Genomic DNA, 55255 nt, shown 5'->3' on the forward strand with positions numbered 1-55255 from the left:
GCCGCGCCGCGCCGGGGATGCTCGGTGGTGACAGCTGCCGCGGTCGGGAAACACTTGGGTAGTTGTTCGCCTTCGGGGAGAGGCTGTAACCGATCTGTGCTGCACAGAGGAAAACCCCGACAGCAATGGGAAACGGAGGAGTCGAGAGAAGTTTGGAAGGGGGGACGAAAGGGTGAGGGGTTTTTGTTTTCTTCTGTCTGTATTGTTTGGGCTTTCTCAGTCTCCTTCCTCCACCCCCTTAGTGGGATGAATTATTTAGCACCCTCGCTTTCAGTTCAGCCCTAAAGCTTGCGAGGGGAGGCTTTCATGTCTAGGAGGAGAAGAGAAGAGACGGTAGGTCTGTAAAAACGATGTCTGGCACAGAGCAGCCCAGCTGCGGTCTCTGGTGCGCACACCGCTGCTCTGCCTACGCCAGCCGGGCTCCCGCTGGAGGTTCCCCTTCTTCCCGGTGACCCGACGGAAAAGCCTGTTGTGCAGCATCCGTTTTGCGTGAGCTACTATGCTGTAGCATCGCCGCTTCATTCAGCTAGAGAGAGAGAAGGAGGATAAGAGGATTCTGCTTTAATTAGCAATTTGTTAAAACCACTCAGCTTTGGTCACATGTTTATCATTTTATGTCTGAATTGCAGTGGATGCTGGTGGCGGGCATAAAGCGGGTGCCACATGCTGCTTGCGGCATCGGCTGGGGCAGGTTCGTGGCTCTTGGGTGGTTTTTTTTTTTTTTTTTTTTAATTTACTGCAGCGTGTGTTTATTTGTGCGACGGCAGATTTTTGTGTGTGCGCTGTGGGTATTTTGTGTGAAGCGGATCTGGGAGATCTAGGAATTACAGCATATGCTGTGGAGGGTTTTATTACCCAGGAAGCTGCAGGATGTGTCTTTTTTATTGGAGCATATTCAGGTTGACATCTTGAATGCCCAGATATTGTTCTGGTTGTTTTGCTTGTTTTTAGCATCTTTACTGGAGTCTGAGCTACTCTAAATGTTGGGGCCTTCCTCACCCCTCCTCCCCCTCCATAATTACTCTGGTTGTTCTGAAATCATTCCTATCTCGCAATCTCCCTGAAATGGAACGCCAGCAGACTCTACCCTGTCTTCTGCCTGAGTCACTGCTGTGCCTGGTGCTGGATTAGGCTGCTGTAGTATTGCTGCTGGTTGAACAGGGGAGATCCCCTGCGTGTACTGTCATCTGTGTTACTGTAAATAGGGTTGTAGCTTCTCTGCAATGCCTTGTTCTCTAGTGTTATCAAAGATTAATCGACTTGAGTTGGGGTCCTAGGCAGGCAGCTGCCTAAACGTTTGCTTGAATTAGGCATTTCCACTAACTCTTATAATCTGACGAAGAACTACTTTGTTTGGTTTTTTTTAATCCTGGTATTTTCTGAGGAAGCCCTCGGAGTGTCGGAAAACAAGACACACATTTCCTCCCCACCCCCAACCCTCCCCCGAAAAAGGTAAAATACTTGAATAACCACGTTCACCAAATTCTTTTTTGTTGCCTGAGTTCCTGTGTCAGAGGAGAAAAGATACTCTGAGGTTAGCTATGGGGTGCATAACGCCAAGATTTTTTTGCCTTTTATAGCAGTCTGGACTATTTTCAGGGCCTCCACTTGCTGGACAGAGAAGGGAAGCGTTCTGTGGACACTGCTGTAGCGGGGGGAGAGGAGATAATGAAATGAATTACCTGTCAGCTCCTAATAGCTTAATTGGAGATCTTATTTGGTGAGGATGAAATGTGTGAGGGCTTTATATAGGGCTTTCATATAGGGCTTTCGTTGTTGGAGAGGAGTATGTCTTCTTCAAGGCTTCACTCCCCTGTACCACTGCATATGTCTTTTTCTGGTTCATAACTACCGATATGGGATATTTGTTTCTTATTACCTGTTCTGAGTAAGCTGCTTCCTGCCCTGGATTTCAGCAGCAATTGTGTGTACTTCTGTCATTCCTAAGCCAGTATGAAACCTCAGACAGAACTATGACCTTCAAATATGATCTAAGTCATGTATTTGCAAACGCATCTGTATAAAACTGGCAGTTAAAAAAAAAGAGTAGGGAATCCTAGTCAGATTTTACAGGATTCTGATTTGAGATTAAAAGGCTTTCCCACTAGCTCCTGCTGTCATTTTACCTCTGTCAGAACACCACAGGAGTTTAAATTTTTGTTCAGTTCTGCTCTCCATTGCTTTTGTTCTTCTCAGCGTTGATGAAAGAGGCAAGTTTTCCTCTGTGCTTCCAGACTCTGTGCACATACCAGAATTGCAGCCGGTGGTGGAACACGCACTTTCCAAAAGGCTTTTACGATTTGATGGCTAATAGTGAACCGTTTAGTATAATTTTTTTAGTACCATTCCTGGTATATATGGCATTTTACCTTTTGCCTGGCTGGTGGTACTTGTGTATATTCATGCCATTAAAAATATTGACAGTTCTTTATTACATTCTGATGTGCAGCTGTCTTAGTTTTTATAAATAGCTTCATAGCCTATTCAGTGAAATGTATTAGCTTTTTCCATAATCTTGATTTATTCCTAAATAAGCTGCAACAACCCCTGCCTAGGTAGATTTTGAAGGCTGTGGCTAATAAGCTGCTAAAACGTGTCTGAGGTCCCAGCAACTGCAATGAAAATTTGATGAAACATGACCAGAGGTAGTCGTTACGACTGCGTATTGATACGGCTCCTCCTAATGATGACGTGGCTCTTTCCTGACCAAGCTGCAGTGTGTACAGGACACAGATCTGTTTGGTTTTGTGTTGCATCACCTCGAATCTACTTCCTTTTTCATACGTAGCAGGCCAGTCGAGAAGGTATGGCCAACAGGTCACCGAGGAAAAAGGTGCTCTTCTGGAAAGTCATAGAATCATAGAATCCCAGAATGGTTTGTGTTGGAAGGGACCTTAAAGATCATCTAGTCCCAACCCCCCTGCCATGGGCAGGGACACCTTCCACTAGACCAGGTTGCTCCAAGCCTCATCCAGCCTGGCCTTGGACACTTCCAGGGATGGGGCATCCACAGCTTCTCTGGGCAACCTGTCCCAGTGCCTCCCCACCCTCTGCGGGAAGGATTTCTTCCTGATGTCTAATCTAAACCTCCCCACTTTCAGTTTAAATCCCTCAAAGTTGGATGACGTGGTGACGTGTGATCACTCACAGTGCTCTGGGATCAGAGAAACTCGTGTCTGAAGAGTGCACCTTAGCCAAAAGGCATTTTAAGGAGAACATTTCTAGGTAATCTTATATGAAGATGATATTTTATATCAAGATAAATTAAGCTGAAGGCTCTTCTCTAATAGTTTTAAAGTTTATCACTTGATTGTATTTTATGAGCTGCCGTGTGATACGTGTTTAGAAGGTCTTTCTTTTCAGAAACTGTGATGGAAACTATTCTCTGGACCTTTTGGTTTATGTTCCTTCAGACTCAAAGAGCTTCCAGCAGGATCTCCTAATGCCATGCATTCTGGAGATTTGGTGCTGACAAGGAGGAACATTTGAGTGCTTGGTCATTGTTGTTTCCTGAAATGGTAGCATTTTCCTCTGCACTATGAATCTAGCTTTTGGTATTTTCTGAGATTTTGAGTCTTAACTTGGTGATGTATTTGTAAAACATACAGGTGGATGATGTTACTTTTCCTAAGCATTGTGTGAATATGCTGAAATATATTGCAAACACTGGGGTTTTATAGTTTCTCATTTTGATAGTGTTGCAGCAGTTAATTACGCAGAAGGGAATCTAAAAGCTGAAAGATTCTCCATGCTGTCAGTGCAGGGGGATGCTGGGTGTCAGCTGTGGGGCAGGAGTGGGGCAGTTAACTGTGGGGCAGTTAAGCATTTTATTTGTTTAAAAGCAAGAGATTTAAGATGGAAGAGCAATTTCTGTCGGCAAACAAATTTGGATATTTTGGTAAAAGAACTTTTTAGCACTCTGACAGCCTAGTTTAAAGTACTCAAAATCAGTTGTCTTGCATGTGGAGACTGTCTTGCTATTAAAAGGATAATCAGATTTTATGTATTGGGTAATCAACAAGTTACATGTAGAACGTGGGTATTTAAGAAGGTTAAAATGTCTTGCTTCCAATCCTGTGAAATACTTCAGGGCTACTGAAACAGCAAAAGGTGCCATGGTGTACTAGAAGGAGGCCCTTACTGCAGTGTTTGAGTATGAAGAATCCCCAAACATCTCATAATTCTACATTAGCAATGTGCCGTATCTCCATAATTAGCATACCTCTTAATTTTACCAAGTTCTTGTCCCCCTTTTCTTTCTAGTATCACGTATACTGCACTAGATGGTGGAGGGGAGTCTGTGTAAGCTGTTTGGAGACAAACAGCTTTAGGTACCTGTAGGCAGGTGGGTAAGATTTAGCATTTTTCCTTTGCTGCATTCATCCACTCAACTTGAAAAATCTGTTGTCTTTTGCCTGTAGCAGCTGACTTGCCCTTGGTCCATTTGGACATTCCACAGATTTTATCATTCTGCACATCCTTTTTTAACATCTGTCTTATGTTTAACTTCTCCATTTAAGCATTTCCCTGGTGTTATTCCCAGAGGAGTGGAAAGGCTACCTTGTGGAGGGTGAGACATGTGAGACTTGTCTCCAGACTTTCTCTTCTGTCCTTGCATTAGATGGCTAGGTGTTTCTAACCTCCCTTCTCTGTGCCTGGGCTTTGTTAGCTGTACTGTTCTGGTATTCATTTACGGCAGGAGCGTTGTCAGAATAACAGTAATAGGCTGTGCCAGGCTCACTGCTTCTGGGTGTTACCAGAGGTTGGCAAAGAGGATAGTTGAAAGTTCTGCGTTCTGAAGTAATTTTTGATTTCCTTAAAATTAGGCTGAGGTCACCCTCCCTCTGCCAGATGGGACCTAATTCCAGTTAAAGTGCATGTGTGTTACTACCTGTTCACTTGGTAAGCTCTGGGGAGATGGGGACAGTCCCTTTAGTTACTGAAGTGTAGGGATCTTGGTGAAAAATTCCATGATCCTGAGACTTGCTCTTCTCGCCCTTTGGAGCTCCGGAACGGACAGCTTCTCCCAGCCTTGTGGTAGTCCCACTTCTCTTCCTGGTTCTGCAGCACATCCTTTAGGTGTAAGAATGAATAGTGAGGCTCTACCTCAGCGTGCCACTGACAGGGACCAGAGCCGCCTGCAGACCTGCCAGTTGGCATTTATCTCCCCTAAGAATTGTTCTCTCTTATGACTTAATTATCTCCCTGCATGCAAAGGAGGATGTTTCCAGTGTCTGGCTCATCCTAAGGTAGAGCATGTAGCAGCTCAGGTGAGCCACATCCCTCTGTAAAAGGTTTCTAGGTGATATCATTAAGGTGTGTGTGTCTGTATCATAGACATGTGCAGTTGGATTAAATAAATCCCATGTGTTGTTGAAAAAAGAGGGTTTGTTAGCATCTGCAGAGGGCTAATGCAGGACCCTGCCCACTTCCAGGCAGATGGATGGACTGATCCAAGCCTGTTTCATTAGCTTTGGGTACCGTTTGCATCTGATGCCAGGCAGTCTGGTTGTAGCAGATATGTAGAAAAGACCTAAGCAGAAAAATTATCTTCAGACAATGAAAAGCTCTCTGTTAGGCAAAACCCAGACCCCTTGTCACTCTCTAGATGTGCCCTGGTAACCATTTATTTTGGTGATAAAGAAATCTTCCTGTTTCTGGCCCTTGAGAATGCCTAAGAAATGCAAAATCCTGGTAAAGAGTTCTCCTGATAAGGGTTTCATAGTCTTTCATCAGGTTTCCACATCAAGGTATTTTTTAATTAGAAAGTCTAGAAGCATTCTGTATCCTTTGGATTTCTGTGCTCTGTATCCTCCCAAAGAAAGAATTCCAGACTCTTTCAGACAGGGACAGGACACAAACCAAGATGTACCCCAAAAAAGACTGAATAACAAAGGCAGTATCAGCAATCCCAGCATGGGTGAGCAGACACCTTTCTCAGTGTCTTCTTTTGCATAGGTAGAAGTGCCTGACTAAACCTCTGGGTGACTTCTGCATCTCTTTGGCAAGCCTCTTTCTCTCCTCTTTAAACCCTGGATTGGCTGGAGGACACAGTGAATGACATTTACTGCTGAGAATTTAATTTCCTCCCTAACCAATCCCTTTGTCTCTCTTGTCCGAAATACAGATGGTAAAAGAGAGCAACTTCTGGAGCAAAGACAGTAAATTTACATCATGAACTTGTCCAAAAATCTTTTTGTCAGTAACCGACCTTCCAGCTTGAGGAATTGTCCAGCTGTCCAAGCGGGAACCTCTTCTGATGCTGGCTGTAAGAACAAAGTAGTCAGTGTTCCACAGCTCTGTCTTCAAATCCACCTTTGCTGTAGCAGCCCAGGCAGGAGGGCGTCGAGGGGTTGTTTCTTCCAGTTCTCTGGGGAAGGACAGTCCACCAGCGCTGTGGGTGTTAACCTGGCACAGCAGTATTCTTTCCCCCAGGGAATGGTGCCTTGTGCTCCCTCCTTTCTTTCCTGGATTTTCAAGCGCGTGCTGTCTGCCTGAGGCACACGGTGTCAGAGCTCCGGAGGGAATGCAGCGGTGTCATCGCTTGAACAGGGTTGCACCGTCAGAACGGGTTTTAGAGAACAGCCTGTCGCTCCTCGCTTTCTTCTCTGTCGTTCCACAGCAGCCATGGAGCAGAATGGATTCTTTATTTCCTTTTTTGATAGTCTATCAACCATTTCCCTTTAAAAAGAGACGCTGTGCCTTTGTGTTGACATCCCTGTGAAATCACATGGTACATGGGAACCATCTGAGTCAAAACTCCTCAAGCTTCCTGACCCAGTGAACAAAACCCTCTAGATTCTGCCTGGCAAACCGCCAAACCCAGGGTTTTGCAAAGGCTATCTGTAGACCTCAGTTTCTGTTTCACTAATTCCACCTGAACTCGTACCTCGTCATCTTGGCAAGGCGTTTGTTTTGTGTAACGCGCACGCAGCAAGGAGATGCCTCCCTCTCCCTGCCGTAGTCTCTCCAGGTGGCTGTGGCTTGGGTGTCCCTTTCCTAGGGTTAAAACCAATTTTGGGGCAAGTCAGCTGTAAAAGGATTGTTCTAAAACCCAAAAATCTGAAATTTAAGGCTCTGAAAATACATTGTATTTTGAAGAAAAATAAAAGGTGAAAACTCTGCATTACGTTTCTTTATCCGCGTATGATAAGCAGAGCATGTGGAGCATCTTAATTTGTCGATGTTTTTCGTGCTGCTCTCTTGCTAAAATAATGCTGCAGAATTCCACAGTTCTTCCAGAAAGCAGACATGCTGTTTACTCACTTCCCAGTGAGTGTATTTAAAAAAAGAGGCTAAAAAAAAAAAAAATAGGCAATATTACTTTGTAGACCAGGAATTTTCTTCCTGCTTGTTTCTGACTTTCTGGAAGTAGGTTGCTGCAGTTTTGCCTCATTTCTGTTTTCATTTCCAGGCTGATAAAAATACCGTTTATTTATTATCATACTATTTTTCATAATCTGTTACTGTACTGTGGGAGACAAGAGAAGTGCTGCTTAAATACTCTGAAACAGTTTGTAAGATGTTTCTGAAATTGGCTGTTACTCACAGAAAGCAGGGGCTGCTTTTTTTTTTGTTGATGACACAAATGCCTGCACTAATAATTTTAATATTCTGACTATAGCTGCTTTCATTTCTTAACACTTTTGTACCCACTCGTGTTGCTCTTCTCCGAGGTGGAGCCGTTCCAGTACCTACTGAGTAGCAATGTGGGTGAAATGGAGAGATGAGGAAGAAATATAATAAAGTGTCTGTAGAAAAGAAGAAAAGCCAAAAGCAGCTGAGAGGGTAAAATAATGAGAGATGAGAGTGTGTTAAAATGGATGAGAAGAGGTGGTTTAGTAATGTGCTGAATGGGGGAGGGGGAGTGGTTTTCATGGTGATGCTCCGAGCTGGCAGGAAGTTGAGTAAAGCGAACGCGCTGAAACACCACATCGAGTGATGCGTGCGCAGGGGGTAGGGGCATTCAAGGGCCTGTGTTGTACTTTCTTAGCTGAAGAGAGTGAGTTTTCAAATCCTGCGTGTTGAAACTATTCAGCTTGACCCATATTCCTTCCCGTTTCAGGCGCCCAGTGCAAGATCTCATGTTGACCTCAGTAACCGTGAAGAGAGGACATGAGTAGAGTCAGTAGTGCTTCAGTATGTTGTGTGTAACCCTGTATTAAAACAGATTTAAAAAAAAAAAAAGGACATTGTGAGCTTTCCAGTGATTATGCAGTTGTGCCTTGTTCAACCTCTTGATTTAAAACACGTGTAGGTTGTTGCAGTATAAATGGTGGTGTCCCTGCACAGCTTTATTAGTTGGTTTGTTAGTGTTGTCATGTTTTCTAACAGCCTTAAAATAATATTTAAATTAGATTTGGTTTTACTAAAGGCTCTTCTTAGTAGGATGTTACTGAGGCTGACAAATGAAGTGTTTGTTTTTGCGCCGGTCGCTTGAAGGCAGCAGTGGGATTGAGTTTGTTGTGGTGCAGCTTGCACTTCTGGGACCTCTTGGAAAAAAGAAAAGGGAAAAAAAAGCCATGGAGGGAATTGAGTCATAAGTAATGGGAGGTCTCTATTTGTAGCAGTAGGGTTTTTACGTGTTTGCTTCTTAAACGTGACTCGGATCTCTGAAGTATGACTGGCGCTTCTCCATTTTGTGAGGGGAAACCATGGAGCGTTGCGAGTCGGGTCTGATCTCTGCTAGAAAATGGCTTTGCGGTGCTCGGCAGCGTGGCAGCGGCCATCCCCAGAGAAGCTGGGTTTCGGTGAGAACTGTCAGCCTTTCCTCCTCAGAGAGGCATTCCTAAACCCCAGGGAATCCCCTCCCGTAAGTTCTGGAGTAAGCAGCGTGGAGGAATAATAAGCACTTCCTTCCTTTCTATTTTCAGTGACTGCACTCGAAGGCACCGTGCATCTCGTCCTCGCGCATCCCGTGCGGCGTGGTCCTCCTCAGCTCGCCCGCCGGCCTGCCGTTCCCCTGCGGGGGCAGGTTGTGCGGCAAGTGTTAGGCTGAAAAACATATAAAGAGTGTCACCAGGAGCATGGTACATGGCCTTCGTTACTCAGTTTCATGTAAAACTCAGTATTAATTTATCCGCACAACTTTCATGTACTCCCAGATGTGTTTTTTTCTCTCAGCCTTGCTTCCTCCGCCCCCGGCTCTTACAGAGTGTTTGTTTAGCCGGGAAGGCATGGAGAGCAGCTTCGTGTTTTATGTCTTTGGAGGCATTTTGGACTCGCTGGAAGCGTCTCGCTTCTTCCTCTGGTTTCGTGTAAACAGCTTTGCTGGCTGTTGCAGGAGGGAGGAGAACCTTTCAGCTGCGGGAACGGTGGCCAGCGAACAGGAGCGCTCCGTCGGACGCGGAATCCTTTGGTGGCCTGAGTGGTGGGGATTGTGAGAAAACCTTTCAGAGAACGGCAGGCGTTTGTCACAAGGATCTGCGCTCCTCAGTGTGTGCGCTTTCAAGGGAGGTACTTTGCTAACAGGTCTGAATTCTCACATGATGATAGGAGAACTTTCATTTCAGTGAACCTGAATGTTTTCCAGTCTCCTCCCCAGCTATTTCATTACAAGCTTTGCATTTGTATCTCTTTTAGGTTTTGTTTTAAAAGCTGAATGTAAAGCTGTGGTTTGTTTTTTTTAAAGTTGCAGTATATGATCTGAATTCAGAAATATTCTTCCTGAAGGTTATTGATACTTAGGAAGGAAAAATTTGTGCCTGATGGGCTTAGTTAAAGTTGGGAGAGTTTTGAGTGAGACTGTTTGTTTCTTTAGTCTTGGACTCAAATCACACTATTTTTAAAAGAATTCACCGTCACTCATGAAATACATTCTGATAAATGTATTTCACTCCCTTTAACATCAGTGTTTTGCATATTTCTTAGTAAAATCGCAGTGGGTGGAATGTGAAGATGTTCTGACTCCTGAGGGCAGGTTGGTTTCTGCTTTTGGCTCGAGGCTGCGTGTGCAACAGGCAGGTGTGTACCAGAGGGCCGTAATCCTACGTCCTGCTGGTTTGCCTTTGTAAAACCGCAAGTCAGCACATGAAGAGTTAGTGACTTGCCTTTTAAATCAGCCCTTCTTTTGTAATCGCAGTGATAAAGTAAACACCTCTAGTGGTGTTTAATTTCAGCTTTAATTTCTCATTTCAGCTGTCCCAGTGTGCCGTGTTGTGGAAAGACAGAAGAGCAGCATTCCCCAAAACACCCAACTTTGCTTCTGCCCCAAGGCGTTTGTCGCTGAGGGCTTGGGGCTGCCATTAGAATTTTCTGGCACTGGACGTGGCTTTACTGCAGCACTGTAGTTTCCGAGGTAGCACGTATACACGGGACATGTGAGAAGGAGCTGCAGAAGTATTTTCAACTGATTCCAGATTCGGTATCCAAAAGCTCCCTCCAAGTGGGGGAGCCTGCCTGATTCAGATGAAGGATGAGATAATGCTGAAAAAGACCAGGAACCTACACGTTGGCTGTCTTCCATTCCTGCAGCACGTACCGAAGTTGACCATAAATTGTTTTGTAGCCTTACGTTGGCGAAGTAGGCTGTTGCAATGTGGTGCCATTATGAGGCATTCGGTTGTTTCAGGATTTGGCAGGAACCCAGCTTACATACATTCAGGGATGCAAAAAATATCAGCTCCAGAATGTGTGTTTCATCTGTGGCCTGAAAGGAAAGCCATTGTGTAGTGCTGGGGAAGAAAAGGCTGCTCTGTTTAAATGAAGTACGGGCTCTTTTACGAAACTGTTACCTACGAGATCTGAGTGGCGTGGACAGATAGGATCTTTGCCGCCAAACCGCAGGTACCTGAGGGCGGATGTTGGTAGTTGGGGATAGGAGGAAGCAGCGGTTGTGCCTCAGGGGTCAGTCCTGGTTTTTGGTACTGTTTGGAAAAGGAAAGAGACACAAAAAAGTTTGAAAGAAAGGTTCAGGGAGCAAAGGGAGAAAATGGCTTTCTCTGTGATCGAGTAGGAGTAGAGAACGTGAGCAAAAGCAAGAACATTTGGCAGAAGAGTCTGTGCATTATATCTGGTTGAAGTAATTGTTTCCTATTTAAAACCACCCATATTAGTGCACTGTTTTTTCTGAAGTTCCTATATATCCTACGAGTACAGCTGTGGGTTCTTTGAAGACGTGCAGGGGGAGGCTCAGCCGTGGACAGCCCGGTTACGTGTCTCCTTTTGTGGTCAGATGTCATTTAGGATTGCAGTAATAATTTGCTTTGCTTCCGCCTTACATGAAGTGCTGAAGAATTTTGCTCACACTGAAAGTAGAGCCAAAAATACCAAAGCAAGACCTTTAAACAAGGACAAAAGAGTAAATATTTGTATAACCTGCTCCTTGCACAGGTTTGGAAAGCGGGATTAGTTTTCAGTCAGGTACTCCTACCAGTGAGACTGTTCTTTTCCTGCAGTGTCACAAAATGGTGTACATGACCAGAGGATTTTCATCTTGAAGAGCTGCTGCAGGCAAAGCCTCAGAACTGAGGGAAGCACGAGGGAAGGCTTTGCACTGCTGTAACGGCAGCTTTTGTGAGCGGCCGCAATGGTTACAGGCTCACGCGCTAGCATGGTAGTATATTTGCATTGCGTTTTGTCAGATATGGTTGACTAGTGTGCTGACAGCATCTGCGTTAAACACCTGATAAAAATCTCCTTAGACTTACTAGGCGTTGCAGAATCTGAGCCGACTAACCATAACTAAATTACATTTTCTCTCAGGCTCCAGCCTTGCTCCCCAATGATTCCTTTGTCCCAGAAATGTAATTTGAAGGCTGAGGATGTGTGCACCAGTATTTGAATCTGCCGCTGGGAAACGGATACTGCTGAGGAGTCTGATTCTTCCTCTCAGGCTGGTTAGCGCCGTGGTGAACGCTGACGATGCCAAGGCAGTAACCAAGTCATGAAGACATTTAGTAACTGGTCATTTGAAGATAGAAACTTGCCGTGGCAGCTTTCAGGCCGGGAAAACTCATTCTAAGTTACTTCTTGGGTTGAGCTATGGCTTAGGAAGGTGTGTTCACAGACATTTGAGAAAAAGGCACAGTATAATTTAGACTTCGCTTGCTTTTTTCAGGGAGTAGTTCAGTAGTGTATTTACAAGGTGTGCTGTGGCTTCTGCAAGCGTCCCTCTTTTCCTACTGGCAGGAATCTGTTGACTGTAAATCCAGATCTCCCTGTCGGAAGAACCGGAGCATTTGTGTGTCCGTTGTCCCCCTGACCCTCAGTGTAATTCAGTGTGCTGCAGAACCCGTCCCACACGTTAAGGCTTCTGTCCTTTTCAGTTGGATCCCTCTTCAGAGTTCTCCTCTTTTCCTTTCTCTGCAGGGAATCTGGCGCATCCCCGTGGATGAGATCGACCGCCCGGGCAGTTTTGCATCTCATATGAACCGACTGAATGTGCTGTCACAGCTGAAGGATTACACCACCTTGCTCAAAGTCTCATCTATGCTGCAGAGGACCCCTGATCAGGGAAAGTACGTTACCTTTAGTTAATCCATTACTTTCTAAAGCTTTGGGTGTGTTTTGTTCACTGTGTACTGCTTTTATTTAAAGATGTTCTTAGTTTAGGAAAAAAAAGTCTTTAAACAGATTTCCTTGGGAATATAGTGGAATGATGGTTAATTTTTCTCAGGATTACAATTCCATAATGGAGTCTAGGTTTTCTCTGCATTTCTCTTGAAATTTGGAATAGCCGTACAGCTGCCCTAACAGACTTGCAGAGGTTTTCTGTCGTGCGGAGGGATGCACCGGTGGAACAGAGCATTGTGACTTCTGCACTGCTCTGCTGGCTCTTGCAGGAGGGCTGTGTCCAGCGAGGGAGGTCACAGCCCAGGCATCCTGCCTTCCTGTAATCCTTGACTGAACAATGCTTATGTGCCTGTTGGCAGCTGATGCTATTTAAAAAGCTTATCCTATTCAGGGGTCATCTAATTTTAATTGCATTAACCTTATTTAAGAAAAAAGAGGCCATTTAACGTGAGCTATATACAGATTTGTATCAGTGGGGAGACCAAAATAAACATCTAAGGAAAACATTGAAGCAGTTGAGGTAAAGTTCTAGTAGCTTGTCGAGTGGGAAACATTGGAATTAGTCTCTGGCAGATGCTTGAGAAACTGAACGGAATGATTGATGGCAATAAGTTGGAAACGTTGAAGGATTCTTCATGCGTTTGTGAGTGCATGTGAATTTGCATAGATCATGTCTGGGAATATGTCACCACATGTTCAGCAAACTTGAAGCCAAAAATACTTTGACTTTTAGCATATTAGAAGTACTGGACCATAGAAGGTTTAAATTCTGTCCTAAGCAAGCCCACAGTTGTACTAAAAATATTATGTTATTTATAAGTCCAGACTGAATTTAACAAACAAGAAATTGGACATGTTGTATCAGCCAGTGCCAGCCACGGTGAACTCCAGTCGTTACAGGAACTTATAAATGCAAATATTCTGGGTGTGTCTGCTTTATGCCTGTAACAACACTTGTAAAAATAGGGTGTTGTAGCTGAACTTTAGGTTTTACACAAAAACCTGACTCCTCATTAGTTCAGTATCTTTTGTCTGAATAGCAAACCATAAAATTATCGATTTAATGTAATACCATAGAGAGAAAATATGTTTATTAAAAATGTTGGCGTTTTGATTGAAATAGTACTCTTTACAATTATTTACAATTGATTTTTAGCCCTCTCATTAAAACCAGCTGGTTCTGAAAGAGAAATTCCGTTTTCTGTTAAACTCAGGTGGGATTGATGGCTGGAAATGTTTTCATTGAAAGTGGACTAAAGCATTGTGTCAGAAGACACTGAAGTTAACAGTGCTGGAGTAAATTAAATGAAGCTATAGTGTGAATGTTTTACACATACAATATTATTTTTTTAATAATACTGAATAGGAGAAAAGGTATTAGCACACCAGCGTTTTAGTGCTAGAAAATGTGGGTTCAAAGGCAGCTGAAATGACCAACAAGACAGGATTTGCTGATGCCCTTAATCTCGCGTGCACGGTTTATCCAGAACATGGAAATCACCTGACAGTTCAAGATAGCTTTGTGTGACTAATACTCTTTTTTCAAGAAAAGGATTGAATTAAAAGCTGGTATTTGAGGGGCACCGAAGTCTCGATATAAGAAAAATATAATTCTGTTTGCTTGTTTTGCTCTGGGTTTGGGGTTTTTTTTGTTTGTGGTGGGGTTTTTTTTGGTTTGGTTTTTGGGTTTGGTTTTTTTTCCATTTCTCCCCTTCCTCTGTTTGTAGAGAGCGCTGTCTTTTGCTTCTTGCATATCATCTTTGATTGTGGGGAGGGGAGAGGTGGAGGGAAATAAAACATACACAGTTGCATATTGAACTATAACATGTTTTGTTTGCTTTCTTCTAACTTGATTTAAAATTGTTGTATTGTGGGTGTTTTGTTTTGTTTTAAGTTCTGGTTCATGCCTTTGAAGTCGTGTAAGCTTTTGGCAGTTACCTTAACTTCTGTTACCTTCGTGTGACACAGGAAGTACTTGCGTGATGCAGATCGTCAAGTTCTGGCCCAACAAGCCTTTGTGCTTACAGTGAAAGTGCTGGAGGACACTCTGAACGATCTGACGCAGGTAAGGCAGCAGTGCGCTTCACGGTCCTTCATTTAGTGATTGGATTTCGTTAGGTTCAGTGTACTCGTTCCTTGGATCTTCCGAGGCTGAAGGGCTATATCATTATCGCTTATTTCTTACACCTTTGGTTTATGTGCAGCCACACAGAAGGCTTTCTTCCAGCGTTCTTGTTTTTCACTTTTGAAATCCTGTAAGTAATACAGTTGTTGAGAATGGATTGCAGTAAGTTTGGGTTGACTTCCCCTTAAATTTCAAATGATGGTGGTTACATGGAGCATAAGAAGAGCTACATATTCAGGTGGGGTCGATTTGGAAATTTCCTTTTAACTAAGATTCCTCTTGCAAAACAAACCCAGAAAACTCAGTATTACATGCCTAGCCATTTTTAACTGCTAGTCTTTGACAGCACCGCACCTGCTACTACGTCTATTTGTAATTTAGATTTAATTTTAAAAAGTCATTTAGAGACTAATCAGTTTCCAGGTTAAGATATCTGGAAATTGGAAGTTTATTTGGTAAATGTGTTCAAGGAAAAACTTGTTCCTAAGGGTTTTCCAAGTTAACAGAGTATAGGCTTGACAAATTAAATTAAAACATCCTGAAGAACTCTGTACATGAAATAGTTTTTTTCATAAATCCAGGTGTAAGAATTGTATCATTAGCAATTCTTGAAAGAAGAGGTGATTATACCGAGGTTTTCTGCCTTTGGACCATCACCAAAGTCAAGTTACAAAAATTAAAATACTGTAGCGGAGTTCAGCATACTTCTTGATGTAATAATGAGAAGTTAGGTAAGAGTAACCAAAGGGAAGATTCTTAAATTTGAGGTTGATCTGCAGCTGCCAAAAGAAAGAGATTCGGGTTTAGTTTCAGTACATTAGAACAAAATTTTGTGCATTAAAACCTTGGATTTCATTTGGTTGGATCCCATAATAGGGACTTGAAGTAGTGTGGAAAAAAACCCCATTGCCGCTTTGGTCCAGCCTGTGCTGGATTTGATTTGCTGTTGATTTCTCTGTGGTGGTTTCACTGTTCATAATGCTTTAATTGTAATGACGTCTTTTATTAAGGTTTCAGAAGATCAGAATTCCAAGTCTTCTAACCTTGCTTCAGGAAGGATGACCACGGACGTCTCTAATAAAACTAGCGCTGAAGAGGGGAAGGATGTCCTTCCCAAAAAGCCAGTTTTATCAGATGGAGTAGTACATAGTACTGAAAATGGAGTAAAGGAAGTGACCCAGGGACAAATTCCCAATGCTATGGACATATTGGAACAAGAGGACAAGAATGACAAGGAAATTAAGGAGCTCCCTAGGCCTGGTTCAGTTGAGCCTATGGATCTTGATGGATATTCCAATGACCCTGAAAAAATTGATTCTTCATGTAAACGCAGCGAGCCAGAGCGACTTCAGCCTGGCAGGAACTCAAAGGAGAGAGCTCCAGAGAGCCGGACTCCAGAACTTTCTTTGGAAGAGCTAAGTATCAGCTCAAAACATCAGCAGCAGGCAGCTAAAGGAGTAGTTCAAGCAATACCTGCAGAAGAACCTGTCCAGAGATCAAGCAGGAAGAGGAAATTACTTGAGGACGTGGAGTCTGGGAAAACACTTCTACTCGATGCTTATCGGGTATGGCAGCAAGGTCAGAAGGTCATGGCCTATGACCTGGGCAAAATTGAGAAGATCATGTCCGAAACATATATGCTGATTAAACAGGTAAAGTGTTATATCATTAACTGTAATTTCTCTGTGTAACCTCAGACATGGTTATAGAACAATAATGATTGATAAAGCCAGCAGTAGAAATTTTCCCTACATCTGTTCAGAAGTTGGGGAGATTAATATCTCCCAAAGAACCACTTTCTTGACAAGACCACTTCTGGTGGGGGTGGGGGAAGTAGGACCCTCCATGTTTTGGAACTAAGTTTCTGAAAATCAATTAAAAGCCATAATACCAATTATGTGGTGTTTATTCATGCTAAATGTTAGTTTGAATCGAGACATTTTATGTCTTTGACTATATACTCCCGAATAACGTCACTGTTTTGCCGTAGAAGTGCTGCTTCTCCCCCTTACTCCCATGCTCTACATCCCCGTTTCACCTGAATTTAAGTAGATTTATAGGTGATGTAAGTAATTGCTTGTGATTCTGTAATTGCTTCATTGCTTGTGATTCTGTGTTCAGGTGGATGAAGAAGCAGCACTTGAACAGGCAGTCAAGTTTTGCCAGGTGCATATGGGAGCATCGGCACAGAAACAGGTAAGCTCTGTGAAGTCCTTGGCTGTTTGTAACATGCTTTTATTACTTAGTCTGTTCAGTCAAGCATCTCACTGAGTGTTTGCAGTAATTAGAAATGTCTACTTTCCTTGAGTTGTCATCTAAGTGTGGCCCTGCTAGTGTAGGGAGCTCATCCCTTTTGTTAAGGTAATTGCTGCTGTTTATGTCAGGCTTGAAGGACAGTTTTCATGCCCAAAAGCTTTTGAGGAAGCCCCAAACGATCTACAAATTGAAATATTCATGGAAAACTACAACTTTCTTAATGTCCACTTCATTACTTAGCATTTCATGGATTCTGATTACTTCTGTCTGATTCCTAAGGGCCAACAACCTCACCAGCACGTCCCTTCCTAACACTGCACTCTAACAAATATCTTGTCTCTCAACATGCGTGGTGGAAAAACTGATTTTAACTCCATTATATTACTCCATTTGGTGTTAGCTTGTGGTTTCTGGGTTTATCCAGCAAACAATTAGAGAGCTTTAAAGGGATGGTCAGTCCTTAATGTGAAATGAAAGCCAGGAAGAAAACTGGATAAATGGTATGTTCAGTGATAATTCATTTTGCCAGCAAACCACCAGTGGAAAGCCCCAGAGTATTTTCTAGTTTTGTACTTTCTGTAATTTTTGCAGCCAGCACCCAATGAAGCAGATACTCAGCTGATTTTTATAGAAGATAGAGTAAGTTTTGAAGAAAAACCTGTGTTCCTAGTTAATAGTCTGTGGTTTAATACTGCTCAGGGCTTTGTGCATGTTTTGCTCTCTGAAAACGTAGTCTGTGTTATTGATTGCTAGAGCTCAAAACGTAATTAAAATATATGATTTGTCTAAAAATATTTGGAAAAACATCTGTTGAATTTTTGCAACTTAGCAACCTTCTGTTGTCTTTGAGTCTTTCACAGGTGGGCTGTATCGTGCTTAAGTGTGTAAAACAGGAAGAATCTCTAAGGTTTTCAGCATGAGAACAGTAGATAACTATATGAATTTGTTGAATCAGGTTCATTACTGATTTGAAGCAGAGCTCTTTCAGAAATGTCTTGAACAAACTTGTTTCATGAACTGCAGAAATTTATTCTGGTTTTCTGCAGTTTGTCTCTTCTCTCTCAAACTTCTATTATTTTATCATCCCGTCATCTTCTCTAACTTCATCTTCCTGTAATGTGCCTTAACCAGTAGAAGTGTACAGAGAGAACAACATGCTATGACGAGTCTAGAGGTATCCACACACTGCATTCCAACCTGCTAGTTACCAGAAAAGAAGTATTATGGTTGCAGGGAGGGGGAGAATTGCCTGCTTCTCCATCACTTGATTCTTTCCCTTTGCCTAGGCACTAATTTTCATTAAAATGGAAGGACAGTAAAAGCCTTTGAGTTTCGCTTTGTCCTCCAAATTTGTATGAGACTTTTCTTCTCTAAAATACAGCCATCTCTGCTTTGCAAAACCATAAACTTTTGAGGAGGTATATCTCTGATGTTAGCAAGTGAAATATTGTCTTAACGTGAAACAGTTTTTAAATACTTACCTCACTTGTTTTTCAAAATAAATACCTTTCTTAAGCCTTCAGATAATTCTTCCAGTTTCTGGAATAAATCCAGTACCTCTCACCAGAACACTGCCTCTGTTCTTCAGATCTTTTCAGCCTAACCTCATATAATGCACATTGCCTGGTCTTCCCCTTAGCGTGTTAACGTACATGACAAATGCTTCTCAGAACTAAAGCACAGCGCTGTTAGGGATGGTGGGTAACAGGTAGAAGAACTTACAAGGTGAATCTTCTGTATTATATAGAGCTAAAAGGTCTTCCTTTTAAGTTTTTCTGCCTAGTGGAGCTGAAGAAAATTGAGGCTGTATGTCAGTTCCTGTAGCAAGGTTGAGTGTGTCTACTCTGCAGCTTCAGAAAAGCAGGTATTTCTGTCTCTTTTGTGAAAGGTTCCAGATAATTTTTGTTTCCCTTTAAGTTACGTGCCTTCCAATGGAGCTTGAACCTTGTGTTTTCAGGCACTGCGCTCTCAAATCTCTGGGTACTTGTTCTCTTCGTTGCATTTTGATGATTATTGTTCTGCTGGGGGTTGTTGCCTTGTCCAGTAGGGTAGAGGAGGTTCAGGCCCTTAGGGCAGACTCTTGTTCCAGACAAGATTACCTTCACACGAAGTTTCTTCCTGATGTGGTGTTGGTTTTAGTTGTCAGGAGGCATGCCAGCCTGTGCTGTGTATGAAGTCTGAATCTTGATTATCCATAAGGGTTTCTAGTTCTTAATACCGAGATAAAAATGATCTAGCAGTGTGTTTAGTGAAGATGTGCGTTTGTACAGTGCATCTCCTAACAGGAGAGGCTGTAAGAGTAAAGGGAGTTTTTCTTTACTAGATTTCCATGGAATTAACTTTCTCCGATTTGTGTTCCACAGGAAGTCAGTAACATTTTTCCAGTGAACTACAGAAATGAACAGAAATGTCAGGAGAGGCATTCTAGTAGAAGTGTTTCTTTGCTTATAGTGTGGTATTTAAGATTTTAATTTTTTTAATAAAGAAATCTTGGCTCAGCATGTTAAAACTTCCTTAGTTTATCTTTGGGGGGGAAAATAGGCATCATCACACTGATTTATGACTTCAAAATCAAAAGAATTTGCTAATAAGCTTCTTTAAAAAGCAGTGTTACTGTTTGGGTTTTGGATGTATTCACCTTTTTAAAAACTACTCAACAAACTTGCATCTGTCAGCCAAGTTTCTTGCTGGGCTTTCTTGAAGATTCTGGGTATGCGATTGCTGTGCCAGCTCTTTCCAAAGTCAGCAGTTCCTCAGGCATGTGCCAAAACATTGGAATGGTGGAAAACCTGCACACAACCTGATCTTGGTAGTAGATGCAATATGTGAGCTGGGATTTAACTGCACTGGAAGTGATGAGATTGCCTGTTAAATCGCGTGAAATAAAACATACCTCTTAACGTGATCCACTCTGAAGCTTGTAAGCATTCTCTTTAGGAAGCAGTCCCAGCTAATGAGATCATCACATACTGCAGTCTCATTTTCATCTCTTTCTAGCAGGATCTTGTAGGCCGTGTGAAGCTGGCCTACTGCTAGTGTAACGCTGTGAATTAGTGTGGAGACACAGGAATAGCCACTCTGTCAAACATCTGTCTGTTTTCAACAGGCTGATTCCTGTTTTATTTAAAATTGTCGGGTATTTGCCTTCTGTAAACAAATGATGTCATGTATAGAGCTGCCCAGAGAAGGGCTTTGTTGGATAGTTTGAGGAGGTTTACAGGGCCTGTGGTTCTTCAGTCACTTGTCCCAAGAAATTGGCTGTCAGAAAAAAAAAAATAGTGACCACAAACCCCACTTTGATGTATGTCTTTCTCTGCTGGCTGTTGTATGTCACAGTTCCAAGCAGTATATGGTGTCTGTATGAAAGTTTTCAATTGCTACTAAAATTAGGAGTTATTTGAATTACGGCTTTTCAACTTTCTCCTAGGCAAGCCAGAGCTTTTAACCTAAACATTTAACAGCTCTGTTGAAATCTTTTTATGGGCCTCTTCAGACATAAGCAGGAAACAATACAGCAATCAATAAATGGAATTTGACAAAGTGGGTGGTTATACTTTTGTGATGAGATCTCATCTTCCTAATAGCTTGGCAACACTGTGACCCTCTCGCTTGTTTTCAGAAATCCTCTCTAGGCCTCATGACTGATGCAGTGTTAATGTGTGCTGAGCCAGTGAGGCTCTACCATCTTCTACAAAGTCAGCTCAATACATGGGAAAGTGGCTTAGGAAGGTTGGCTGCCAGCTTTGAAGAAGGCAGAAGAAGATGGTGGTACAAAAACCTTGCCACGATGAGTTCCTGTGCTCCTGGAGAACTGTTGACATTGAAGTATTCTCTGCTGAAATAGGACATACCAACAAAGAAATTAATGCAGATGTTCTGTAATGCGTTCATAGGGTGCCAACATATCCTGCTCGTGCCAGGGGGAGAAGATGGGGTTTCAGAGAGGGGTCCTTCATACAGGTGGCTACTGTTTGTAGTTCGGGTGTTTCTTAACGTCTTTACAGGGTGTTTAACAGCCAGTTTGTGCTTAGACTGTGATACCTTTAACAGAAAGGCATACCCGTCTGTGCTCAGACCTGTGAAAAATGCCGTGGCATTAGAGCTCTAGTGTGGTGAGGAACCTTACCAGTTAAACAGCATCAGTTGAGCATCAGCTGAACAATAAAACATCTTCTCAGACTTAATTGGATCCAAGTCTTGCTTTCAGGAGTAATTGATATTTTTCCCCATAGCAAACACAATTCTTCTTTACCAAATCCTGCTAATGGGGGCTTTGAGGTTTTAATTTCTAATGCAGAAGGAGCTGAAGACCTGAAACAGTCATTCAGAGAGGCTACCAGAGCCTTATGAGTTTGAAAAAGCTGCTAGTAGATACAATATAAATTAATCCATGTGTATCACCATATCCAGGGCGGAGGAGGGGATTTTAACGTTATGAATAATTTGTGCTTTGTTTGTATTAGGCTAAGGTCAGCGTTACTGTAATAAGTATTTACTGTTAAACCATAATGGTGATGTAAAATCTGAGCGTATAGCTGTCTCCTGTGAAAGTGAAATATGGGGTGGGGAAGACTAAAATGTGTGCAGTCTTTGTTTTTAATAAAAAGGAAAATCCTTTCTGGTGTGTGGGAACAGAGTAGCATAAACAGACAAGATTCCAGTAATTGAAATAAAAATGTGTTCAGTTTAAGTTGCTGGCAGATTTTTTTCAGTATTCCAAAATAATAATAATTCAAAAAAGTGATTTATTCATCAATTTCAGCACGCTTTGGTTTGGAATCTGAAGTGGTGTTGCAACATCCTTAAACACTGACATTAATGCTGTTTGTTTATCTTTCTTCTTGTATCCTCAGCGTTAAGAGGACAAGAGCAGTATTGTGTGATCAGTTGTCAGTGTTACAGAACATTGCCCAGTGAGCACTTTGAAAATAGATACCGTTGTATCTGTTACAACAGCATGATCATCAGTCTTTCAGAGGATTTCATTTTGCTGCCCCTGCATGTAACTGCTCTTGTTGAAGCTGCTTAATTTATCTTACGACTGAACTAATGCATGCTGAGGATTTAACAAAGTATCTTCTCAAATATTCCATTTTCCAATATTGCCTGTTGCACTGTTTTTAAAAATAGAGACTAAGGTTTCAAAGACGACTTAAAGGTAGTTCACACTGTGGCAGCTTCCAGAGAAGCGTGTATGACCTCTGCTAATGACCCCTCAGCAGTGGGGTTATGACTCCAAAGATGTTTAGTTGCTCATGCTAGTATTTAAAGTCATGGGATGAGTAGTTCTGCAACTGGAAAAGGTGGAGTGTGGTAGCCCATCTCGTCTGATGGGCTTTTTGTAACTGAAGGAAGAAAGTAAGTCGTTGTGGTTGAACTTAAGGGTTGTGATGATGTTGGAGTATGCTGATTCTGTTGATGTTTAAAGTAATACCTCTAGGAGACAGGATGGTGAATCATAGCATGGGAACACAGCAGAGTTAAATCAGCACTATAAAGTGAGAACTGCTGCTAAAAGAAGTAAACCTGATTCTTGGTGACTGCTCCTTCCTCTGCCATGGTATATGTCCCTCTGTGCTAGCACAGGCGTTTGTGTGGCCGTGCAGCACATGGGGCAGGAGAACAGGTTTTGCTGCAAGTCATTCCTCCTCATCTTGTTATTTCTCAATTGTGAGCAAAGTTTTTGATATACACATATCAAATGGGCTGAAATTGCTACCCAGTAGTGGTCAATGTGTTGTTAGTAGTGAAGTTACTAAAGTTACACTACAGATTCATTCACTCTGTGGTCAAGCGGCATGTTGGATGATGCTTGTTCTTTGATTTTCTCAGTCTGATAATGTTATCAAAAAGATGTGCAGAGATCCTGAAAGCAGTCAGCTATTGCTCTGAGTTAAAAGATATATTTTTAGTCTTGCCAACTATGATTTTCCTACGAAATTAATGGTCCCTGGAAATTGAATATCAAGGAGGCCTTGTAGAGGGAGGATGAAAGATGAAGAGGCAGGCTGGTTTGACCTTCACATAGCATTATGCTTAAAGGGGTGGTCCTAAGGACCAAGGAGGAGATGTGCTGACATAAAGGAGTCATGAGGCTTCTGGATAACTAGAGAATTTCTGATAAGCCTTTCCATTGACTGCCTAAAATTGGTCACATTAAATTCTTCATTTTATATGAAGCGATGATGTCTGTGATAACTGTTAAGGATGTGTCGGCTTAGGAAAATTATTGCAGCACAAGCTGGCATAAAGCTTCATAGTGCACAGAATATTCTGTTAATGCATGTGGAGATATTTCAGTCTAAGAATATGTGTCTTTTTTTCTTGACTTGTATTTTTATTAGCATGGACTTAATATTGAACGCCTCAATACCAAAATAGCAGCTTTCACCCTCATTGAAACTGTCATGACAGGTAGCCTAAAGAGGACAGGTAAAACTTCGTGGTTGTGTGCTAGGACATGCTGTGTGTCGCCAGTCCTGAGAACTAACTGAATTTATGTAAAGCAAATAGCTTAAAACATTGCAGACATCAACATTGCACGCAGGGCTGGATTTAACATCTCTAAAAATACAAAACTGTTCAGAGGCAAAGTTCCAAAATGCCACTAAGTCTCTAGTCCTGTGTTGTGACCCTTGAGAATATGGGGCTGCATGTAGAAAGCCCTAGTAACGGGTAGCGTTGTAGGAACTGAAATTTCAATTGGCTCCTCACAGTATAGTGTATCATCTAAATGTCATGAGAAGGGCCTGTTTCAACATTGCTAGTTATTTAAGACTCGCTGCTGCCTTAGCCAAAAAAAATTCTTGCTCTGGGACCAACTCCATCCCTGAGGAGTGAGGGAGAGAAAAGAAATTCTCAAACCCCCTTTCCTGCTCCAGCTGCCAAACCTCGAGCTCTCCCTGCATCATTCTGGCAGCTCAAATCCTCCCTTTTCACCCATAGCTTCACTCGCCTCTTCCCAAGTCCCGCATCCGTGACCACCACCTCCCACTGGCTGCTTCCAGACTCCGAGTGCTCTCCTTTCTAAACCTGCAGTCAAAACTCATCAGCAGCTGTCAATGTCAGATCTAATTAAGCATGATGTTTCATGAGGAAGCTGCCACTAGAATCAAAACAAGTAAATTTTATTAGAAACACAAAGGCACAATCAGGTTATGCCAATCTCCCTGCCTCGGGCTCCTGGCGGGCTGCCAGCGTGGTCCCTGATTTTAGAGTTGCGCTGTTCCTTAAGGTAAAGGCAGTATTTGTTGAGGAAAGGCACTGTTCTGGTGCTGCTGTTACTGCCCTGCTCTAGTTCCAAAGCAGGCAGCTGAGGTTGCCTTTCCTGCTTTCACCGGTGTTTAACTCTTCCCGGTGCTGGTGATGAGTAGTCTTCGTCCGCAGCCTCGTACTGAGGAACCTTAGGGGACCGTCGGTGATGGGCTGGCCGTGCGGGGTCTGCGGCTGGATCCGCACACAACCCCCACAGTGCTCAGGCTGACTCCGGAGCATCAGTCTGGTGATGTTACAGTCTCAGTGTTGGACCTTACAGTGAATGGGACATTTTGTTTGGAAAAACCGTCTTCGCTGAGTGAGCTAGAGGGCACTTCAGCGGATGTTTCCCCTTCTGCTGTGGAATGCTGTCAGCACTGCAGTGACACGGTCTTTTAGGCTGGCTTCTTCAAGGAGGAAACTGGAGAGAGACCTGTTCAAACTGCCTTGAATGTCTAGAGCGTTTTCTTCTCAAACTCTCAGTCAAAAAACCCCCCACAAAAGAACAAACCACCAAGCTCTTCGGGAAACAGCTGAAAGCCTTCTGTAAAGGCACTTTGCTGGGGATGGGAGGAGATAAGTAAAATATTAAATAATTAGAAAATAATCATCTCTAGTTCTACCTCATGTGTTTTCCTCCCCTTTTTTCCCTCCCACATGCTGCTAATTTTCATCTTTTCTTCCTGCACATCAAGACGTCAGAGGCTGCTTACAGAGAAAGTTGTTTTTCCTGAGTTGTCTATATGCTTTATTAATGCAGCAAAGATAACAAGAAAAGAGGGGGGAGGAGGAGGAGGTGGAGGTAGGGGGACAAAAGGACGAGCTCTTTCATGGTCTCACTCCTACCAAAGGGTGACCATTTTGTTCACTGTTGCATTTGCCAGTTGCCATGGCATCCCCCTCTCACTCTATCCTGGAGGTGTATTCTTGATATAATTAACAGCTCTCCTCCTCCTGTCTCCTGCAGAAAGCAATCATTAAGTGAACATGAAGGAAAGAAAAGTCACTTTCTGTCTTTTTACTTAGTCTGTCAGTGGTTTTTGTCCTACTACCTTCTCCCGCTTGGCCCAGTAGCGATGTGTTTGTGTATGGCAGCGTTGCTGCAGTATGGCTGCCTGCGTGGAGCAGGACCTTGAGGCTCGGCAAGCATCTGTGTAAACAGAGGATTTCCTTAGGCTAGAGTGCAGTTTGGTCGTATGTATGTAAACCTTCATTATTTCCTGTGTATAAAACTGTAATCTTAGGAAATACAAGGTTCTTCAGAATCTGGATCATGGATATTGCTGCTAGCTCTAATGTACCTTCAAGAAGACTTTGAAAGGAAATTTCTTTCAAATATTGCTGCAGAGAGTTGGATAGAAAAAAAAATATGAATGGGCATGGTTTAATTAAAGCACAGTATTGAACAGAAGTCAGAGGGGCAGCACTGTGGAATGTGGCCGGCACATCGTTCGGGCAGCGTGTGTGAGTTTCCAAGCTTTGTGGTGATGTGCTGGTGTCCTAAAAGGGTGCACCTCCTCTTGTCGGTGGGTGGGGAGCACTTGGGTGCTGAACTCAGACATGGGAGTAACTTTAAAAACCAACAGGAAAACATTACGTAACAGTTGCAGTGCCAGCATCTTCCATTAGGAAACTCCTGTTGGGAAAACCGTTGCTTTCCCTTTCTGTGGAATGGTTGAGGGTTACTTTTTCCCACAGTCCCAGAGCAGTGAGCAGTTCCACAACCAATACCAGTAAGGTTCCTGCAGGATTTCTTTGTTTTTTCACAATGTGTTTTGAAAACAACAATAAATAAGTTTAAAAATCATTAAAATCATTTAAAAATCATTCTATGATTCTATGATTCTATAAAAATAAACTCTTGGTCAGGTTGTCTGGCGTACGACTTCACAGATAGTCTGTGAAGTTAAATTTTCTCATATTTTATCTAAATGCTCAATCTTCTTTTGCTCCTGCTGTTACTTAAGTGCCTCGCTGGGAAACTACAGGGAGCTGTTTTTTTTCTACTAGCATCTGTGAAAAAATTCTGCACTTTTGATGCTGCTTTTCATGGTGGAAGGCTGTCTTTTCTGCTTTTTCTTTATTCTTTTACGTCAGCTTTTAACATGGGAAGGGTTAGTCCATAGCCTTCGTGAAGCTGAATGGTCCCTTTGAGGAGTATGCTGATAAGGATTTTAAAGAAGAGCAAATAAAACAGTGGATATTTATGGAGGCAACTGGCTGTTTTTCTCACTGTCTGTGACATGTCATTTGGATATTAATAAGCCTTAAATACCCACTTTGATAGCATAGTAGTCAAGACAAACGTAGCACTGCACACTCTCAGTGCTTCATTTTGTTTTTAAAAGTCCCCAAGGAAGTCTGATCTTGAGTAGATGAGCCTGCAGTTACAATGAAAGATATGAAGAAGGCAGATAAATGAGTTTTCATCTTATTTCAGCTATATGCACTTGTTCTATGAGTAGCATCCTCACCAATTTCCTCTTGGTGACTAAAGCCACTTTGTAATAAAGCTGCCGTGTTTCGCAGGCAGCTCAGCACGACGAGGTGGATGGGAGCGGGGGAAGGAGATTTCTGTAGTTCTGACTTTGTGCCACAACAAAGTAAAAACTAAAGAAAAATCTCCTAATGAGAAACCACATGAAACACTGCAGAAGGAGTGTCACTGCTTCTCAGTTTCCTACTGTGTTTTGTGGAAATTAGTCCGTGTCGTGGCTGGTACAGCAGCAGAAATTGATGAACGTAAAGTGCTTCTGGCAAACCCATGGCTTCCCGTCATGACCTTTTCGGGGGTTATTTCTCAAATGCCGTGTTACAAAGTAGTGAGGTTGTGGAATCTCCGTGCTGGGCGATGTTCGGAGCTGTGCTGGACGTGGCCTCTTGGTGAGCTGGTCTGTCTTTGAAGGCAGCTCTGCTTTGAGCAGAAGTTGAACTGGAACCTCCAGAGGTGCATTAGTCCGTGGCGTTGTGCTCCTTCTCTCACTAGTCACTTTTCTCCTGAGTACCATCCAAATATTGCTGAGTTGCTTTCCAAGTGTCCTCTTTCCATCTATGAAAGTGGCTGTGCATTTTTACAGGGCAGGTATTTTTAACAAATACGTGCCCAGCTAATAGTACCTTCATGTATTTCTGCTGAAAAAAGTTTGGATACAATACAAGCACAGAAATTTCAGGTTCTACACAATGTATTATGTAAGATAATGAAGTGCATGGGTGTGAAGGATTTTCCCTCTAAATCACAGCTGAAAATGTTTCCTCTAGTGATCTCACTGCTGGCATAAGGCTTTTGTCTGAAGTTTAATTTCCCTCAAGTTTGTGTGATCCCATTTGTGCATCAAGACCTTTAGTTTTGGAACCGATGCTTTAAACATCAGACTCTCGCTGCTTTCAGAAACAGAATAGACCTTTTTGATCCTTTATGGTAGCTGTGAACATAGCTGCTCTATTTTGGATCATGTGTGCACATGGAATCTGGCAGGTTTTAATTGTATGCTTTTTAGAGACTGATTAATCAAGAAACTTTAAAATTCCACCAGTTGGGTTTTTTTAAATGTACTTGTGTACTTTCCACCTTTTGAATTTTATATATGGAATTCCTTCATCTGAAACCTACTCTTTTCTCTGAAATTCTGCTGACTTTTCTGGCACTGTAATAAGTCTTTGATTATCTAGGGCGTTAGGGCCCGATTTGATTTTACGTTTGACAGCAGAACTCTTTATTTCTGTTTCAGACGCTCATACTTTTTATCACCATGGTTAAAATGAATTTTTCTTCATGGTAGAGATATCAGAGGTAGAGGTATGAGATGGACAATTAAACAGTTGAGGATTCCATTCAGCCGTATCTTTTACGGTCCAGTAAGTCTCCATTAAATGAAGACTACAAAGAGCATGAAATAAATGCATTCTGTGTCCTCACAGGCAAGAATACTTTGTGATTGCTGATTAAAATTATAGAGAAGATACTACCTTTATGGGTCTTTTGTTCCTTTCTTTGGTGAATTTATGTCACCCTTCTACCTTCTGTCTGTATAATTAATGACACTGCATTAAATTCTTAGCTCTGACTTTGGAGAAGAGCGTAGCTCTGAGTGCTACTGTTAGTTCTGCATAGGCAACTGATCTTCCAAAGCATTGTTCCAAGTTGGACACCAGTGCAGTTCTGCAGTTACTGCAAATTTATGATTTGGGGATTAGTCTGATCACTTATTTTGTAAGCAAGTACATTTCTCTTCTTGCTCCATTTCTTCTCACGTCATTCACTAAGAATAATTTCTTCTAATAATTTGCAAATTCTATTAAAGCACTGCAGATCTGTTTGTTCGGGCCAAGGGTTTCTCAACGTATTTTTAAATTAAAGAATTGTGTCTGTTCACGAGAGTTTGTAATTCATGCTTTGTAGTGGAGTTCAGGGAAGTGCATTATGTTGTGAGGGATTTGTTAAGGCATTGTAAATGTGAATATGAATAAATGTTCAGGTGTTAGTTTGATAAACAGACTGCAAAGAACAGGAAAATAATCTGTAAGAGAGAAAGATTTCTTCATATAGTGATTGATTTTTGTATTTGCTTTAGAGAATTTTCTGTCTACAAGAAGTTGTGCTGCTTGCAGTTGTCTCTGAAGCAGGTAGCATATGCAGAATCACTGACACGTATTTTCTCACTGTGTCTGCCTGCCCTTTTTTGTTTTATGTAGTCCACAGGAGAAACACCCACAACCCCAAAGCATACAAAGGACAACAGAGAGAGCTTCTTCCCAGTGACACCAGCCACACTGCATCCTACCCCAGTGAATCCAGACACTGTATCACCTGAAAATCTCCTGAGACTGAACGATCTGCACTCCAAATCCAAACAAGCCTCTTCCTCTTCATCCTCCTCCTCCTCAGCATCTTCAGTACCTCCATCCCAGGAGTCACACAGGGACACTGACCATCTCCGGAGTCAAAATGCAGAGACTGCTCCCAGCATGAGTGATCTCGCACGTGGTAAGTCTCAGGGAGACGGAATGGTTTGGCAAGGCCATGTGGTGAGGCAGTGCCTGAGTTCTGATTCTCACCCATTTTCTGATCACTAGGCCACATTCAAAAGGCTACAGAAACCGAGATTTTGTCTTGGTCCTGACTTGGGCACATCTACATAATAAACATGTATTTTAATTACTAGAATAGAAGAGACAGAAGAGTTACACTGTCTATGTAACTTGCACACAAAATCATGGAATAGCAGCCTAAAACATAGTCATGTTTTAAATAGAGAATTTAAGTCTATAATAGCATGAAGATGTTTATTTTATTTTCTTCAGAGAAATAAGGATCTAGTTCTTCAAAATACCTTGAATCTTTTAAAAAGTTAGAAGCAATTGCTACTGAAATAAACTGTTGGACAGCCTACATCTGGCTTACAAGTGCCTGGTTAACAAAATTAGATGCATAGGTATCGCTGTCCTCTGTGTGTGTGTGGAGATACCTAACACTGAAAATTCCAAGCTTCTACATGGTTCATAAAATTAGTGTATCATCACTATTGCCTTTTACATTTGAGAAAAGCAGCATCTGGCAGAACTGGAATGTTGGGAATATATTATTTATAGCACTAGCTTGGTGGTGTGCAAGGTCAGAGTACAGAAAAGGGTTGAAGAAACAGAATAGAAGTTGTTTATTGTACAGCACAACCGTGTGATTTGTTTAGGACTGTGTTATGTACTTGGTTGTATACAGTATGTCTGGATGAAGGAAGAATTAAATGAGAATGCTGGCTTTCCCTTTGCTGCTGTCATGGCAGGCTGGCTTGTTAGCAGTAGTCAGAATCACGGTGCAAGGCAGTACTGATCCACTTTGGGGAATGAAGTAAGTTTAGACCCAATTTCAGTCTCGTCATGGGTGCCCAAAAGAGGTGGTTGTGCGTCTTTGTGGGACACTGTGCGTGCTGAGGTGGCAGAGCACCTGCCATAGCCTGTACTTTCTTGCAACCTTAGCAGGAACACTGTCTGAAAAAGCATCTGCTGCTGCTTTTGCTCACTCCATCTGTTCACCAGCTTGGGCCTCACAAAATGCCACAGACAGATCCGTAGGAGCCCAGATAAAGTTATGAATGAGCCATATACATACAGGTATTGTGAAAAGCGACAGATGAGGATAGAGTGGAAATAGTGCCCAGACTTGCGAGACTGAATGGTACATAATACTAATTAATAGCGAGTAGGTTCTGATCTAGTCCGCCTGCTTTGTTAATCTGGTATTGTGACCTGCTGAAATTTTGATCTGTATACTTCTGGTATTGCACTTCTTTGCATATGTAATCAGCCCTGGCATCTGAGTGCACATATTCTTCTGAATCTGTCAGCGCCAAAGAGCAAATTAGGGAGAAGTCGTTTTTCCTAATTTGCTACAGGACAAAATTGAACTATAACATCCAATATTAGCAGTTGCATTATAATCATCTAATTTTGCTTCTTCACAAATCCAGGGAGAGATTGTCTTGGGAGGGGAAGAAAGGAAAGGGAAATAGTAAGGAAGAAATGGCTAAGTCAGTGTGTAAGCCACATTTCTTTATGTCCTTTTGAAGCTAAAGAATGGTGTCTTTAGAGATGCTCAATGCCAGGCTGGATGAGGCTTTGGGCAACCTGGTCTAGTGGAAGGTGTCCCTGCTCATGGCAGGGGGGTTGGAACTGGGTGATCTTTAAGGTCCCTTCCAACCCAAACCATTCTCTGATTCTGTGATCTTGGCAGGTTTGTTCAACAGGGAGTAATTCAGGTTTATGCCTAGACAACAGGGGAGGAAAAGAAAAGAATCCTATGTGAAGTTTCTGTACACTTACTAAGGAGACCGTAGGAACGACAATGCAGATAAGAACTTACGCATTCTTTTGGTTTTCAAACAGAACTCACAAGCATTTCTGACATGCTTTCCTCTCTGCAGTTTCCCAGGCCACATCGCAGTGATTGGACCATTTATTTTAATCTTTTGAATTCCTAGGCTTTGTTAGGGTTGTAAAGTTACATATTGTTCTTTCTTCTTTCATGCTTTCTGTACATCATCTTGCTTGAGGGAGATGGAAGGGTTAGCTGCTGGAATTACACCCCTGAAACTGTCTGAAGATCAAGAGGCTCTCTCTGCAGAGCTCTCATTCCAGGGCTGAATGCATGCGTTGTATCTGGCTTTCTGGCTCTCAGACCTACCTGACAGGTCATTTCTCTAGCTGAGAGAGACACCAATTACTGCTGTGTCCTTTATTTTTCTTGTCTTTTCATTTCTCCTACCTCTGCGTCCACCCCTTCTAAAAAAACCTATTTATAATTCCGCTATAACCCTTTTTCATCTGCCTTCCATTAGCTCTGTTTCTGTAAAAACTCCTCCCATTTTTGGTGTAATCGGGTTTTGTCTTTTTTGTTTCTTGCCACCACCTCCTGTATGTGTCTGTTCATGTGAAAATATTAGCTTATAGCATTTGCTGTGACTTCACCCAGAAAAAGGAATGGCTATGCCACTCATTCCTTAGGTAAATATTTTAGTGAGATGTAGTGTAGTACATGACTAATGGCACAGAATACGGCGTGATGAAGTCCAGCAGCGAAGTCATGATAGTGGTAGCTTCAGCACGAGAGCTTCCTATGCTTAGGGATGAATGTACATGGGATTATTATTAGCCTTTGTGTCTCAGTCTCAAATTTTCTCTGGGGAAATGAAAATAGGACAATTAAGATAAACCCTCTCCAGCCTGTCACACAGTTCCAGTATTACACTGTCCTGAATTGCTGAAAAATCTTGACATTTTCTTCTTCTTTGCTGTTCTTAAACTAATAATGATTTGTACAAGGAATGAACAGGAAAACATTCATATCTGAGTTTTGATATGAAGAGAGGGTTTTTATGCTTGGAGTTATTTGAAGTAATGTGTTTTGTTTAAATCCAGTTATTTACAAAATTGGAGTATAAAATCAGAGTAGAAGAGTAACACTCCCCTCCGCCTCCCCCGTTAAATTCATGTCCATTTAAGGCCTGAGCATTTCAATTTAAAAACAAGGTCATGATATAGCTGTCCAAACTTAGACATTCAGGACTAAGGCAGACAGTGTTTTCTGTAGTATGCAGGGAGGTTGTGCTGCATAAGCCATGTGACTCCCCTGCTGTAATTTCAGATGATTGTTATCTAGGCACAACAAAGCGAGTAGAAGTGTTAATTGTATTTCAACTTGTAGAACTTGTAGACTTTCAGAAGGACAAGAAATAAATGCAGGTGAGGACAGTTGCGTGGAAAGGTAAGTAGCACTATTTAATAGTGAGCAATGAAATGAAATTGTTTAGGGGTGTGTAGGCAGCAGCAGGCTCCCTAAAAGGCAGATATTCAAAATAAGGAGGGGTTTGAAGTGGTAAGTTGTAAGAATTCTCTAATTATGTTGTAATGTGGCAGTTCATCCTGTAGGGTTTTAACTGGGTGTCAGCCATAAGAGTACTTGCAGGTATGAAGAGCATCTTTTCTCAGAAGACTGTGGCTTAGTTTATTTTAACAACTGGTACCTGACCTTAGGTTGATACTGAGTTTTCAGAAGACTGAGGCGATTTCTATAAGGGAGAGGGAGATACTGCAAAGAATTTGTCAACTCTGATTTTGCACTGACAGCATCTGTCTTCGTATTGTAACAGTGCATAGGGTTCACCTTGACTACTCAGTTTCTAGATATCCAAAAGCAGTGGACGTCCACAATCCCTGTTTCTGAGTGGAATAATGGAGATTGTAGCTTGTCATCTTCAGTTGAGTTTAGCCATGTATTTGATCTCAGTGTCTTCTGAGTTTGCTTGTTGTAAATTTCTAACAACAAAACAGATATTTTAAGAGCCTGTAATCCAGTGTACTACAAACTTTCTACTTACACAAAATCCCCACAGTATTTTAGCCCTGTTGGCCATGCCTTATTTTAACTATGGGTTTCAATTTAAATTTTCAGGTGCTTTTTAAACGACTGGAAGTAGTTCGACCCTCCTAATGGCAGTCGGTGTCTTACCATGATTTTCTTTAGTGCTTTAGCGTATGGAGTTGTTCTCAGCAGATTGCTCATAAAAGGCTGAAACACAGAAAAGGTTAGACTGGCCAAGGACCTGTGGCCTCCTGTGAGCCCTTGTCATACTGCCGTTACCTGGCATGAGGCTTCTCTCTTAAATGCACGTGTTCTACTTTGGTTTTTTGTGCCACATTTACGCAACTTTTTCTCCTTCATTTCCCATGTTGACTTACCCTGGTTTTTGGGAGCTCTCTTCCTCAGTTCCCAAAGCTGAATTCCTCCAGGGCTTTAAAAAATAAATACTTGCAACCCAGCGCCTTCTGTACCACCTTAGGGCAGAAGCTCCCAACCACCAGCTGCAGAGTCACTCATAGAGATGGGCTAGGCTGCCCCCAGCTCGCTCGGCCTTTGCTCAGCCTCCTTGGCATTGTTATTCTCCCTTCCCTTGCCTGATCCTTGCTTTTCGGGAAGCTTTTTATTTTTCACAGTGGGTGCACTCTGAGAACAACTTCACTGCTGAATGTCAGCAGGGGGTTTCCTGTTTGTGAATGACTTCTTAATTCCCTTTTGCCTGGTGCTCAGACAGTGCCAGTCAGTGTGTCTTTTCCCCTTCCCTGATTTGCTTTGCTATCGCAACAAATTCATTCCAGAGGAGTTCTTCAATACACTTAATGCCTGTTCCTGATCATTGCCCTTCCGATTTCTTAGGTATCATTTATTCAATCCAATGCTATGCAGAAAACCCTTTGAAATTAAAACCCGTTTTTGTGTACACATGTTAGATCAGTAAGAACAAATTGAACAGGAGCAGCAGCTTCCCGACCGTGGCCTGTGAGGCGATGGTACGTAGCCGGGGGTTCAGTGCAGCCTGGGTAGGTTTGGGGACCAAGAGGCTCTCTAGCCCTGTGCACCATTACATCTCCCTGAATATCGCGGGGAGTCGCCGGCCTGTGGATCTCTTATGCTAATGGCACACATCTTCTGGAGACCTTTGTAAAAAGATTTGCAGAAGAGGGTAATGATGCAGTATCGTTGCAATATGTTTTGGTTTCACTAGTTTGTTTACTGGCAGCAGCGTAAAATTTACATTTATTCCTGCACAAGTGAAGACTGAAGAGAGATCCAGTTGTAAGTCTGCTGCACAGGCATTGCGTCACGTGCTAATTTCTTAGAAAATTGTGGAGTGTCGTCATACTATTTTAAGAGATTTTTCTAACAGCTGTCTTTGTGCTTAGCTGGCTGTCAGGCCAAAGGAGGATACAACGCTCAACACAAAATTTGGAAGCGATAGACTGCAGATGGGTGACTCTTACTGTCCATGGGTGCTGTTATGTGGTGCTCTCCAAATGATGTGCGCTTGCTGAGTCAGATACTAAAACACAGATATCAATTAGGTGTATTTTTATAATGTCATTTGAAAGTTCAGGTGGTTGAATATCAAACTGCTTGTCTTTTTGATCTAGGCTCGTTGGTTTGGTTTTTTTTTTCAATTGAATTTTTGCTTTGTTGTGTTTTAAAAAGAGAGAAAGTTAGTATTGACCATCAGGGCTTTTCTTTGCCAACATGCCAGCTTTCTGCACCTTTGGGAAACTTGGTAGAGACAGGAAAAGTGTTTGGACATGAGAACTCTGCTGACTCTGCTGTTAGACTGGGCCCAGCATGGCTGTTGGAGGGACCTGGTAGTTTGGGAATTAATACGGGCCAGGGACTGTTTCCAGGAAGGACTGTCAGAGCAGCCTCCTGTTTTAAGGTTTATGCGCATTAACGTTGTTCTGTGACTGCTGACCTCGGCATTAGGAAGCAGTTTGGGGTATGTCTCATACAGCAGACTCTCTGTTGAGAACCCTAGTGATTGTAATTGCATGCTCCTATGGACATGCAGTTACACCGTGAACTTCTGCTCGCCAAGCAGCTTGAATGTCTTTCATATCGGGGCAATAGAACTTGTGCTCTATAGCTTTGCACCACCAGAATTACTCTGATGCTTAATTTTTACCACGTGGTTTTGTGTGTCAGCTTTGAATGTGATTTCCTAGATTTGGCATTTCAAGTCAAATACTTACTTCTACAGCTATGACTCGGTAGGGGGTTTTTAGGAATAAATTTCATGGCAGGATATTTGAAATTAATTTAAAGAAAGAAAATGTGTAAGGAAAGGCTACCAAGTATATCTATGGCATCCTGTGATGAAGTAAGTGGCCTCACTGCCTGCTGTGCTGCAGTACCTCCTGGCAGATAGACTTTGAGGGCCGATGCCCCGAGTATTTCTGTAGGTCAGCATCCTTAACTAAACCAACCTGTGTTCCAGTGCGGTCTTTCCGTTGACTTCGTAGTACAGTGTATGAGGAAACTCTGAGCACCTTCAAATTCAAGCTTTCCATGGTCTTTCCAATTGCTGTATGGGGAAAAAAGCTGTATTAGTTCCCAAGTCAGGAGGGTGAGGCAGATGGAATACAGAAACTGAATTGTTTTCACATCAGCACTATTTTTTGGAAATGTGCTAAGAGATTTACTCCACTGTGTAAAGGATCAGACCTGTTTCCCTCACCATGAAAAAAAAATATTTACCTTGAATGGTAAACAAGTTCTGTGACCAATTGCATGTGCTGTGGGTGGCCATTAAAATACAAAGTAAACCAGTTGTTACTGGAACTAGCAAAATAAGTATTTCCTAGTGTCTGTAGGCACACGGAATTCAATCCTTGCTCTTCTGAAGTGGTTGGAAGGCAAGGTAGTACAGGTTGGCTAAACCACAGCAATGTATTTTCAGGCTTTTTGTCTTGACACACAGAACTTCTGAGGAAGATGTTTTGCAAAGGGATAAGGCAAGTGGTGCAAGGGCTTTATTTAAGCACTTGAAGCAGTTCTCTGTTCGTTTCTCTAAGCATTCGCTTTTGAAATCATGTTAGTAGTCTGTTCTGGAGTTCAAAGCTCAGCTCCTTCCTTTCTCCTATAATGAAATGATGTTTTCTGCATGCACTGTAAGTTGTTGGTAGCCTTTAACATATCTGTGCTTCTGTCAGAAACTGGAAAACATTTTTTTCCAGGTGCTAGTCACATTTTCTGGGCTTGTCTTTCAGTTTTCATGTAATAGGTTAGTGCATGACTAAAGGATTCTTTGAAATTCCCCATAAAATGTTCATGTCTGTTATACCTGACAGCATGACGAAATCAAGTGATGAAGTGTACAATGTGGTGCAGAGACCAGAGCAGCAGCTCTTTACTGGTTACAGTACTACTGCTTTTAAACTTTCTCCACATCTGCGAATTGCCACATGAATATTTTTGACGGTGTTGTTTTTCATTTTATACACATCAGAATGGCAAAGTAAATTGTCTCAGTATAAAAACGGCTGCAGGGGCTGTATAACATGTATGTTTATAGTGTGTGGATGTATGTTATGTAGCGTATTCTCTGTATAAAGAGAGACCGAGAGAGAGAATATTAACTGTGATGAAGTCATGAACCCAGGCGCCCGCTATAGGCATCTGCAAACACTGGTTACCCTGGCAACAAGTGGAAAGAGGTTGGAGAGGAAAGCTGGAGTAGGTTGTTGCATTGAATTGTTTTCAGCTTGTTTCTTCCTCACTAAAGCAGGGAGATGTTGAAAGGTATGATGTCCCTCTTTCTATGTCGTATACTATTTTATATGTATTTAGGCAGTTGTTGGGAAAGGGAAGGCTAAAAAAAAATACTTGTAATTCAGCTCGATTGGAGACAAACTTTTCGGTATAAATAATAATATGCCTTGCAAATCTGTGTTTTCTCTACGTGCTTAATTTTTGTGTGCTGTGTTGTAAGGTGAGAGTGCTAAATGGATCTCCAGAATACAGTATCTGTCCCATCTTCAGCCTGGAGACAAGTGACTGTTGCATATTATGTCTTCAGAAACTGATTTTATTTTAAACCGAGTTTGTAGATGTAATGTTTGAAAACCTGCCAGGACAGTACAAGTACCAGGTATTGCCAGAAGATTTGTTAACTGGTGTTAAATCTGAGCTTCTGAACACCTTCAGTATGTGCTGTACTTACATTCTTCTGCTCTTGCACTTGGTGCAGAATATTGTGGCTCATGAGTTAGTGGAGTCTGTACCTCCCTGGGGAAAGTTTTTATTAGAAAAACTAGGACATTATGTTCAGGGCTATAGCAGCATCTTCCAGAAGACAAATATCAAGATACTGTCTTCAGATCTGTTTTAGACAAGTATTAGGAGATCCAACTGTGTGATTCTTCCTGATTATCCTTCTATCTTTTGCACTTTTTAGTCTGTAGTTAAAAAAAATACATAATAAATATCTGTGCACTATATTAAAGTATAAATAGTATAGATTATGCTATATACACATAAAACAACCAATTCTTGTCATCTTCAAGAATTTTTAGAAGTATTTTGTTCATTAACTTTATTTTTAACTTAGAAATAATGCCATTTGTGTGACTGTTACCAAAAAAAAAAAAATTTCACAGTCTTAAAAGAGTAAAATGTGTGACCCAATTGGGGGATAGAATTCAGTCACTGTGTATTTAACATCTCTGAGAGCAAGGGATTGATTAATAGTGGCTCTTGATTTCTTATGTACTGAAAGACGCAGCCTAATAGAATATTAACAAGTGCTGTTTCCAGAAGTGCGGTGCTAGAAATACACACTCAGTGTGCCAGACTCCTGCCTTTTCATTTCCATTCACTTCCACGTGAAAAAAAGGCTGACGCCTAATTTTATTCAAATTAAATCTAATTTTACGACACTGTAAAACTGGATCTTAAAAACTAACACAAATAAATATGATACGGAAGACGGAGATGCGTTTGAGTATGATGATTGCTCCTAAAAGCACAGACTGATAGCAGACTTGTAGCATCTCCCTAGAAATAGGCTGCTCAGAAGAGGTTTTGTCAGTGGGGCATAATTTAGATAAAATAAAGCACAGCAAATCAGCTTAAGCAAGGATATATCGTATAATTAAACAAAGATTGTAATTAGCATAAGAGGTAGAGTTTTGTCAGTAAACAATAATGCAAATCAGAGCTCTTACTCTGAATGGTGAACTAGTAAGTCCCTAATGCAGCCGAGTGCATACAAAACTGTTCTCGGTCAGTAGCTCAGTTGAGGCTGTAGGATTTGCAGATTATTTGTATTTAGTATCGTACCTGCGAAATTAATTACTGTTTTTGTATTCTTAGTTGATAAGTAAGGTTCTGTTAGTACTTACCCTAGATACTTCAGACTGAGTTTGGGTGTTGGAGTAATTGACTTCTTAGCTGTCTTGTAATCTTCTGAAATCATCTTTTCATCTTGCTTTTCTTCCAGTGTTGATGTAATGTTTCTTTCTGTCTTTTGATCAAGTGGCTTGTAGCCATTTTGGTGTGGGAGTCTTCTGAGTTTAGACTACAGCTTCTCGTCAGGCGCTAGCGGTGTAATGGGATATGTGTGTGTTGGCTTCAGGCCACGTTAGGGCTGATCCTTCTTCACACAGTCTCATGTTCTTTGTCAGCATGTGGGTAAATCAGACCTGTATCTGGTATAAAAGGCAGGCAGATACACAACAGAATGATCCTTCAGCTCTCCTCTGCTGCTTGAACAGGGAAACAATGAATTAGGGTTTTCCTAGCCAAGATTCCTGTAGCTGAGTACTTCCTTCTCCGTTGTTTTTAAGCTGATATGGTCTGTTAATACAACACAACAAGATGCAACGATTATTTTCCCACTTCAATGCTGTATTTTGAAGAATCCATAGAGAAATGTGCGAGAGTGCTGAGACTGAGAACGACATTCTTCTGCGTTAGGTGTTTGCATTTTGTGCTTGATAGCGAGTGGAACATCACAGAACAGGAGCTGCCTGTGATCGTGCTGTAGTGTCTGACCTTTCCTTTTCGGGAACTATTGGAGAATCCTCTGCAAGCAGACCCATTTATCCTAAGGCTTGCATTGGCTACCAGCACCAGTTTAGATGATGGGTTCTTTTCTTTACTAACGAAAATTTGTGGATGAAAGACATTGCGGCCTGCTTTGGTAAGCCTTGCCTTGTACAAATTGTTCAAGAACCCTAGAAGATGTAATTCATTTAAAAAGTTGCATCTTTCAAACTGCATTGGTCTGACTTCTACCAGGCCGTTAAGCTGTAATGTCTTAAGCATTTTCTGCAAGGGGTACTCTCGTGCAGGAGAATATTAACATGGTAAATTCCAAGTTCTTACCTACATTGATGAAGATGTGGTTTTAACACTTGAGAGGGTGGGAGTATTTTTCCAGTAACAAAAGATTGAAATATATATCTTGCTTTTTAAGATATCATAGTGTCAAAATCCTAAATTAATTTAGAGCATGGACTTCTAAAGAATTTTAGAGGAAGTTAGGCAGTGAATATACGTTGCATCTGCTGGTCTGCGATGGATGCCTGTGCACACCTTACCCTGTGTAACTATAAGGTGATTCAGATTAGACTAGACAGCCCTTTATTTTTATCAGAGCGTAAGAGCTTGTTTGTGTGTCCATAGCCTTGAAGGCTTGCTGCTGTTTCAGTCTGCCCCTCCCAGAAAGGGCATCAGTTGCTCTCAGTAGTTAGTGAAAATTGCTCGTTAGGTACAGCGGCTCAGTGTGTAAGAAAACTTGTGTAACACCACCATTCATTTAAAAGCAGATATAGCTGGTACGTAATAAAAAGACTGTACACACACACATAGGTGGGTTCTGAGTTGTAAACATCCCCAGTTTTGGAAGGTGGGATTTTAGACTAACGTATTTGTAGAGGTACAGGGGATGTATCAGTGAAACGTGGGCATTTAGTAGAACTTGATACTGGTTTCATTAAAAAGAAGAAATCTGGCCCTGTTGCTGGATGTTCACAGCAATGAATCCTCTGTAGCAGTAAGCCGTGCTTGCGTGTAGCAGGTACCCGCGGTTGCAGATCAGAGAGGGACCGTGTTGACAGCTGGCGCATGGCTGAGGGTGATGGATTTTGCTCTGCGTGTGTGGCAGGTGTTTCAGCCTCCCCTCTCCGAAGGAGGGCCTCGGGGCAGTTGCACGTGTTTTGCTTGCAGGTGTGCAGAGATAACAAGATGTCATAGACAGATATTTTTTTTCGTTTTGATTTTTAAATTACTTTTTCGGTTTTTTAAAGAGTTTGAAATGATGGCCCCAAGTATGAAAGAGCTGGTGTTGCCGTCTTAGCGTGCCAGCGGTGGCTTTCGCTCGGTCATGGTACTGTGTAGAAACAGAGCAGGGGTTAAGAAAATTATTCCAGCAGTTGCTCAGACAGCAAAAGGGTTGAGGCTTAGGAGAGAGTTCAGGATGGCTCTTAATCTGTGAATTATATTTCATTAATCAAGAGGAAGAAGAGCTTGAAGTGCCTTTGGAGGGGCTTGGATTTCAGCAGCAGGAGTCACGGCTTTGTCAGCAGATGAAAATGGCTACTGTTGCACCGTCGCCAGAGCCTGTGTGCTGGCAAGTGGAATCGGTGACCAGCACAAATTCGGGGCATGTTTGTACCCAAGGTAGGAGCTTTCTACGCTTCAAAGAATTCTGAAAATGGGTGGTTAGCTGCGCATCAGTCCGTAGGGATGGAGCGATTGGATGGCTGTGATGCGTGTTCCTCAGTTTCTCTGTCTGCCTTCCAGTCAAGTATTCCAGAGTTTAGAGGCGTTCCTGGCAATGTCCCAGCTTCCTGGGGAAGTGCCTTGTCGTCCCTTAATGGTTTTTCTCTTTGGTGCATGACTCACATGCTAAATACCACGGCAGCAGAGCCACATAACAACCCTCCCAGTAGCAGGCTGTCATGCTGTGTAGTTTGTGCATCCTTTAAAGTAGCATTTTTCTTTTAACTGGAATCTTATACAGGGCAATATGAGAACACTTTGGATTACACTATTGGAATATTTAGCAGAAGGAAACAATTCTTCACAAAACCTGACTCACTCAGTCTGAGTAAACATAAAAAAGAGCATTGCAGCAGTTAATGCTTTTTATCCCTCCTCTGCCCTCTTCCCAAGAGAAGCAGGAGTTGGTGTTTTTATTGAAAAAATGAAAAACTCGGTATTTCAGATGGGCATAATCTAGATATTCATGTTTGGGGTATTTCGTTTTTTCTTACTTCTGAGTCCTGTGTGTGATTACTGCAGCGTTTCTGGTACTCTGCTCAGAAATGATTGGCTGCCCATGGAGGTGGGTGCCTGACTGGCCTTGATGGAAAGCTGTGTCTCATCGTGGCAGTTCTTACATCCTTGTGTACAGTTGAGAACATACAATTCAATTTTACATCCCTTAGTTGTTAGTTCTACTGCTGGTTGTTTTCAGACTAGCATCAGGAAGCTGGCATTTTATTGGGCAGTGTTTAAGTGGTTATGTCAGTTCCAGAAATCTAAGAGGTATATTTGACAAGACTGAATCTATAAAAGTGTATATGGACCCCTGTCATGATTACCAGTCTGGTGGTTTCATTCATATAACTCTAAAAAGGTTTGACTCCATATGAAGCAGTATTATTAGGAAGAAATCAAGAAATCTTTCTTAACAGCCCCTCAGTTTCTAATGTGAAAACATTGTCTTCTACTGGTTATTGTTGCGTAATATGTTATTCTAGAATGTGATAGTGCCTGAGGAAGGGCCAGATCCCTCTTTACTTCATGAGATGAGCCCTGTCTGAACAAGTTTGCATTGTAAAGAACGTGAGCTGAGACACTTGGGAAGTACGTGGCAACGAGCGTGGCAGACAGTGGCATGAGCACACCAAGGAGGGTTTTATGGTAGGATTTGAAGATAATAAGAGCACATTTTGATGGGTGTTACCATACGTTTTTCTTAAATTGTTGAGTTGCTATCTCAGTAATTAAAGAGGCAGCACTATGGTGGAAGACATGAAGACTCCTAAGTGAAGCTAAATGGCTTTATTTGTTGCGTTACAGAATGGAGAGGCCGTTAGAGAATGCAAAGAGATGATGATTGCATCAGAAACAAGGAGTTGGAAAATGGTGTTTGTAGTAGCCTTCTGACTAAGTGTAGATGGGTCAGTGCTACACCGCCACTTGTCATGCTTGGTCAGACTGAGTTTCTGCTGTCCAGGAAGACTTTTTTTTTTTTTTTTTAAATTACTGATTTTCAGTTGTGATTCTATAATCTTGAGGCACTTTCTGAGCCTGAATTAAAGCAAGGCTTGAAGAAAGGCCTTTTGAGCCAGCCGTATGTGTAACAATGAACTTTTCTTTCTTCCTTGACATCTGAAATCCTAGATAGCTTCCTAACATGCTTTTTCTTATTATTTTCTGTTTAGCCTCCAGTTCCAAGCCTGAACTCAGCTCCAGTTCACAGACTTTGGGAAGTCAGCAGAACAAGACAGATGGCACCCGAGTAAAAACTCGCATTCTGCCCAACATGCCAAAGCTTTTCATACCTTCATCTGTCACCAAATTTCCACCTGAGATCACTGTCACTCCACCCACTCCCACCCTCCTTTCTCCAAAGGGCAGCATTTCAGAAGAGACCAAGCAAAAATTAAAGGTAATAAAAGGGAAACAGTAATATTTTTAGATTATTGTTTTTGTCTTAATTCTCCCCTCAGTAAAATACAGGTATGAAAGGAGCAACGGTTCCTGTCCCCAGTTCATAACCAGAGGTAGAATAAGTAGTGGAGGAAGATGCTAGCGGTTATCGGCAAGAGCCAGTTTTAAAGGACTGGTGAAATACTGGCCATGGGTGAAATCACAGCTCTTCTAGTCCTTACCCCCTTTCTGAGAGAATTAGAAAGAATTACAGAAGTGGGTGAGGGAACTAGTGCAGCCACTGTAATTCTTAGGTTAGTGGAAACTAGCAGATTACTGACTGTGGGGAAGCCTACTGGTAAATGTTGTGTCGTTTCACATGAGAATGCTGTACCTTTTATAGAAGTAACAGACCTATTGAATGTGGAGGAATAGCAACCGGATGGCTTTTATCCCTGTGATCATGGGTTTATCCTGACTATTTAGCAATATATTCTTTCTCTCTCTTTTTGGGATCAGTCTGCTATTTTGTCTGCTCAGTCTGCAGCGAATGTAAAGAAGGAGAGCCTTTGTCAGCCAGCTTTGGAAATCTTAGAGACCTCAAGCCAGGAGTCCTCACTGGAAAGTGATACTGATGAAGATGATGACTACATGGACATATGAATGAATTCTGGCCATCATCAACACCAACCACATCACCATTCTTCCTGTTGCCAGCATCTCTGGCAGTCGAAACATCTTCGTTGGCATTGCTCTCCATTTAATCTGCATCATTGTGTTCTTCACTTTCATTACCTTTGTTATCACCACTACCACGTGTATTGCCTTCAAAACCTTCGCCATTCTCCCCATCGTGGTGCTTGACGGAAAGAATGGTTGTTTACCAGGCAGTTAATTAATTTGGACCACGCTGTCACCTTTAACTTCAGTAAACGCAAGGATGTTTTGAGCTGCAATTCACATCTCTGCTGTTCCTGCTTCTTCAAACCAGAGCCTTGGGGGTCACTCCAGTAGCTCTTTTTTACCGGATTTTCTTCCTTTTAGTTGTCGTTCTGCATTTGCCCTGCTCGTTAAGTTTTTCTCCCAATAATTCAACAACCTAGTGTCTGTCTAGCCATGCCACAATTAGTCCAGCAGCTCATTTTAAGTAAAAATTTGCTGAGCTGCTAGAGGTTTTAATTGCATGAAGTAAGTCTGTGGCGTTTGTTGTGGGGCGAGAAGGGTGAGCTGAGAGTCTGTTGGCTCCTTGGGGCTGCTGGGTGCTTTTTTGGAGTTTAACTCGGTGACAACAGGCAAAGCACCAGCTTTTCCAGGCAGGCAGAGAGGTTGGCCTCCTGTTTGTGCTCATTTCACACCAATGTATGAGGTCCAGCAAATACAATCTACCTGAATGTTGGCTCAAAGAACTGATCTTTCCAGAATTGTCTTACAGTCCTTTCTCTTCTAATGCCTTGGACAAGCATTTTGAACTGGGGGCTAGATGATATTTTTATGGCGGTATTGAAAAAACTTAAAAGATTTCAATACCATTTCAGTAATGTCTGTTTTTTACAGAATGACACGAAAAGGTATTTTTTATCTATCTGCAGAAGGACTGCTCACAGTTATTTATATGAGAAAATAATGGTAACAAAGTTCCTTTTTTTTTTTCTACTAAATGTTAACTTTGTAAAATAATGAATGCAAACCATGCAAAAAAAACCCCGTCACACTATATATACACATGCGTGCGCCCACACACATATATATATGTGGATGTACATATATATATGTATGTATATGAAAAAAGAAAATGCATACAGCTCGCAACATTGGATTTCCTTGTGTTTGGGGGAGGTGGTTTTCTGTAAAATGCGGAGCTTTGTATAAACTTTTGTTTTTTTCTAATAAAGTTGAAATGTACTGTTGTCTGTGTTTGTCTGAGAGGGCAAGGTACCGTGGTTCTGGAACAAGTACCACTCCTCCCTTCCTTTTATTTCTTGGATAAGGAGGTAGTGGAGGAAGGGGGTGGGGGGAAGCCTTTTCCTTTTCTGGGGGCTGCCGTAGCTCTTCACATGGGTTTGCTTTTGTGTGACCCAGAACGTGGGTCAGCCGGCGTTGCCGAGATTTCCTGCAGCACGTTCACTTCCCCGTTGAGACAGGATCTGAATTCTCTTACACCCGAGTATCTTTGAGTGCGGATGAACAACGTAAAGGGGATGACAACACGTGGTGAACAGGATCACAATGAGTATTTGGCTGCAGAGATTAACAGTTAACTGACAATTACAGTGCTCGCTCTCATTCATCAGAAGCACCACCAAACTTTGTGTTGCAAGTTTATGCTCATATTCTGGGTTACTTGTTTTGAACAAAATTGAGTTTGTAAGCACCTAAGAGTGCCCATCATGGGTGTATTAGCAACTGTTTGTGTAACTCTACTTCCTACAAGTGACAGGTGAGCTGAATGCGACTGATGTGGAAAGGATCAGATAACTGAATGGTAAAAGCAAATGAGTATTATTTTCAATAGCAATATGTTTCCAGTGTTTGCTCTTTAATTTGCTGTAAGTTGTTACAAATGCGGTGTACAGCGTACCGTGTAGTTGTTGGCTGGCAATAGGCTATGGCAGCTTTAGAGTAACAGGCATGAGCATTATTTTTTTCAGGAGATAGCACAGGAAAAATCAGCTTCTTATGAGAAACGGAACACAACTCAGAGGACGTAATTCTAAATAGGGCTCTTTCACCTGAATAGACTACGTAGGCTTTTTGGGTAATGTATATTCTTAAACGTATGGCTAACTTTAAGATCACATTTAAATCTTAGGTCTACAATTCCAGCATGGGTCTGATGTACGAAGACAGAGCGTTTAATTTTCTTAATTGAATTTGACAACTGAAAATGATTGTTTTCCTTTATTATTCTTAAGAATTCCTTGGCAGCAGGCATTTTGCACCTTGTTCCTCCAGAACTTGCTAAAATGCCTGATCTTGAGCTTTTCTTGACTTCTAATCCTGCTTTTTGAGAAGGATTTAATTTTTTGCTGGTTAAGGAAAGCTAGAAGGGTAAGTGAACCTGTTCTGTCAGCAGGAGAGCTGAACTTTGCTGATCTGCTCTAAAATTTTAATCTTCGAACTACACAACCATGCAACTTGTTATATTCAAAACTTATCTGTTTGTCTTTTTTTTTTTTTTAATCTCTGATCTTTTATTCACGTCGTGCTCTTGGGTAGCTGATGGAATTTTTCTCAAGCTCAACATCTTCCTGAGAAAGGCCACCTCCTTCAAATCCTGCCCTTCTGCTAATGACTAAATAGTGTGTTGCTCAGCTCTGGGCCACCTTCCACAGCGGGTGTTACTGCTGGTGTACGCTGAAGGAGCCGTTCCGTGTGCGTGAAACCGTCCTTCTGTAAGTACAGCTTACGTAGTCCTTTAGTGCAAGGAACCGTGTCCTGGAGTGCAGGTGCCAACATCACTGGGTGCATTTACACACGGTGTCTGAAGCACCTTGGGGCGAGAACTTCAAATCCTTATAAACAGAAGTATTCACTTAATAGAGTGTCTTCTGAAGCCAGGCAATAGATTTTTTTTTTTTTTTTTTGTATTTCCAAGGAAAAAAAATAAACTCACATCTAACTGCAGTTTTACCATAATTCTTTATTTGAAGTAATTTCTTGTGATTTCAGTCTAATTCTAGCTGTAATAGCTTGAAATCCAAGTATAGGCAAGGTCCAACTTCCCAAGTTGCATATCAAATGTACAACAGCTGTCTTCAGGATTCACTGGGTAACTGCTCCTGAATTCACGGTGTTGCCCAGTGTCTGTAATGCCCAGACAAACCACTGTCAACTACCCACGAGTGTTGCTTTGTGTTGGCTTGGCTCGGTTTTTCCCTGTGAAGCTGAGGAGGCAGGCATGTCCGGTGCCTGAAGTAAACTGCAAGGTAAGGTAAGCTGAGGTCAGGGGGGAGGCTTGAGGTTTTTTGGGGGTATTGTTGGCTTATCCTCTGCCAGTAATTATTAAAAAGAACATCCATTTTAGCTACTAAAAAGCCAAACTTCTAAGACTACCAGGGCAAACAACAAAAATGTTTTTGTTTCAAAGCACCTGGAAAAAGAAATTATTTTGAATTAGATGTTGAGAGTAATTTGTGGATAGTTGACACACTTTCTGTGCTGTTACTGGGCTTGGGTTTTACCCATGATAAGAGATCTCTCGCTGATCACCGCTGTTAAGATGCATAGTACTGAGATTTGGCTGTGTTTAATGCAATTTCATTTCTTGGCATGGGCGTTACATAATATATGTACAGTAAAGACCGTCGAGAATTTATCTCTGAGGCAAGGACTAGTGTTTTACTAAGAATTAATTTTGTTGGGCAGAGCTGTCATTAGTGGCTTCTGCCCAGTGTCTCAGAAATGTTCTTCCAAAGCTGATAATGTTTCATCCCACAACCAAAAGAGCGCATCAAGGAAGATGCCGAGTGTCTTCCTTAATTTTATCATGTACTGGGGTTTGTCAGTTGTTGTCGCTTGTTTTCTTTTGGGATTTTTTTTTAATTAGAATGAGACTTACTCATGAATAATGAAATTAATGTCTTTTGCAGCCAAAATAAACACCATATGGTCAGGGAGAAAGGGACCAGGAAAAGATGAGGAAGGTGCGGCAGCTGAAGCTGATTAAGACATAAAATGGACTGAATGGAAACAGAGGGGCCAGGTGAGAGCAGACCAAATCTTACTGTCCAGGGGGGTCACGCCGTCATTAAATTCAGCGTTCTGGTTTGGGCAGTGGTGAAGATATTCAGTGAAGGTGAAAAATCCGTCGCGTACATAGCTACTGTGTGTGTATCTCGAGTGTGCCGTGTTACACACCGCGCAAAGCTCGCTTCTGGTGCAGGTGCTTGTCAGGGTCTTCACGGAAAAAGGTGGCGGGGTAGATGATTTGGGATGCTCAGAAGAAAAAGCAGCAGGCATAAATCTTATGGTCTCTTACTTAGTGATGTAAAGCTGGGATGAAGCAGCTTTATTCTTGCAGTTGGAGATGACGATAAGAATTTCGTGTAGGTGTTGAGTGCTAATTGCCATCTTTTTAGGATTTATCCCTAATAAAATGTCCCGTGTGAATAAGAACAAGGCATGTGGCAGGCCTGTCTGGAGTGCGGTCTCAAGTCTCTGTGTGCATCTCCATAGCTGTGTGCCTGGAGTTCATCCTCCCTTGTCATTTGGGAGCTTCACTCTCTGCTCTGGTAGCACTAGAGGGGGCCCTAGGACAGAGAAGGGAAGGGGGAAAAAAAAAAGGGAAATTACCAACTCCCACCCCAGACCCTAAAATGGATGACCAGGATCTATCTAAACTTCTGAAAGGCTAAATTTCATTGCTTGTTTTTACCTAACTTACTTCTGAGGGCCTTCTGCTGCTGTGCCATATGTCCTTTTCATAAGGCACGGCCTGACCCGAAGCGGAGCGAGGAGGGTTCTCATGGTCTGTTCACAGGATTCTGTCCCATGTTCCTGGCCCTGGCAAAAAAAAAGTTCACTTTGTTACCATCGATACTGCAGCTTTGCAGGTAAACAGATCCACTATATACTTGGTTTTCACACAAAATCTCTTTGGCCCATAACTACATTTCTCTTTTTATGGTTTTTTTTCAGTTCCCCTATAAGAAACCTACGGGGTCTTTCCCGTTTTCTTAATGTGCAGCATATTATAATGGGGGAGAGAAAGCGTGTCTTTTGACAGTTAATCTTCTGTAAGAGGACTCAATGCTTTCAACCTCATTAGTGCAAATCCTGATTAATTTAATCTGAGTTCACGGCAGAGGCCTGGGGCTTGAGAGGCCTGGTGGAACTGAACCCGAGAGTAGGTGATAAACATGCAACTCATGTTTTGCGATAGTTTGATTAAAGTAAAATTCTAATTAGGGACCAAAATGTATATGAAAATGATGGAAGAAACATGTAGCTTTCAAGGATGAAAAAACCCTGTAGAACAGTCTGTTGTTACCTGAAACAGCCGGGAGGTAAGATCGAGTGCTGTAGCCATCTTGCCAAAATGCACGTGAAATGGGATTGTCAGATGGAGCTGAGGGCGAGGACTGACTGCAGAGTCAGAAAACCAAAGCCCTTTTACCAGAGGGGAGAAGTAAAATCTCATTTCTGCCTGCATTTAAGATTTATCTGTGCAATTAAACAATTGTGTGCAAAAGCATTCCATTATATAATCCCAGTGGGAGGAGCACTTCGCAGTGTCCAAGTACATCGTCTTATTGAAGGAAACAGCCTATCTAAAACCAAGTCAAGATACATGGTAAAAAATAGTTTTTGCTCTCAGATTAGACACTGATAGCCCCCTCTCAATTTTTATTTGTCAGCCTGTTGTTTTTAACTCTCCTTTCTTCAGAGACCCTGTAAACCACAGTGAATTCCAGTAGAAACAGAATATAAACAAAGTCCATGTGTGGTATAAGTGTATGAGAACCACGTTGGGATGGTGGTCATTTAATTTTAGTCAGAGTGGTATTATTCTGACTGCAAGTGGACGGCCGCGTAGCAGGCCAAAGGCATTTTAGACGTAGTGCTTCCTGCGTGAAGGCTTAATTGTTACCTATCACCACAGGTACCTTCAGGAACCTGCCTACACACTCACATGCTTTCATTTTCACTACTTGGAGATTTTTGGCAGACACGGAGGGCTGGTCACAGGAAATAATATGCAACCGAGTTCTGTTTGCAAATCTGCGTTGCATGAACTATTACCTAACAAGCAGTCCACACGTACTGTTCACTAATAATTAGTACAGGATATTCTACCAGCAGAAAAGCTTCATACTTTAGAAGTGTTCTTTGATTCCTTGTAATGTAAGTCACACCAGAGATTTCATTTCCTGGAGTTACACACTTGAGTGTATGAAGAGTCACATTTTCTCTTCTAAAAGCATGGGGACATATGAAATGTAACTCCTTCAGTAAGCTTGCAATGATCATTTTCTTTTCCCCTAAGAGAGGGCATTAGACATATTCTCAAAGAATAACTTAACTTGTTAATTGAGCTGGCATATAAAACCACTGTGGTGTATGAATGTCAGAAAGCAGTGGCTTGAATAGGGGAATTTGTCACTTAGGCATGTCTAGACTCTATATTAGATTTCCATTAAGTTAAAGTGGGCTAGGAAAAAACAATTTAAGCTTTAGAAATTCATAGTGGAAGTTGCTGAGCTTATAGCATCAATTTGCAACTCTGTGCCCTCAAGTAATCAATGCAAGTTCAAACAAGTAACGGTGCTGCTATGACTTTCCCAATAGACGGCACTGCTGGAAACGCTTCCTATGCTTAATAAGTAAATGGGCTTTCCTGGGAGCAAAACAAAGCACCTGATGTGTTGTCTCACAGCAAGTAGCGAGATGGGGTTTCGGTTTGGCTTTTTTTTTGAACAGAACAGCAGCTTGGGATAGCATGTGGTCAAGTATTGCTGCCAGATCCAGTGCAGGAGTTTTGTTGATAACCTGGGTCCATGGATCCTTTTGTTTTGCTGGCGTAAAGAAAACTTTAAATTCTGCCAGTGTGGTTGGGACTAGCCACTGGTGCCTGGGCAGTGCTGTCAGCCTGTGCACGAAGACAGACTCTGCAGCAGCCCAGCAGGCGCGTTTACTGGTACACTCGTGGGTGCCCGTGATGCGTTGCACCGTCTCCAGTAACTGAGCAAAGCTGCCCCTGCAGTGGCAGATTTTACCAGGTCTGTACTTTGGAAGCTGTCAACGTAGCGGGTTTTCTCAGTGTAAGGAAACCAAAAGAGAAAGCAGTGCAGATTGCTAGAGAGCCTGCAGCCCCAGAGTCGCTTCAACCCCTCAATGTCCCCTTCTGCCACAAGCGTGTCCCCAAGACCAGGCTGGATGAGGCTTGGAGCAACCTGGTCTAGTAGAAGGTGTCCCTGCCCATGGCCGGGGGGTTGGAACTAGATGATCTTTAAGGTCCCTTCCAACCCAAACCATTCTAGGATTCTATGATTCTATGCCGCTGGGCTGGCAGGTGCTGAGCCCGGTCTGGGGCTGCCACCCGCCCGCTGTGGTGCAGGGCAGCTCCCCACACTGAGCTCCCGCCTGCGTTGGCAGCTGCTGGGGCAGACACCAGGTCCTGCAGCAACTGCACATAATGCAGATGACTGCTCTGGAGATGCTACCCTCCAAATTAATGAGTTCACTTCTAGACAATTGATAATTCCACTAAAACATGAGAGATGACATAATATGTGCACTCCTGCTGCATTTGTTTCTTTAACGAGGTGAGCTGCTTGCAGTTTTGGTGAAACTGGGAAATACTTACATTACCGTTGTAATGCCCAGTTTGTGTGCATGGTCCCATTTGAGTAATGAGAACTCGGATACAAAGCCAGCACAGCGCACCCCCTGTCACCTTACCTGGTACTATCAAGACAAAGTACCCATAGTTGAGGTACACAAGAGAGACAGAGCCATGAGTTTTTGTCATGGTGAATAACAGACCTTCCCATCAGAGAATTCAGAAGACTAGCAAGTGTCTGCTCATGCGAGTGTAGAACTTGCTCAGTTTTTTTGGAGAGTCCAGGTCTCTGCTGAGAAATTGGGATCATTCACTGCAGCAAAACCAACTTATTTTTCCAATCAAGACTTAGTTGGATTTTTCAGTTTTTCCCATTCCCCAGTTGAAATTTCCTGTGTCTTGTAACCATTTAACAATATGTCACTAACCATCCATTATGTCCTGCCTTACTCTCTTTTAGATGAAAGAGCCACCTAAAAAAGAATACGCCAACCCCTGTGGCTGCATTTGAGCTATAATGTCAATGGAATTAACACGCAGCCTCCTGTGGCTGTATAAACACGAGGGTAACACATTGCCAAAGCAGAAAACATTGCTACTGTGATAGTGTTGTTTTGAAAATATTTCCCTGTTGCCAAAATATTGATGTAGCTTTTGCCTGGTGGAGGATGATTTAAAAAAAAAAAAAAAAAAAGGTTGATACTGCTGCTTTTATTTTTGCTGAATTTTGGGTTATTTGCCGAAGAAAATCTATTGCATTGTTTGGCTAAACACGGAACGAGAACGCAGGTACATTGAGGTTTATTTAAGATGACCTCTTATTGGCAAATAGATTCAAGTGACAAGCTCTCTCATGGGCCTAATTCCATTTCTGAAGACGACCACCCTGAAAAGCTGGGGCAGAACTGCCTTCAGGAAACTCAGGATTCTTCAGCCTGGGGAGAGTTTGCTGGAGAATAATTGTCTCCCACGCTGGCTTCAGCCACCAGCCTAACTTTCATCCCTGTGAACAGAAACAGACGGACGCTTAAATACCTTTGGTATGTTGCTGTGTAAAATGTTGGTAAGATGCAAGTTTTGATTTTAACTCTGAGGATGGCAAACAAATTGCGAGGCCAGGCTAGTCAGATAGCTTTTAAGCCCACTGTAGGCTGATGGTCACTGTCTCACCTAATGCAAGAGGGAAATAGCTAATGGGGATGTTGCACAGAAACTGTTTTTAATTCCTTGTGTCACAGACCCAATGACAGTGGCCCTGCTACAGAAGCCAGAGCTGGTCAGTGAGGACATGAAGGCAACAGTAATGATTTCCCTTATTATGAGCTTCCTGATCCTGGTTCCAAATGGAAGAAGAACCCGTATTTCTGCAAGAATATTTTCATTTGTCTTCAGGTAAGAAAAATTTCAGGTACTAGGTGTTAAACCAGAACCTTCTATCCAACAAGTTCCCTTCCTAAATACCCCTTGTTATGTGAGTTTTACTTCCCTGCAGTCACCTTTAAGCAAGACCCCACGGGTTTGCTGCATTTCTGCTAGTCAGAGACCACAACCCAGGTATTAAAAGGTGGGAGATCAGTCTCAAGGCTGACCTTACTTACCAGGCAAAGACAGACACATCTCTCTCCGGAATAAATGTGACGACACTCCCTCTGCCTCTCCCAGAGCTAAATCAGATCTGGGAAAAGGAACTGCAGTTTGCAAAGCTGAATCTGGCACTTTCATGAACAGTAGGGCTGAAACAGAAGAGAGGGAGGTTTGTCACCAGAACAGCCGTGGGCTGGATTCCTCCAAGGAGAAGCCTTTTTGGCACAGAGGATGCTCTGTTTCTAGACTGCTGGTAGCGGGGGTAGAAAGAAAGTTTTGCTGGGAGGAGCTACCCATGGCAGGAGTTGGTCAGGACATGGAAAATGACTTGGTAAACCATGAATGCATGAGTTAAATATAGTAAGTGGACATGGTGTGTGTAAAGTGAAGCTCTTTTTCTCCCTTGAGGGCTGTTGGAAGCTCTCTGAAAGCAGAGAGGAGAACAGCTAGTAAACTTTGTGGTTCAGAATTGCGGAGAAACTGCTGCTTTCATCCACGGATCAATCTTTTGTCAGCCCTAACACACTGGGTGACGGCTTTAGTGTATCTCTGCTGTCACCAAAAGGCACTTCGCGGGAAATGAAACCCAGTGGCTCAATAACTTCTCACATTTCCCATCAATCTGGCCTGTGCCTAGGAATGGGGAAGAGGAGTGCTCTTCCAGGCTCAGCAAGATTTGGATTGCAGTCATACCTCCCTTGGGAGTCGATAGTCTGTAAGGGAGCCCTGGGAAGCAGCCTGCTCGTATGCTGGTAGAACATACATTCCTCACGGTCCCAGAATGCATTTAGTATTCATTTGAAGAATTGTAGGAATAAGAGATCAGCAGGTATCTCAGAGCCTTCTTTGCTGCTCATGTGAGGGCAGGGTTGTTCTCTGCAATACCACCGGTTTGAGCAAAAATAATTTAAAAGTCTCATATAGTAAGGGCTTTGCCTGTTACTCTGTGAACAGGCTGCCTTTACACAGCCCGTATGGTTTTTCCCGGATACTGGAATTGCTTCTCTCATTTTCATCCCTACTGATGAAGATAATTATATCCCTTTCTAGCATATTAATTCCTCTGTCATCTGTGTGTTTACACCCTGCAGACATGTTGATTTCTTTGTCCACAGAGCCATCAATGACACTTCCCAATTCTTCTGATATTGCCATCTTTTCTGATGTTCAGTTCATCCAGTCTCCCTCCAGCTCCCCTAGCCCTGATAATAAGGTGATAAGATTTACATGTAGTTTGACCAGTTTGTTTTCCAGCAGACTAACAGAAAGAAGCCTTGACGCTTCCCTGCTCAACTATATGGTGTTTTCACAGACGCATCCTGTGGTTATATTTGGCATCACACTTACTGCAGAAAACCAAACGGTCTCTGTGTTGTAGCCTCCTTAATATTGCCGTGTTTCTTATAGGTGGATATGGATGAACAGTCTTTAAGGGAGAAGTTTGAGGATACCAAGCAACTCTCAGAGGAAAACCTGGAAGCAGAGGCAAGGAACCGCAGAAGTCAGCAACTCCTTGACAACATGGTGTGAAGGAAGGAGCAGTTCCATCCTGGGGAGGAAATACAGGACAGAGAGGTCAGAAAGGCATAATGGGGGACCACGAATGGGTTTAGATTTCAAGCTGCTGTCACAACTTTTCAACTCTGTCTCGTAGAGCACAAACACTCTTTGAATCTGGTAGGCTCCCTCTGCTCCGTGAGCAGTTATTCGAAAATTAAGTAGACTAGTAGCAACTTGGAACTATAGCTGACTGCAGGGGAGGAAGCAGGAGTGATACCATTGCCCAGTCCTCCTGATGGCTTGTGTTGTCTTCGGCTCCAGATCACTTTGCACCTGATGCACAGATACCAGCCCTGGTTCCGTGTGGTGCTGCTGACCAGCATGGGTGCCTGCATCTTACCCTGGAGCACGATAGCTGCCTTTACATTCCTAAAAATTATTGTTATGGCTGTGACAGGCTATCACAATTCCAAGAAGGTCTTTTTAATCTCCTTTTTTTCACTCCATCTTTGACTTTGCATGAGACAAAGGAACATCCCTCAATGCAAAATGTGCATAAGCAGGGAGGGAGAGGTGGGCAGAAGTTTGGACTCTTAACGCCAGGGTACATGCAATTTAAGATAGAGCATATGTATAATTTATTATTTTTCCTACTTTAGACATAGAATCACAGAATGGTTTCGGTTGGAAGAGAGCATCTAGTTCTGACCCCTCTGCCACAGGCAGGGTCACCTTCTACTAGACCAGGTTGCTGAAAGCAATAATAGTAGACGTTACAGAATCCAGACAGAAGCTCCTTTTTAAATGCCTCAGCCATGAGAAAAGCAGTACCTGCACGCTCCCCATCACTCTTCTGAGCACAATTTAAATACTTGACAGCTCAGGATGGGCCACAAGCTACACGTTGCAGTAATGCGCAGGCGTGAGTATTCCTTGACCCCTGTGATAATCCGTCTGGCTTGGGTTTTTACTTTGTACGAGGAAGAAAAAACGCAGTACGGCGAGCTGGCAGCGAGGAGGAGTGCGCTGAGCTCCTTGGCGGTGAGTCCAAACCTGCACTGCAGGCAGGCTTACCTCTCACCACGTCTGACCCAGCATAGCTCCCCACAGCACCTTCAACCAGTAACTGCAGCATTAGCGGGGGCGAAACCAGCGACCTCATTATTGATAACCATCTAATCCGAGCTCAGAAGGCACGCTTGCTCCAAGTATGACTTCGATTTCCTCCTGCACGCTCCCCAGCACTCTTCTGAGCACAATTTAAATA

The 55255-nt window shown here is 42.4% G+C and overlaps 1 protein-coding gene across 1 annotated transcript; it reads left to right on the forward strand.

Moving 5' to 3' along the window:
- The first annotated feature begins 8692 nt into the window (after positions 1-8692).
- On the forward strand, positions 8693-44523 carry LOC104507075 (calcineurin-binding protein cabin-1-like). The gene is made up of 10 exons (XM_010148242.1): positions 8693-8750; positions 9124-9257; positions 12310-12458; positions 14482-14578; positions 15649-16290; positions 16760-16834; positions 28844-29135; positions 40479-40643; positions 42416-42642; positions 43143-44523. The coding sequence occupies exons 1-10, from the start codon at positions 8693-8695 to the stop codon at positions 43284-43286; spliced, it is 1983 nt and encodes a 660-aa protein (XP_010146544.1). The 3' UTR covers positions 43287-44523.
- The last annotated feature ends 10732 nt before the right edge of the window (positions 44524-55255 follow it).

This window comes from Eurypyga helias, unplaced genomic scaffold, assembly GCF_000690775.1.
Source record: "Eurypyga helias isolate BGI_N326 unplaced genomic scaffold, ASM69077v1 scaffold29053, whole genome shotgun sequence".
Taxonomy (NCBI): Eukaryota; Metazoa; Chordata; class Aves; order Eurypygiformes; family Eurypygidae; genus Eurypyga; species Eurypyga helias.

What these genes read in the sequence shown, in the direction of transcription:
- LOC104507075 (XM_010148242.1), top strand. Translation starts at nt 8,693, where the DNA reads ATGGCTTTGCGGTGCTCGGCAGCGTGGCAGCGGCCATCCCCAGAGAAG. An exon ending in CATGAGTGATCTCGCACGTG is followed by an intron (nt 29,136 to 40,478) that starts GTAAGTCTCAGG and finishes TCATTAATCAAG; the next exon opens with AGGAAGAAGAGCTTGAAGTG. An exon ending in GGGGCATGTTTGTACCCAAG is followed by an intron (nt 40,644 to 42,415) that starts GTAGGAGCTTTC and finishes TTTTCTGTTTAG; the next exon opens with CCTCCAGTTCCAAGCCTGAA.